The sequence below is a fragment of the Bos indicus x Bos taurus genome, chromosome 1, assembly GCF_003369695.1.
Source record: "Bos indicus x Bos taurus breed Angus x Brahman F1 hybrid chromosome 1, Bos_hybrid_MaternalHap_v2.0, whole genome shotgun sequence".
Classification (NCBI taxonomy): Eukaryota; Metazoa; Chordata; class Mammalia; order Artiodactyla; family Bovidae; genus Bos; species Bos indicus x Bos taurus.
The window spans coordinates 96451521-96523609 of NC_040076.1; the positions used below are offsets into that span (position 1 = coordinate 96451521).

The window sequence follows — 72089 nt, forward strand, 5'->3', positions numbered from 1 at the left end:
TGGAGAACTGCCAAATTTTAATACAAATCTTTGCAAAATTGGTGGAGGAGGTTGACACAAGAGTATAACGATTAAGGAATATGGTCAATGATGTACTTCTTCTGTCTGGTTCTGTGTATACACACGAAGTATCTTTTTTCAGTTAAAGCAGCTATTAAAACCAAGCAGTAAAATTAACTGAACTAAGAATCAGACTTCTGAACGTTTTTATCTCAGTATTAAATAATGAAGTAGGTTCAAGAGCATTGCTCTCATTAAAATATTATTACTAGTAAAAAGAAAAATAGCTTGTGTCATTAATATAAATAGTATGAAATAAAATTAAAATATTATGCCATTTTTGCCCATTCTCCCAACTTTCTGTACATTTTGTACAGTACATAATACGTTAATACAGTTGTTCATCTATAGAGATAAGAAAATAAACATACATAGGTTTATCTAGAGACAGAAGAGATAATAAAAGATTGCAGAATGAAAATCTTCTTACAAAATTTAATAGCAGAAATATAAAAATATTTCCTCCGTGGATCCTCTGCACAGAATGTGAAAAAATTTAAAACTTGGAGGTGGGGAATACTTTTAGGTACACTATTGTTTGCTTATTCTGTAGTAATTAAGAGGAGAGAAACTCTCTCTAAAAGTTTTGGTGTCCTAGGATTTAAACTATAGCACTGAATAGAAGATCAGAATGTAAATTATAGCACTGTGCAAGATAAAAAAGTGAAACCATGCATTCAGCTCTCAGAGAGGAATTAAATATTGAAATTTATTGGCATTTTCTGACAAAGTCTCAAGATCTCATTATTAAATAAATTCACTTGACCAAACAAAGGCACGTTCTAGTATCTTTCCTAAGAGGACCCTGATTTGAATTCATGAATATAATGAAATTCTGTTTCCAGAAAATGTTCAGAGGGAAATGAGGCGTTTTTATCACTTATCATTATAAAGCAATATAGTGCTTTGAAAATGGGATTCAAACATGTTTTGTGTTTTCTTCTCTTAAATTCTGTGGAGCTATTGTTTCCATTTAACAAATTAGAAGATGGATGCATTTGAAGCTGATTCACTTGTTACTATGCCCAGATCTTCAATTGCTACAGAATATTTATCCAATCTTCCTCCCCACACTTGCATCCCAAAAGCTGCTCAGGGACTGGGTTGGGTGCCCTGGGGCAACCTGGGGGTGGGGCGGGAGGGGGGGTGGTAATTGAGGCGGGGAGCTGGGAAGGAGGCTCAAAAGGGAGGGGATATATGTATACATACAGCTGATTCACTTTGTTGTACAGCAGAAATTAACACAACATTGTAAAACAATTATAGTCCAATTTTTAAAAATCCATGGTAATCATTGACACGACTATTTTCCAATAAATAAAGTATCTTGAGAAAGCGGGGTGGGGGAAAAGCTGCTCAGTTGCTGAGATCAGCTTACTGACCTAGGAAAGGACCTAAGTGACAACCAAATGAACTCTTATTGAGACAAAAGCAACCAGCTCTCCAGAGACAATCTGAGGACAAATAAAAGGCAAAACTACTTTCACTATGGGTGGCAAACATATGGAACTTGTTAAATCCGAGTGACGGTGCTAACTGAAGCATAAATGGGTTCATGGAAGGTTCAGATATATTCAGAGAGAAAAACTCTCTAAAGGGTTATTAAATGGAAGTTAGGTGTGTTGGGGAAAACTCCATGCCCTGGAAATGGCCCTCAAGGAGAACCTGAATCCCACTCTTCTAGCCATTAAAAGCACTGCAGCCACTCCAGCCTGACACAGAGCAAAGTTATTTTGTTCTTACCATGACATCAGAAATAAATTTCAGATCCTATTACACAGACGGCATCTTTGATAGCCTCCCAGGTCTTGGCTGTATATCATCAAGGCGGTATACTGTCACCCTTCTTATTTAACTTAGAGTACAACATGAGAAATGCAGGGCTGGATGAAGCACAAGCTGGAATCAAGATTGCTGGGAGAAATATCAATAACCTCAGATATGCAGATGACACGACCCTTATGACAGAAAGCAGAGGAACTAAAGAGCCTCTTGATGAAGGTGAAAGAGGAGAGCAAAAAAGCTGCCTTAAAACTCAGCATTCAAAAAACAAAGATCATGGCATCCGGTCCCATCATTTTATGGGAAATAGATGGGGCAACAATGGAAACAGTGACAGACTTTACTTTCTTGGGCTCCAAAATCACTGCAGATGTTGACTGCAGCCATGAAATTAAAAGATGCTTGCTCCTTGGAAGAAAAGCTATGACCAACCTAGACAGCATATTAAAAAGCAGAGGCATTGCTTTGTCAACAAAGGTCTGTCTAGTCAAAGCTATGGCTTTTCCAATAATCATATATGAATGTGATAGTTGGACCATAAAGAAGGCTGAGCACTGAAGAATTGATGCTTTTGAACTGTGGTGTTGTAAAAGACTCAAGAGTCCTTTAGACTGCAAGGATATCACACCAGTCAATCGTAAAGGAAATCAGTCCTGAATATTCATTGTAAGGACTGATGCTGAAGCTGAAACCCCAATACTTTGGCCAATACTGATGCCAAGAACTGACTCATTGGAAAAGACCCTGATGCTGGGAAAGACTGAAGACAGGGGAGAAGGGGACGACAGGGAATGAGATGGTTGGATGGCATCACTGTCTTGAGGGACATGAGTTTGAGCAAGCTCCGGGAACTGGTGATGGACAGGGAAGCCTGGCGTGCTGCAGTCCAGGGGTCGCAAAGAGATGGACACAACCAAGAGACTGAACAACAAGTCTTGGCCCCGCCAACCCTCCCTGGGCTAGGGAGGAAAGTACGTGACTAAGAAATCAGAATCCTGGCTCTTTCTTTCCCATTCTGAAGCTAAATATACTTTTTTAACAAAATCAAGGCCCTACTTCCCTTTGAGGGGCCTTTTGGAATTGAAAGTAGTTCAGAAAGGCCTCTTGACCTACAGTGGTCTTTTTTTAATTTTATTTTCAAATTCTAAGCCAAAACTGGTTGACTTCAAAGGTCTCTGTACAAAAATCACAGCATTGTTTTCCTAAGGAGGCCTTATTGAGTGATTGATATTTTGAGGGTTTTCCAGCCCAGTGATTTCTTTGCTAAAAAAAAAAAAAAAAGTGTACTCACTCATCTTGGCATTTGTTTGCAAACTAAACCCATGGTTTGAACTCTGTTTATCATCCCCCACCTCACCCCTCGCCCTTGACACTGGAATTGCTAACACACAGAGAACACAGTGGTCTGTTGCTAGCAAAATGTGCTCCCCTGTGACTTTGCTTTTTATGCACAGATTATCATCTCTGTCATTCATTATAACTTCAAAGGCTACAAGAGAGTATACTCCCTTTAGTAGCTAATTCCCCTTATTTCCTGAAAATCTGTTTGTGGAGAATTTGAGTCCACATTTCCTCTTTCCAAAGATACGAATATTGACTAGCCCTTATACTATAGAGAAGCTTGAGTGTGTGGGGCTTCCCTATAGAGAAGCTTGAATTCCCTCAATTTTCCAGTTACCACAGATTAAAGGAACCATTTCTAAGAACATTTGTTTTGAAGACTAACAGGTCCAGAATTTAACCTTACTCCTAAACTAACATTCTCAACTGGGAGAATATTTATGTTAATGAATCTTAAGGGAATTTCCTGGACATCCAGTGGTTAGGACTCTGTTTTCATTATAGGGGGCCCAGGGTTTGATCCCTGGTCAGGGATTTAAGATACTACAAGCTGAGCAGCATGGCCAAAAGAAAAAAAGAATCTTAAGCTAATTTTGAATCTGTCCTTTCATTAAACGGCTTTCTATAGTAATTCATTCCCTTAAGGAACAAATTCCACGTGAAGCTGGAGCAGTGGTCAGTACTTGGGGCTTTAGAATCAGGCTTGCAAGGCTGTAGAACCTTAGGCAATCTACTTAACCTCTCTGTGTCTCTGCTTTCTCATCTATAAAATAGGTATATGATAGCCCTCAATTCATGAAATTGTTATAAGAATTGAATGAACAATATACGTATGGTGCACTTAGTTACTATTTTAACTAAAAGGTATGCTTGTTTTTAATATCTTATGAGAAAGACCCATACTCTTGACATTTTCATTCTACTGTATTTCATTAAACATAATTTAGTTTCATTTTGTAAATTCCAAATATGTTGTAGCAGTATGAGAACTGGCCTTAGCATTGGAAGACATGGGTTCAATCCTGATCTTGGTACTTACTAGCTCTGTAGCCTGGACTCATTACTTCACCTCCTTAACCTCCAGTTTCATCATGTAGATAAGAGGGATGATACTGATTGCTGAATGGACTGAATGTGTGCTCTGCAAAATTCATGTGCTGAAGCCCTAATCCCTGGTATGATATTTGGAGGTGGGTCCCTTAGGAAGTAATAAGTTTAGATGAGGTCAGGAGGATGGAGTCCCCATGATAGAATTTGGGTCTTTGTAAGAAGAAGAAAGACTAGAACCTCTCTCTCTATCTCTCTCTTCCCCCTTCCTCTCTCCCCACCAAGCGATGACACAGCAAGAAGGCAGCTGTCTACAAGCCAGGAAGAGAGTCCTCCGCAGACACCAGATCTGCCAACACCTTGATCTTGGGTTTTCCTGCCTCCAGAACAGTCTATAGTATTTTGTTGTAGCAGTCCCAACTGACTAAGACAGATGCCTTCCTAAGAGTGTCAGAAGGTATAACACAGGCTACAAGTTTCCCTCAAAATCTACTCTTTTTCTTTTTGGAGACTTACTCAAAAAATTTAACCAGGTACATGGCCAGATGGAAGAAAGGCCAGGGTCAGCTGCATAGCCTCACAGGCCCCACAAGCAGAAGGATTATTAAACCCTGGTTTAATTCTGTGCTGTTGGCATTCTCAATAACTTTTTCATTGAACTTGTGTTTTGTAAGTGAAGTCTAAGGAGACCATGGAGCATGTGTGTGAGGAGAGAAAATACATGCAGTATATGTGTCCATCACTTCTTACCACTATATCCGCACATAGTGCCCATGATACCCCATGAGCACAGATTTCCCATGGACCCACATGTGTGAAAGTTCAGCAGGACTCAGAAGTTCAGAGGTGAGTGTGTGTTATGCCTGTGGCTGATGATACCACAAGCGATGGTGTTAGGAGGTGGGGCCTTTGGGAGGTGTTTAGCTCATGAGGGTGAAGCCCTTATAACAGCATTAGGGCTTTTATAAAGGTGGCCCCACGGAACCACCTCACTCCTTCTGCCACATGAGGACGCAGGGAAAGACGCCAGCTCTGAACCAGGAAGAAGGTCCTCATCAGAAAGCGACCATGTTGGTCTCTTGGTCTTGGACTTCCTAGAACTGTGAGAAATAAATTTCTGTCGTTTATAAGCCCCCAACCTGTGGTATTTTGTTGTAGCAGCCTGAACAGACTAAAACTGAGTAAAGAAGTGCACTGAAAGTCCCCGGAGGACAAACTTACCATTCAAACCACAGCTCTCTTCAAATGTAGAAAGAAGGCAGTGGGTTCTAAGAAACATGAATGACCTTAACCTTGTATTAATAATTCCCTGTATTCACCAACCATTTTACGCTGAAAATGATGACATAGATAGAAAGGGAAAGATAGGTCCCATTCATTTTGGTCCCATTCATTTCATTCCTTCTTACTCTTCAGTAAGCTGAAGGCAGTGTGTTGGCAGAATGGGTGCATATCAAGAAGTAAAAAAAAAAATAAGTGAATTAGTTTTGTGCAATGTTTCCACTATTCTAATGAGTAATACTGAAATGTGTACATGCTACCAAATACAAATTGTGGGATTTTGGTGTTTCCACAGGAAAAAGTGAAACTGTCTTTTATTTGCACTTAAAACAGATTGCACAATTTAAAAAATGGTAAAATTCATGCTTGTAATTTAGTTTTTCTTAGAAAATTTACTTAGAAAAATTTCATTTTTTTTTTCACTTAGGACAACATTAAATAGGGAAAAGAAAAAAAAAAACCACCATGACAGTCAAGAGAGAGACCACAAAAAAAGGAAAAACTATCTGTTTTAAGTAACAACACTTTTCCCCTGTTTTTTTGAAAAAGGAGCTGTTTTCATTTTATACTGGGCTCTACAAATTACATAGCCAATCTTGATTAAAAAAAAAAAAACAACTTCCCAGTGTCTCTTGCAGCAACATGTGGCCATGTAACTTATTGCAAGCAGATTCCTGCAGCAGCTTCAGGAAACTATCTTCGGAGATGGTGGGCACGAACCTTTGCCCTTTTCTTTTGATCCTTTCTCCACCTGAAATGTAGATGCTACCATCTTGGACCCCTGGGTTTGGTGAAGCAGTGAGTTGGAAGGATCCAGGATCCCTGAGGGCTTTGTAAAGAAGCACCTAGTTAGCCAAGACTCCACAGTCTTGGCTTGCTAAACTTTTACAGTGTGTGGAATGGATTTCATGAAATGATTCGTGTGATAGTATATGTCTATATTAGTCACTCAACAAATGGCTAGATTTTTATTTTTGTTTGATTTTAGTCAACTAGGAAAAGATATATTATTCTTCATATTTTTCTTGGGAACAGTTCAGCACCTTCTGACCACCTACAAGGCCCAGCTTGGGGATCTCTGCTTCAGGTCTCCACTTTGCTCACTGTACCTGATTGAGCCTTTTAAGTACGAATCAGTGCCAGCAGATTCTGCTGCCCTGTTGTACTTATCACAATAAAAACTGAGCTCTGTCACCAGGACAGGAAGTTTTTGTTTCTTTTCACTATTTTTTTTTTAATTTGGTCGCACTGCACAGCATGTGGGATCCTAGTTCCTAGACCAGGAATTGAACCCATACACCTTGCACTGGAAACATTGAATGTTAACCACTGGACTGCCAGGGAAGTCCTTGGAGAGGAAGTTTGTAAAATATTCAAACTAGAGAAGATTGACACCTTCAACTAAATTCCAGCCCTAAAAAATAGCAAGCTTCTCTGTGGAAGGTTTCAGCAAGACTTGGCAGAAGCCTGGACAAGGCCTTCTCTGCCCATTCCTCATTCTTCTGCATATAATCAAGTCAATAGCCTTCAAGGAGTTTGGGAGTTGGCTGACTTTCAACACCCATTTTAAAAATGTATCAAGTTGGGAGAAGATCTGGTCAACATGCCTTTATATATCAAATATTCTGTAAACTCTCATCTTCCATCTGTGCACTAATATGCTTCTGTCAGCATTTTATTTTCCCCTCTCAGTCAGGGTGTACGTTTCCAAAGTCAATTAAAGATGACAATGATAAGAAGATAACAGCATCATTATTCATGGTGCTCCTAACTACATCACTAAGCTACAAGTTAATTGAGGACTGGGATTGACTTTGTGATTCTTTTTTATATCTGGTGGCTAATGCATGGCTGGCACATAACTAGGGCTCATCAAATGCTTGTTTAATTAGTTAACAAATGAATCAACGAATGAATAAAGAAATAAATTTTAGCAGTTGCTTTTAAAATCCATTTTAAGATAACCCAAGTTCTAAGAGTTTGTGAACTGCCTTTTTCTACAGTGTTCAGATTTTTTTTAATGAGTGTCTGTGACTCCGGGTTTGAGTCTAGACCAACAGAATCAGCATTCCCTGAGAGCTGGTTAGATGACAGGGTCCCAGGCCCCACCCTAGACCTGCTGGATCAGAGACTGCATTTTAACAAGACCCCCACATGATCCATGTGCCTCTTACACACAAAGTTGTAAAACAAAGTTGAATATAACTCAATATAACATTTTAATTAAAGAAAGTACCAGACTGTGACAACTAGGTGCTCTTTGCCATTTAGAAAGTCATTTTGTTGTAAAGCATAAGCAGTTCTTACCTTCTACAACCCTACAATCTTATGGTGTCCACATTTTTCATTTCAACAATGGGGCATGGAGCAGTGACAAGTTCCTCCATCTCCACTCCCTCCTGCTGTCCCGGAGCCACAAAGCCTGAGCTGAGATTCTGCGTGAGGTAGAATAATATAGATTCCTCAAGAGCTGCTATTCAAGCCATAAGCAGCATGTGCCAAAGTTCCACCCACAATTCTGGTTCAGTCTCCTTTAGGCTGCACAGCTGGCTGTCACACACTCTTTTGTGGGGACATCTCAATGGCCGCACTGATGCTGCCTCTGCCCGAGGCCAGCCCTACAGTGGCCTCCCTGTCTTCCCAGCATGTGATGTCATGAGCATGAATGTCCTGCCAAACATTTAAGATGTTGCAGTTCACATTGTGTACATTGTATAGAGAAACACTGACATGCAGATTTGAAATTAAAAAAAAAAAGAGAGAGAGAGAACCACAGGACAAGATACAACCAAACTTTGTTCTATTGTTATCTCTAACCACCAGTTCAGCACAAATATGTAACTTGTATTGTTAAAGTACACGATCTTCTCTCTCTCTTTTTTTTTTTTAATTTCAAATCTACAGATGCTGTTGTAACTAGCATCTGTAGATGCAGAGATTTCTTGAAACATTCATTCTCTAATTTGGTTTCTATCAAATTCTTGGAAAGTGTGAGCAGAACTGGTTCATTTCAAACTAAAGACCCTCTGCATGTGGTCCCTTCAGAATGGACCAAGGAGTTGGAGGGAAGCTGGGTAAAACAAAGTCATCTTGTCTCTGAGGACCATCTAAGAGGGATGAGGGAGGGGATCAGCTGCACTACCAAAAGACATGAGAAAGGGGCTCTTGCCTTCACTCTATCAAAGTGTGGCATGGGGATCACCTCTTCAGAATCACTGGGGTGCACAATAGAAGTGCAGGTTCTTGGGTACCAACCCACATCCACTGAGTTGGTGTCCAAAGTGAATCTGAAATTTACCTGACTTTCTATATTGACTGTTATCTTGGAGAACAAAGGCTTTAGAGTTAGACTTGAATCCTATTTTAGTCCTGTATAAGGGCAATCTGACCTTGACAAATAACCTAAACTCTCTACACCTTCTTTTCCTTATCTATAAAACAGGGACTGTGAGAAGGATTAAGTGTACAAAGTTCTTGGAACAAACAGGTCTCAAGAGCAGGTCTTCCCTTTTCCCTATTACTCAGGCAGAGCACTTTGAGTCTGCCATTTCACCTGTGACTGGGGGGCCGTTGTCTTCCCCTGTAGGTGCCAGGTTCTCGTGGAGCTCTAATGAGGGCAGCTAAGATCAAGAGTCATCCCTTTAAACATCCCTTAGTTTTGTCACTAAGGCGGAACCTGTTATTCTATAGCTGTGCTCTCCAGTCCAAGAGCCATCAGCCATATGTGGCCACTGAACACTTACAGTGTGGCCAGGACTAATGGAGAGATGCTGTAAGTGTAGAATCCACACTGGAGTGCAAAGACTTAGCACAAAAGGAAGAGCATAAAAATGTAATTGATTACATATTGAAACGATAATGCTTTGAATGCACTGGAATAAAATAGAATATATTAAAAATTGATTTCACTTGTTTACATTTAGCTTTTTAATGTGGCTCCTAGGACATTTTAAATTATATATGTGGCTCAGGTTATATTTCTACTGGACAGTGCTGTTCAGGGGCAACAGTGACCCCTCCCCTCCTCCTTCACACTGATAATATAACCCAACACTGGAGTTATGACCTACAAAATGGGATTCCCTAATGAGGCAATGATCATCCAGGAGACATTGAGGGTGTCTCTTCTCCTGCTGCAGGGGAAAGTGGGGCTCCTGCAGCACAGCCCCTCATGTGAGAAAGCACGGAGCAGCCTTGGGAAGCAGGGAAAGCAGGGAAAGAGGTGTGTGAGTGAGCACAGCCATAAGAGGACACTTTTGATTCTATGAGGAGACAAGGGGTGTGAGACCTACAGTCTTCTGTGTCCACACCCCCTGAGGCCCTCTTGCTCCATTCATGTTCACAGTCATTACACTCTGGCAAGTTTTCATGAGGTAGAGAGGGTCCGGCAATATAATCACAAAACTTGCATTCTTACAAAGCTGTCATAACTGAGCAAATATTTTGGTCAACATGAAGATTATCTTTTCTCCACAAGTTAATTTGGAAATACTTTCCACTAGGTTATAATCTCCTAATGTACACACATCTCTACAAAAATGATTAGTCCAAGTGGATATTTCCAAAGAGGAAATGTTTGCCAACCATTATGCTATCAGCTAATGAAATTAGTATTTTTGGAAAAATACTACCAAAGTAGATTGTAATCTGTTTTTTTCTAACAGCAGACTCATAACTTGACAGACTTTCTGGAATAGAAAACAAACAAAAATCAATTTGCTATATCCAATTTTGTTCAAAATTTCTAAACATCTACATACATATGTTCAAACAAAATGCACTTAGATATTATTACCTGAAGATCCAATAAAAATGAGATTGCTTTATAGTTCCCCTTATACTGAGCCAATTCCTTTACTATGCCTAGAATAGATAAAGGAGTTTGTGTGATACTTGGCAGTTGGTATCTGATGGTTGCCTATTTATATGACTTAAAGAAGCCATAATGTCCCTCCTTAAGAGACCTAGAGAGCATCTAAGTTCCCCTTATGACCACATGTAACCATCACGATACAGTGAATAAAATATCTTTTCAATTTTTCAGCATAGGGCAGAAAGACTTACTCTTGAATCCCTGACCAGATTCCCTGTAGATTACTAGTAGAGATCAACGAAAAAGTTTAAATTGATGGATGATACCTCTGGATACAACAGAATATTACAGGCCAGTTTTGCAGACAGTCTGTTATTTTATTGCACAGATTTCACTTAAAGAACAAAATGCACCATCAAGTTTGGAGAGTTTAGGGTCTTGGATACCAGTACACCATCAGTGTTTGCACCCGTAAAGCCAAATTCAACAGTACAATTTATGTTAAACAGTATCACTTCAAGACAGCTCACAGAATGAAAATAGAAAAGGGAGAAAGTTTTTAAAATATGTTATATTGAAGCATATGAAAGTGTAGGATTAAAAACTATATCCTACAAACCTGGAAATCAAGAATGTTTTGTGGCATGTCAGTTAGTTATACTCACTTGTACTGTTATTTACGGTAACATTAAAGTCTGTTTGGTTCATTTCCTTCATACTGATGCATTGAGAATTTCAGGAAAACCGTGGTTATAAAAATGAGCAACCTTAAAAAGTATGTACAGATAAATGTAAAATCACAAACTAAAAAATATCCCCACCCCTTTCCCTCACCTTACAAGAGGGAAACTTCCCCTTGGAGGGCAAGGTCCACAATGCCCTTCCCTACCCCACCCCACATTCCCTATTCTATCTTTTTCTATTGGTTATAACTAAGTGACCTTGGAGCTGAGAGGAGAGAGGGAACAGAGAGGCATCTCTATGAGGCTCCCATTGTCATCTGTAACAGCTTGAAAGTGTCTTTTCTTTCTTTCCCCACACCCAACGCGGCAATGTTTGCAAGGTATTTGAAATTTAAAGAGAGAGGAAAATTTTTTTCATATATATGTGTGTGTATGTGTATATATACATATATATATGTATGACAAAAGAACGCCCCAGAAAAGAGCTAGTAGTGGGCAAAACCATGGGAAAAAATGTGCGGCATTATCTGAGCTAAACATTTCTTTTAAGGCAACAGAAGGAGAAGGAGATGTTAAGACTACAGAGTGCCAGACAGGATGCTCTTCTAGAACTTTGGCTTTGGAGCCTGGCAGAGGAGTGGGCTTCCCAGCCCCTCACAGTGGCAAGCGAACCTAGGGCCATGGGCCCGGCATCTACAGCACCTCCGTGGGCAGGCTGGCAGCTCTCTTATACATGGGCACTCTTGGCATGAGTAGGGGAACTGGAGCCTGAAGAGTAGTAGAAACGATTTTCCCCGAACGCCTGGGCATCTCCAGCGCAGCAGACGATGACACAGCCCCCCACGAGGCACAGCACGGCACCAATCCAGCCCGCGTACAGGGAGTAGCCAAAGCTCACGATGGTGGTCTCACGGTGGGCGCACACAGGGAACCAGATGGTGGCGACCATGGCACAGAGAGCTGGGGAGACAAGGAGAGGGCTGTGACTGAGGAGCCCCATCACACACCAACAAGACCAGGCTCCCCTTCAGTCCACACACGCACCCCTCTGGCTTCCAACCAACTCCAAAACTCAGTACACTCAGCTCTGCTCCCTTTACGTCCCAGTCTGAACCTAACAGTTGACGTCTATTGAATAAACAGATCAAAATCACGTGCCAAACTGCTAGGTCCTTATTTTTTCAACAGGTGGCAGAAACAAAAGAGGGCTGCTCAGGCTAAGTCGCTTCATTTGTGTTCAACTCTGTGAGACCCTGTGGACTGTAGCCTGCCAGGCTCCTGTCCATGGAGTCCTCCAGGTAAGAATACTGGAGTGGGTTTCCATGCCCTTCTCCAGAGGATCTTCCCCAGAAACAAAAAAAAAAGTCCAATGTAAAAACTTAGAAATAAATCATTTAAGCCCAAAAAATATGCATCTGTATTTATTTATATATCTTGACTTTATATACTTACATTTCTATTCTTACACTTACTTAAATGTATTGTAATTATCTCTTTACAACTCTATTTCCCATGCCAAGTTCTGAGATCCTTGAAGGCAGGGCCCATGTCTTATGTTTATAAAGTCAGTGTTTAGCTCAGCACAGAGTACAGAGTGTGTGCTCAATGTATACCAGGTGAATGACTGGATGACCTGAGCCATTCAGAAATGAGAGACAAGATGGTGCCACTTCAATGTCCACTCTTGTTTTCTATTTGGTCAATTCACAGTACAAAGACCTGAAGAAGCTATACAAATTCTCTTGCTGTAGAGAATACTGCCAGACATCAGTGGAGTATCAGCTAGGAGTCTGAGTTTGTATTGTGCTGCTCACAGTCACAAAACCTCCACACACACACACACATGAACAGTTCCCAGAGTAAAAGAAATTACCCATTCAAGGACTGTGACCCATCACGACAAATGTCATCATCATAAGAAATAGCCTCTGCATCAGTTAGCTTTTCCCCTCCTCCTAAGCAAAGTAACAAAACAGGACAGGCAGGAGCCTAAAAAGATTTTTTAGAAGGTTTTAAACCTCTACACGAGCACTGTCAAATAGGGTAGCTAACAAGCTACATGGGCTATTGAACATTTCTTATGAGGCTATGCTGAGTCACTTCAGTCGTGTCCAACTCTGTGCGACCCCATAAACAGCAGCCCACCAGGCTCCCCGTCCCTGGGATTCTCCAGGCAAGAACACTGGAGTGGGTTGCCATTTCCTTCTCCAGTGCATGAAAGTGAAAAGTGAAAGTGAAGTGCTCAGTCATGTCTGACTCCTAGCGACCCCATGGACGGCAACCTACCAGGCTCCTCCGTCCGTGGGATTTTCCAGGCAATCGTACTGGAGTGGGGTGCCATTGCCTTCTCCGTCTTATGAAAACCAAATTCTGAGTTTTCATTAAATTTAAGTGAACACATAGCTAGCGGCTAATGTACTAAGCAACAAAGCTCTAGAAAGTAACTTTATTCTTACTTTGATATCATCTGATTTCTCACGACTACAAGTAGACAGAAATTTTAGGTAAAGCTTTGAGTTGGGGGACTTCCCTGGTGGTCCAGTGGTTAAGAATCCACCCCTCAAGGCAAAGAACTCAAGTTCCATCCCTGGTTGGGGAACTAAGATCTCACATGTTGCAGGGGAACTAAGGCCTGCCCGGCACAATTAGAGAGAAGCCCACCTGCCCGCTGCAACTAAGACCCGAGGCAGCCAAATACATAAACATTTTTTAAAACAAATATTAAAATAAATTTTTTTTAAACTTTAAGTTGGGATGTCACATTAAAGTTAACAGACCAAAATAAAAATGTTTCTAATTGTTAGTCATAAACACTTTGATAAATTCAAGGCAGTCGTTGCACTGTTTGCTACCCAGGGAACTCTTGTCACTTCAGCTTAGCACACTTTTTCCGATTTCTGCTCATACTGAGTAATTTTCTAACTGACCTCTATGCCCACAGAGAAAAAATGTAATTTTTCTTTAATAGCACTCAAATCTTACAGCCGTGTACATTAGATCTAAAGAAAAGATTTTTAAGTCTTACCCATTTGAAAGACCTCTTAGACTATTTCACTGCATTTGTGCAGCTTGTACAATAAGGTTTTGCTGACAACACACTAAGTCCATCCCCACAAGGTGTGTATAGATATACATACATAGACGTGATTCATGTCCTAAAAATGTATAGATCCTAAGTGGAAGTCAGAGTAAAGAAGTGAATTTGGAGGCTCTGAATTGCTCCAACTGGCTTTCTAACAGCCTAAATTCACTCTATTAGTTGTGAACTACTCACATATTTAAGGAGTTTATATAGATTACCTAAGATGCTAAAATCTACCCATATGTTAATAACTTCACTTTACTTAAAGAGCAAAGCCCCATCATGTAATATTTTTATATGAGATTGAGAAGATGTATTTTCCTTCCGTGAATAGAGTATACTCAAATAGACCAGCTGATCTGATTGACCAAACCTTCCCTTTCCAGCACAGGGCTTTAAAGATCTATAATGCATTTTTTTCTCTTTCTCTGGCCACAGATTCCAAATCTGGCACTCTTGGAGAACTGCTTGGCTATTGTCATCGTTATAATCTAGAGTGTCTGAGCCAGAAGGAATTGCTCTAGATTCTCCACATCAAAAATATGATCCAGCTACACACACTTAAATACCAAAAGGGGGCATTTGTTCTGAGATGGGCAAAAACAGCAATCTAGCAAGGGCTTCCAAACACCCATGCTTGATTAGAGGGAAAAGCTGAACTCCATAGGAAAAAAAACAGATTTGATTCCCAGTTGATGTGGCTCAATCCAATTGATCTTTCCTATAAACAATTAACTGGATTCAAAACAGGTTATGGTTCAAGTAAAGTTTTATATTTTCCAATTATTTACACACACCACACATACACACTCACACACACATACACACACGGGCATTCTTCACATTTCGTTTTAATCTCACTTAACTTCCAGGTTTGGTTTAGATTTTACAGAGTAAGATTTAAATATTGCCTCTAATTTCACTGAATTCTTCCTCTTTTACTAAGCAAAGTAATAAAACTAGGTTATTTTCATATAGGGAAATAATCAGGCTCAACATACCAAAAGTAACCATCAGTCTTGATTTTGAGTGTTAGATTTTGTTAGACTTTATTCCTATAGATTTCACTAGGAAAGGGAAAAATCAGAAAAATGTCTAAAGATTTAAATATGGACTTACAGGACTGGATGAGTGAGTGGGTGGATGGACGGACAAATGGATAGATGAGAGGTAGACCCATTTCTAGTCTATTCTCCACTTCATTCACACCAAAATTGACTTCTAAAATTATAAAACTTTAATGTAACTTTAACACACTCAAAGCTACAAACTCATGATTTACCTCATTAGAGATTTCCTTCTTTTACAATCCATGCAAAACAAGGCAAATGAGCACCAGCAGACCCTTTATTTCCTCATTGATAATTGAACTCTGGGTGGAATTCCTGTGGCTCTCAGAGACCAACCACATCAAAAACCGCTAGAAGATGACAGACCACCACACAACATGAAGGGAATGAGAGGTTCACTGGGAAGAGTGACCTGCAGTTGAACTCACAATGAAGAACGCTTAAAAACTAAAAAAGGGAGAGTTTACTCAATTTGAGCATGGCTTGAAGGGAAAGAAGAATATGTTTTAATCGTAAAGTTAAAAATGCAAGTCATATCATACTCAACTAAAAGATGTGAAATGTTAATAGAACTGGCAGTAATTTTTGGCTTTCTTAAAGACAGAGAAGGCCTGCTAAGACTTATTTCTACTTGCAGACACATACACACACACACGTGCATGCGAACTTGTAATGATTCTCTCCATATTTGAGGAAAATACAATGTTTTTCTTAAAAACCCACAATTACCTATAAAGTAGAGAACATGGAAGAGAATTGTCATTTCTTTTTGTGTCATCAGAATTTAAGTCTCTAAAAATAAGACAGGAGAATTTTAACATTCACATTTTTCTGTTTCTCCCCTTCTACCTTCAGAAGATGTAATAGCTAACTGCATAAGAGGAAAAAAATTCTCCCACTTGACGGGGAGTAGAAAGGGAAAATCAGAGATATCATCATCTTAAAAATCAAAAGAAGGACAAGGGGAGAAAAAAACTTCACTTTGTAGATAGAGATTCATCTGGACTCAGTCCTCTCACAAGCAAAATTCCTTGCTCTTCATAAAAGAAAATAGTTTGTCTCTTTTGATAAATTTCAAATCATTTAATATAATCATTTTTTTAGTTGATAGAAAACAGCCTTATTAAAAGTTATCAATGATCTTGATGTAGCCAAACACAGAAAATATTTGGGAAAGCAGTTTTAGAGCAATGAAATGTTAAGTGTAGTTTTTCATCTCTTTGCTGCTAAGTCACTTCAGTCGTGTCCGACTCTGTGCGACACCATAGACGGCAGCCCACCAGGCTCCCCCGTCCCTGGGATTCTCCAGGCAAGAACACTGGAGTGGGTTGCCATGGAGTTAAATAAATGTGATGAAATTAAATAAAATTGGCACAGGTGTTTAGCTTTGGAGGTAACAACCTAGAAAGAGAAGGGCAGATAGACAGAGAAGCCTAGAAAGACAAAAGAGCAGCAGGTCCTGACATTTCTTCCTTCCTCCAATGAACACCTGTTTTCAGACTTTGTCACTTTCTATATAAAGCACTGAAAAGACTTTTAAAAGCATCTTTTCTAGATCAAACTAGTATTTTTCATTAAACTCACTTAAATTACCCTGAGTTTCATTAGTAATACCAGGGGGAAAAAATCTTCCTTTATCTGATAACTGGGATTTGCTTCCAAAAAAAAAAGTGTGAAGACTGGGAGAAAAGTAGAAGTACAGAGACGAAGCAAGTTGACTGTGAGTTGATCATTATTGGGAATGAGTTTGGGTTCATGGAGTTCATGATACTAGTCTACTTTTGTGTATGTGTGAAATTTTTCACAATAAAAACTGTTTAAAAATCCCCCTCCAAGTAACATTTTAGGAGGCATTGAACACAGCCTTCTACAATTGATACTATTATATCATACGATCTAACTGGCTATTCACATCAGCTTGTCACAAAGAAGCCAGTTAACTCAAGGCGACAAGTAATGAGATTTCTAAGGAGCTGTTGGTTGAAGTCATGTGTACTTTGTTGTTTCTTTATAATTTGAAACCAGAAAAATTTGGGTTCTACTTTCTTCACTTGCCATTCTCTAAGTTTTGATTAAAGCAATCAGTGGTGGGACATCACAACGACTTTTACGAATATCTAATATTTACAACAATCATCAAGTCAATGGAATATTTGAGTACATTATTTTCCTAGCCTGTTTTCAACACTTTCCCCTTTATTTCTATTCCACAAATCACTCTTTTTTTTTTCCTGCACCCTTTAAAAAAAAAGCTTCATGGTTATTAGTAAAAATTTTAATCACAAAGTTCCAAGTTAAAAACTTTTTTTCAATACAAATAGGATTCCTGGGGCCACATCTTTTAAAAGGAGGAGAGAAGACAAAGAATTCCACTTAGGAATTCCACTTTCCTTTCCTTCCATTCCCTACCCTGTCTCCCCAAGAAACACCAAAATCAAATACTTTCTAACTTATAGCAAGGTGCAGATTAGTCTGAATCAGAACTAAGCTTGAGCATTTTCAGTTGTATAGCTTCCTGTGACTTTTTATAATGGAATAAGCCAAAAACTCAAACCATTAATCCCCACATTCTGGTTTCCACAAAGCAATCAAAGGCAGTATTTCCATTAGACCAGGATGTGACCTGGTGTCATCTCTCCTTACCAGTTCCACGTGTGGACATAACCCTGCAGAAATTAGACGTGATGGAAGGAATACACAGTTGCCTTCTAGGCAGCTCCTTTCTAGGTTACCTCTCTGTTTCCTCTAACCAACAACAGCTACAAAATAGCAACCATTTGTTGACCACTTAGCCAGACACGATGCTAAATAACTTGAATATCCCATTTCACTATTCTTACCAGCCTCAGAAGTAGGCAGTATTGTCCCCATTTTATATAAAGTCTCAGAGACTTTAAGTGACTTTAACTGCCCCCGTTCACAGAGCTAGAAAGCGGCAGGTCTGAGATTTAGTACAGTTGGTCTGACTCCACACGATAAGATGAAGCATCTCAAGGCATATGTATCACCTGCTTCGGCAGGGCATCTTGAAAAGCCACAGATTAGAATGATATACATCCTGGATCTGAGGATCCTGATGCTCCTTGAACTACTCATCTGGCTTAAGAAGTCAGCAGCATCAGGCTCCCATTCCTTCCCTCAAAGCAGGAACCAAATCCTCACACCACTGAACTCAGACTCCTGAGAAGATAAGCTGTTGTATCAGAGACATAATTTTTTAAGCTTTCAGAAAAATAAAGGTTTCCAGAGTCAGGAAGGATGGATTTTAATTAGTGGTGCTTACAGTCTTCATCCCAAGATTAGCTTTGACTCTGTTCCTGTTCCCAGGTCCCCACACCACAGTGTGCTTGGTCAGGGACCACATCTCACCTGGACCACTGTCAGTGACCCCAAGGCCCCAGCAAGAGCCCAGTGCCGGCTTCTGCTAGAAGAGCACCAGAAGCCCTTCCCAGCCACACAAAGGGAGCCTTCACTGCCAGCCGGGGAAACAGGGCTCTCGGGCTCCCAGCAGAGAAGACAGGGGAGGCCAGCAGGTGTCACACTTGAGACAATGAGCTTTACATTTCCAGGGTGAGCGAGCTCGGTCCAGTCCAAACAACATCCAACCGAAAGGCAAGGGGTGACCCACTGAGAAGTAAATCCAGACAGGAGCAATCCAAGAGGATGCAGGCACCACTGGAGATGCAAGGAGCAGTGCCCTTGTTCCATCATAGCAGTGATGGGTCAGAAGGGGCAGCCTCCCTGCGGGGTGGGGTGTTCAACCACTCAATGCCCCTGCCGTCAGCTCCCTCCAGGCTGCAAACAGGGACTGAGGAGCTCCCACCCCTACCTGCCCACCCACCTCACTCTCCTAAGATTCTGTCTATATCCACCAGCCCACTTGAAAAAGATAAACTGTATATAATTTGACTAGGAAGTTTCGGACAACAGGTTTCTATTTTTTTTAATAGCCATTATCTTCAACTAGGTAATTCAGTGGTTTTCAGGAGAGTTTTAAATACCAATTTGTCTGTATGACGTTGCTTTTATGTCTTTATTTCCTACAAGATTTGGGTTCAGGAAATTTTGATGTATTCTCTTTTAATGTGACTCTCATACAGATGACCAGGGTTTCTAAAGATGAACACTCAACACAGTAGACCAATTCTTTGGCTTTGGCATCCTCTGAGTCAAAGAGAGAGCCTTCTGGGGCTTCTGTAACACTGTGAGGAAAGTTACAAACAACCGCAAACGTCTAGGATAAGAAGGGTTTCACCTGGATTCTGCAAAACAGCTTACTTGCAGAACTTTGGTCTACTTACTAGAAAGGGAGTTCAGATACAGAGATCCGACCACCGAAAAGCCTCGCAGGGAAGGACCCTGTGAGTTGGATGAAGCACGTGATGCTGACCCACCATGTGTTCCTCATGGCACCCCCGCAGAAGTTCTTTGTGGCTGGAACCACAAGGGTCCATGCCCAGATTCTTCTCCCAAAATTATAGAGATTTTCTGGTCTTTTTACTCCTATTCACACATACACAGGCAAGCCCTTCTGAATTCTCCATAGCTTCACAAGTCTCTAAACACCTTTACAATCAAGGGAAATGGCACCCCTATGTCTTATGTCCCCCTCCCCTCACTGGTGACACTGTGGGTGACCATCATTAAACGGCACTGACCCACACAGAACCCTGACTCCCTACCTTGCCCCCTCAGACACCCAGTCTGATACCAGTTTGGGGATGGAAATTTCCTGTCCCCAGGGAACTTAATTTATATCTAACTCATATCCAGACCAATGTCTCTTCACTGCTATCTCAGTGCATTTTGCAACAAGAGCTACCACTCTTAAAATGCCTATCTTCTATTAAGATTTAGAATGGTGGATATAGCCTTCACAAAAACCAAGAGATGAAATCACTGATGAGAGCAGAGCTATAAGGACCCTCCCTAGGTTGGTAAACCAAGCCCCCAGTGTGCAGGTGTAATCAGGAACACTGAACGAGCACATGTCATGCCCTTGGTCTGGGCTGTCCCTCTCTCCAACCCATGACCTGACCATCTTCTCTCCAACTCTCAAAAGTCATTGCTGGGATCCTCTGTGCTGGGAAACTCCTCCAGTCTGAATTAGATACCTTGCTCTAGGTATGCACAGCCTGTGTACTTTTTATAGGTAAGTATGTCCCATGCTCTATCAAGATGTTCAAGAACACTCAAGGCAGAGGCTGCCTTCTGTTTGCCAATATGCCCAGTGCCTACCATGGTGCCTGGCCCTCAGCAGGTGCTCAATGAAATTTGTACAGAACGAAAGATGGAGTGATTCATCACCTAGTGATCTACTAGTGATCTACCTAGTGATCTACCCTTGACCTCTTACTTTTCTCTTGCCCTTCTTTTCCTCTAGTCTTTCTTTATACGTTAAGTTCTCAATCTTGGTTTCACTTAAGAGCCACCTGGGAAGTTTTCAAAAAAATATCTTTGCCTGGTCGGCTGTCCAGAAATTCTGAGTCAATGGACCTGCAGTGGGACCTGGGCACAGGTGTTTCTGAAAACAGACTCCATGGTGAAGTCTGAATGGAGGGCCAGCCTATACCTCTCTTCTGTCCTCTGGTCTCTCTCTTACATATTCCCTCAAAATCCTTTTTGTTTGTTTTTTCCTATTTTTATGTTCAGTGACTCCCATAGACATCATTTGTCCCTCTGCCTCAACCACCAGGAAACATAAAGGAATACACATGGTGAGGGGCTTTTCCCCAGTGGATTCATATGTCTTCCTGGCCACATCTCTTGAGCAGCAAGACCTGAGATTCTTCAGGTCCGCTCAGAGTGGGCGTGCTCTACAGAAAGCTGTCTTACCCACAAGAATGAGCATGACACCAGCCAGCTGGGCCCGCCTGTACTTGGCCACGCCAGGCTCGTGGCCCATTCGGATGCACGGGAGAACTGTGAGCAGCAGGAGAATAGCCGGCAGACCCAGGACGGAGGCAGCGATCATCAGGGCTCGGCAGGCCTGCACGTAGCCTGGAAACAAGAGCACAGACAGTGGGGTTAGGCCACAGGTCCCCTTGGATCCTGCATCCTGCTTCACAGAATTCAGCACCATCTGCCTGCCTTCCCTTTGTCCCACTGCAGGACTTAAAATATGTTCAGAGGTATCCAAACGCAGTGACAGATGAAAGAGAGGCTGGGGGCAGGAGAGACTGAACAAGGATCCCTGGCTTTAGACCGCTCATCCAAGCTTCCAAGATGAAGGGGCCAAGAGTCCAATTATATCACCTTGTAAAAGATTCAGATTAAAATCTAAATCTTCCAACAAGTCTTGTGCTGTTGATGTGCTCTACCTGGGTTACCTTGGCCAAGTGCCTTGACACTTTCCTCATCTAGAGAGTAAAAATAATAATAGTACCTATGTCTTGCCAATGGAATCTAACTAAGATTCAATTTGTAAATTCATGCAGTGCTCGAACAGTGCCTAGCACAATCTAAGTACTCCAAAAGGGGTCAGCTATTATTACTGGAATTGCTAATATTATTGTGTCAAGGCAGTACTTTTATCCCCAGGTATACTAGGTGATTTTGTCCCTTAACCATGTTTTTTTTTAATTCACATTGTGTATAGTGTGTGGCTCCAACTAGACTAAGCAAAGGCTCAGGGTCATTTTCTTGATTATCGCCTGAGAAGCTGCTATGCTCATGAATCCTGCCCCCCAAAATGGTCAAGCTCCCCCACAGTGCCCTGGACGTACTTCCACAATGGTACATTATCCATAAAGCAATATCTCCAACCCCCTAAGGATTCCTGGAGAACAGACACCTGCCTTGGCCTTCGTGGGTTAACACAGTGGTCACACCAGATGATGCAAACATACAGTTATGAACGATGGAGTTAACAAGTTGAATAGTAACAGTGAAGCAAAACGACCTGCACTTTATACTCTCCAATAAAATGCCAGGTAACTGCTTTATTAAGAAACAGATTAGAATGTGTTCAATGTTTATGTAAAATAAATATGAGAAGATTCTGGGAGAATATGACAGACTTGAATGTACCGTTTCTCACTAAAACACTCCTTCTTTCCAAAAAAGGAGAGGAATGGTATATATGTACTCTTCCTCTTTACTCAGTGGAAAGTAGAGCCAGTGGCCTGGGGGAGGAAGAGTTAATGGCAAAACCAGAAACAAGCCCCAACTTCTGCCTCATGTGCCAGGACCCTGACACCAAACCAGCCTACCTGTGCACCAAGACCCAACTGCAAGAGTGCCTCTTAGCAAGATGTAGCTTGCCAGAATTCAGAGTCCACACCCACTGACGTCACTGACATGAGTTTGAACAAACTCTGGGAGATGGTGAAGGACAGGGAAGCCTGGCCTGCTGTAGTCCATGGGGTCGCAAAGAGTTGGACACAACTGAGCGACTGAACAACAAGAGTCCACAAGGGCACTCTCTCAACCTTGCTCACCTCAGTTTCTTCTGAATTAAGGATAATCAATCAAGTATCTGTTGACTTGAAGACCCCCAGAAAGCAGCTACAGGTCGTCTGAGGCAAGACCTCTGACCACAGGACCGTGCCCCTGTGGCTGAGAACCAGGGCTGGCAAAAAAGAGAGTCAGTCAGCCACCCAGGTTCCAAAGTTTATGACTCAGGCGATCCACAAGCTAGATGCCAAGGCCACATTTAGAATCTAAAGAAGGAGACTGAGATCAGTCCCTGTCTCCACCTAGAGTGTGAGAGAGGGGACCCAGTAAGAAGGAGTCCCTCCCTGAAACGTACCCCATCTGTGGGATGGTCTGTGTTCTCTGTAAACAAACCACTTGTCACCAAATGCTCAGCAAACTTAATTTCAGGAAAAGGAAGCAGAGGGTAATTATTTGCTTCACTCAGATTCTAACAAATACCATGCCCAGCTTTTAATAAAAAAATTAATAAAATCACCATTTATGAAGCCTTTACTACATCTAAGAAGGCTTTTGCATCTCTCATCTCATTTAACCCCCAAAACAATTCTGAAAGATGGAATGAAGAAGACAGCTGGTTTCATAGAGGTTAGTAACTTGTCCCCAGTCACCCAGGTTGTGAGGGCTGGATCCCAGAGTCTGACCCAGATCTACCAACAGCAGCTTTAACTGAAGGCATAGCCACATCTGGGTCCCTGACCTCTGTCATTCTGGAAGTCCAAAATGGAGGGCAGAGCAGGGGAAGATGCAGAAAGGGCAGGATGCTATCTATATCTCTGAGGAATTTAAAATTTGGTAGGAGAACCTGATGCCGGGAAAAGATTAAGCCCAGGAGAAGGGAGTGACAGAGGATGAGATGGTTGGATGGCATCATCAACTCAACAGACGTGAGTCTGAGCAAACTCTGGGAGATGGTGAAGGACAGGGAAGCCAGGCATGCTGCAGTCCATGGGGTCGCAAAGAGTCAGACACAGCTTAGCGACTGAACAACAAAGTAGAACCTGACTCACAAACAATGAGCAAAAAAAGCCCTAAATGTGCACTAACGGGAATAAGAGTCAAATATCACGGCAACAAGGAGGAAGGGATAGATTCCGACTACAGAGACCTGGAAACAGGAAGCACTGAGGTGAGGCTTGAAGAAGGGCAGAGCCTGGAGGTGGGGCAGGGGGGCGGGGCTTCCCTGGTGGCCCAGACTGTAAAGTACCTGCCGGCAATGCAGGAGACTCTGGAGACCCGCGTTCCACCCGATTGTATTCCCTTGAGAAAATAATGGCTACCCACGCCAGTATTCTTGCCCGGAGAATCACATAAACAGAGGAGCCTGGGAGGCTACGGTCCATGGGGTCGCGAAAAGTCGGACACGACTGAGCGACTTTCAGACACACACACAGAGCCTCTAGGAGGGAGGGAGCGAAAGGCTCGTCCAGGGAAGGCAAAAGCCAAAGGATCTCAGGCTGGCGGCCTGGGGCCCCAGTTACTCCGCTCGTTAAAGAAGCCAGGAAAGGCCTTTAGAGGCGCACCATCCTCAAAGGCTAGGGGCACAGAAGGCAGTGGTGCTTTCCCCAGGGCAGGGATAAGCCAAGATTCCAGGCAGAAAACCCATAGGGGCGCCCAAGACCTTGTAAATCACCCAACTGGCTCGAGGTTTAAATCTGAATTGAAACTTGCCCAGAATTTTCACCGGGGCAGCAAGTAAGGATGGGACTCGAGTGGCGTCGGGGAAGGTGGAGACTAGGCAATCTTCCCTCCCCTCCCCACTGTGAGACGCTCCGGGAGAGGAGGGGTCGGCCCGCGGCGGTGCGCCTTTTCCTAGGATGGGTCGGCCCTCCAGCGCACCCGCTCTTCTCTGTCCGACCCCAGGGTGCAGAGACGCGAAGGGGAGTCGCGGCAGGCCCGACTGATATTACTATTACTATTCGAGGGGCAGAGGGTGGGGGAAAAGAGATAGGCCGCGGGGACAGCGGGAACCCTCCGGGCGCAGCTAGGAGGACCTTAACTTGGCCAGGACACCTCGGCCGTCCCACAAGGACTGGGAAACTCAGCCTGGGCCTGTTCCGATCACAGGAATGCTTTTGTTTCTCTCTTTCCTCCTCGCCCCTGTGGGTAGATTCTTACTGGGAAAGCAGGGCGCCTGGGGAAGGTGGGGAGGGGTGGGGGGTGTTGAAGTACTGATCTATCACGGACGGTGGGAGCAGGCAGCGGGTGAGGCGGCGGTAATTAACATGCACGGAGTTCCAACTATGTATCTATATTTCAGTTCATTACCTTCTTAGGGTGATTCGCCAGTGGTCACCACTATCATCCCAAATTTCAGATAAGAAAACTGAGACCGAGAGAAGTTAATCTCAGGGCTGCCTAATTCCTCCTCAACAAAGTGGGACTGAAGATGTCAAAAGGTTCCCCCCAAATCTTCAAGCGCCCAAATATTTCTGTGAACGTCTCCCAATGCCCCCTCCCGCGTCTGCCCAGAGGGAAAGGGTTTATTCAGGAGAAGCCACTTGAGGGGCATGGGGAAGAGTTCTTATCTTACCCGGCAGGATGAGGATGTCCACCAGGGGCTTGCAGTGGTAAAGCCCCGTGGCCATAACGCAGTCGGCCCACAGCCCCTTGGAGCCCAGCTCGTCCAGCTTGCGGCAGGTGGGGATGGTGTAGCCGCATGTCACCACCCAGTCATTGGTAGACGTGGTGACGATGATGCCGATCCATCCCACAAAGCTCGTGACGAAGCCCACTACCTGCAAGCATGTGGCCACCATCATGGCCAGCCTGGAGTCCCGGCGCCTCGCCCCTCACTAGTTGTGCCCGCGCCTGGGCTGGACGGCGCCTGCCCCTCTCTTGCGCTCTCGAGCCGCTGGCCGGCGACAGCGCGATGCAGGACGCTGGAGGTGGCGGGAGGCCAGGAGACGCTACAAGCCCAGCTGCGCGACGGGCACAAGGCGAGGACAGCAGAGCGGCTGGGCAGCGCGCCCCCGCCCCCCTCTTTAAACCCCGCAGACCAGGCCGGCGAGCTCCAATCCGCGACGGCTCCCGGTCCGCTGGCCAATTGCAGGGCGGGGTCCGGAGTGGGATGTGGAGGGAAGCAGGAGGGCGGGGGTGGGGTGGGGGGGCGGCCCGCGAGCGGGCTTCGCACGGTTAGTGTTGGAAATAACAAAGTTTGGTAATAAAATAATTCGAACCACGTCCCAGTGATGGAGAGCGACAAGAGGGCCCGCGTAGAGCGCGAGTTCTATTTTGCTGAGAATTATTTCCCTTCTAGCTGCCCTCTCTCATCTCTATCCCTGGGTCTCCGCTTCGCTCCATCCCTCCTGAGCTTCTCCCTACTCCTTTTCCCCAGCTGAGAGCAGGGACCGTGGGACTCCAGGAGGAGCCCAGTACAGTTCCTCCTCGGCCCATGATGATAACTGATGAGCTAAGAATTGCCCTAAACAACAGACGCGAAGCATTCAGCATTATCCTAGTTACTGGCAGAAAGAAAATGAACCTCTGCCCTTGGTTAAAAATCATCAGAGGTGGCCATGGCCATCGACATGACAACAAACCATTGTTGCTGTCTCTAGCCACTCACGTTTGTGCAGCTGTGTCACCTACTACGTGTTTGTATTTGTGCTGTGCTTAGTTGCTCAGTCCTCCATGGACTGTAGCCCACCTGGCTCCTTTGTCCATGGGGATTCTCCAGGCAAGAACACTGAAGTGGGTTGCCATGCCCTCTTCCAGGGGATCTTCCCAACCCAGGGATGGAACCCAGGGATCAAACCCAGGTCTCCCGCATTGCAGGCGGATTCTTTACCATCTGAGCCACCAGGGAAGCCTGATGCATGTGCTTATGCTAATGTATTTATCTCATTTAAATGGTTGCTACCTTTGTTTAAACGTAGGAACAATTTGTCATTTGTCCTAGGAACAATTGTTTATACATGGTACTCATGAAGAGACAGCATGAGAGAGGTTAAGTTGCCCAAGTACAGTAGCAAGGAAGGGATAGATTCCACCCTCCCATCTCAACCCTCCTCACTGACCATTCCTGGGAACCTGTCCTAATTGTCACTTTCTGAAAATTCCTACAGGACTCAAGTGTCTCATTTGTTACCTTAAAAGCTAGGCTGACAGCGCCTTCTCAATGTAAATAAATTAATATCTGTGTTCTCCACTGAGAATACTACCTAGCCTAGAGCAAGTGCTCTGCAAGTGTAAGCTATCATCATCATAATCATTATCACCATTGCCTTCATCACCACCACCACCATCATCACCGTCGCCTTCATCACCACTACCATCATCACGGTTACCTTCATCACCCACCATTAACATCATCACCATTGCCTTCATCACCACCACCACCATCATCATCACCACCTTCATCACCACTACCATCATCACGGTTACCTTCATCACCCACCATTAACATCATCACCATTGCCTTCATCACCACCACCACCATCACCACCACCACCATCATCATCACCACCTTCATCACCGCTACCATCATCACGGTTACCTTCATCACCCACCATTTACATCATCACCATTGCCTTCATCACCACCACCACCATCATCACCGTCGCCTTCATCACCCACCATCAACATCATCAAGCCACCTTCTCACCGTGCATTTGAGGAGACCTATTATATGTACTTTTCTATCATGTAGAGAAGTCCTCCTTGGGCTATATTTACATTAAACAGTTTTAACTCTCTTTCATACATTTGACTTCTTGTATACCTCTATCAACAAGCATGAGATTTAAAGATAAGAAGGATTTCAAGAAACACAAAACTTCCTACTCAACACTCTAAGATATGGATCGTAAGTCACAAGTACTAAGCTTCCCCCTATCTCTGCTGGATGTCAGGGTAAATCACTGTGTTTCCTAGAGAAGACTTGCCTCAAGGAGACCCCAAAGAAATCAAGTGCACAGACAGAAAAGCCTCTGTAATAGATGCCAGAGTGTCAAGTGCAAGAGCTGCAATAATCACCCAAGAGAGCAAGGTGGTTAAGAATGCAGGTCAGGCTGCCTGGTCTCGAATCCTGTCTCCACTCTTTACTAGCTGTGAATTCAAGTTACTTTACTTCTTTGGGCCTCAGTTTTCTCATTCATAAAAAGGGGATTAAGATAGTGCCTAATACATAGGTTCCTTGATGATTATGTGAGTTAATCATCATGTAATCATAATGATTACATGTTTAAAGCTTTAAACAATGTCTGATACAAAATATTTATTTTTGGGGGCTCCAAAATCACGGCAGATGGTGATTGCAGCCATGAAATTAAAAGACACTTACTCCTTGGAAGGAAAGTCATGTCCAACCTAGATAGCATATTCAAAAGCAGAGACATTACTTTGCCAAAAAAGGTTCATCTAGTCAAGGCTATGGTTTTTCCTGTGGTCATGTATGGATGTGAGAGTTGGACTGTGAAGAAGGCTGAGCGCCGAAGAATTGATGCTTTTGAACTGTGGTGTTGGAGAAGACTCTTGAGAGTCCCTTGGACTGCAAGGAGATCCAACCAGTCCATTCTGAAAGAGATCAGCCCTGGGATTTCTTTGGAGGGAATGATACTAAAGCTGAAACTCCAGTACTTTGGCCACCTCATGCGAAGAGTTGACTCATTGGAAAAGACTCTGATGCTGGGAGGGATTGGGGGCAGGAGGAGAAGGGGACGACAGAGGATGAGACGACTGGATGGCATCACTGACTCGATGGACGTGAGTCTGAGTGAACTCCGGGAGTTGGTGATGGACAGGGAGGCCTGGCGTGCTGCGATTCATGGGGTCGCAAAGAGTCGGACACGACTGAGCGACTGAACTAACTGAACTGATACAAAGAAAGGCCTTAGGGAACCTGGGCTGCTATTGTATATGCTGCATATGCTCTTGTATATAGAATTCTTATCTACATAAAATTCAGAACTCTTGCTTTGGTACTCTTATGTGTTCTTGAATTCATAGTTTGATTTGTGGAAACTACTATATTATAGGACTATGCCCTTTTTTTTGGAATGAGTCATTGTGTCTGGGGCCTTGTCATCACCAGGGTTTATTGACCTGGATGCTTTCAGGTATTTCCTTATAACATAAAAAAGAGCTTTTGTATGAAGTACAATATAAAATATAAAACCCTAGCAACATCATTCATTGAAAAAGCAATTATGAAATCTGATCTCATGCATTTGGCATGAGCATTTGACATTCTAATGATAAAAATTAAACCAATCATAATTCAACAATGCCCAGATTTCCCACAGGTCACTCACAAACACACATACAAACACACACAGAGGCTTTGTAAAGCCAGATTTCAGAACTTAGGCACTAACTGGTAAAAAAAGTTGTGAAGTTAAGATCTTGGAATGGAATTTCTTGAGTTCATAGTCTGATTTTATCACTTGGGCTGTCCATTAGCCTGTGTGATTCATCTTTTAAAGTAAGACTAGCAGATGTCCCCACAGGGTTATTGCGTGGACTGAGATACCTTTAACAATTGTGCAAAGCACAGTACCCAGCACGGATGGGTTCTCAGAAATGTCAGCTACTGTTAGTATTATTCTGGAGAAGGCAATGGCACCCCACTCCAGTACTCTTGCCTGGAAAATCCCATGGACTGAGGAGCCTGGTAGGCTGCAGACCATGGGGTCACGAAGAGTCGGACACGACTGAGCGACTTCACTTTCACTTTTCACTTTCATGCACTGGAGAAGGAAATGGCAACCCACTCCAGTATTCTTGCCTGGAGAATCCCAGGGATGGGGGAGCCTGGTGGGCCGCCGTCTATGGGGTTGCACAGAGTCGGACACGACTGAAGCGACTTAGCAGTTAGTATTATTCACAGGCAATATGGGTTAACTGGAAATGAGTTACCTTTGATAAAGACTAAAACTTAAATAATTAGGTTATTATTATCATTTTGTACTAATGGAAGATACAATCCTGAGATTTTATCTGTGTCTAAACGATCACAGCACAGATGGAGAGAAGGCTGCTCAAGGGAGGCCAGCAAAGAATACCCTGTTTGGAGGAATTAGCTGCCAATAAGAGAGTGTGTTCCTTGGAAAGGAAGTTGGGCAGCCCTGCAATCACAGAAAACTGGGAGCCAAGACGCAGAGAGAGACCATGAGAACCCTTTGCTATCCACAGGAGATGCAGATGGTATGGTGATCGCAGAATCCAAGGATGTCATCCCTTTGGCAAGGCTCTCTGTAACGTGGGAAAGTCCCTCAAGCTGTCTTAGCCAAGGGACTTTTCCCAAAGTCATCTGCATTCTTTGGTTGTGACTCTGCTCCCTCAAGCCCTCCTCATAATTAGAATCTGACTTCCTACATAGTGTAACTTAAGAAACCGACATTCTAGGTCTACCACTGTTCCAGGTATCCTTTTAGTTGTGAGAAACAGTCTCTCAGAGTCCAATCACAGCAGATGAGTGAGAACAATGAATCCCCAGACCTACTGGACAGAGGTTTTTCCAGCTAATTTTCTCTAAGAAAATTTTCCCATCTCTTCACATTTCTCTAGTATATAGCAGAGCTATTAATAACAAGGTACACCTGAAATCTTATTCAGGTCTTCTGTCCCTAAGTCCAACATTCTTTCCATTATGAGAAATGGTCTTTCCTATGGTTTGAGCATACTTTTTTCAACCTTATTCTTATTTAAAGATACTTAAAGGGGAGGATTAGAGAAATGGTCAGTGTCCTAAACCCCAGATGTGTACTGAACAAAGGATGGAGCTCTGGTTAACTGTTATTCTACCATTAGAATAGGTACTATTTTATACCTAAAAATAGTTAATCAAACTCAGTGTGATTCAGTTAGAGCACAAATGCATATCATATTGGCAAATTATTTGCTGACAGGCATCAAAAGCAAAGCTTTCAAAGGAATGGGCTCGCAGCGCCTACTAGTGGTTATTTTTTATCACTGCATAGCTGGTGAAAACATTTTCTGTGTAAATAGGAGCCTGACTCATAGGCAAACATATTAACCACAAATTCCAAATGTGTGATCATTTGATCCAAATGCAATGTACATTTGCTTGAGAAAGTTCTACTCATATATTAAGAGGTATCTCTTTAGGAAACCAAACATGAAAACATAAAACATATATGAAATTACTTAGGTGAGATTATTCATTTAAAAATAAAGTACTTTTAATAAGATCCCTTTTTAAAAGGAGAAATTTCTCTTGTGGATTTTTCTATTTGGTAAGGCAAAAATTCCACATACACGCATTTTTAGAAATATTGTAGGGCAAATCCAAGTGTAAACTAATGTATTAAACATAAGCTTTAAAAATTAAATGCCATTTACAATAGTGAAGATATAGAAACAACCTGAGTGTCCATGAATAGATGAATGGGAAAAGATGTGGTATATTACAGTGAAATACTACTCACCCTTAAAGAAGGTAAAATCTTGCCATTTGTGATAACATGAATGGATCTTGAGGGTATTAATGCTAAGTGAAATAAGTCAGAGAAAGACAAATACTGTATTATTTCATTCATATGTAGAGCAAGAAAAATAAATGAGTAAACCAAACAAAAACAAACATGTAGATACAGAGAACAGAGTAGTGACTATCAGAGGAGAAGGGGCAGAAAGAAGGCAAAATGAGTAAAGGGTGTCAACTGTGTAATAATGGCAAGAAAATGAACAAAGGAAGCAGCTTGGTTAACTGTTCTTCTACCATTTATACCTAAAAAGAGTTAATCAAACAGTGTAATTCAGTTAGAGCACAAGTGTGTATCATACTGGCAAGGCATCAAAAGCCCACATTAAAAGCAAAGTTTTCAAAGGAATGGGCTTGCAGCAGGGAGCATGTTGTGGTATACAGAATTAGAAATATAATGTTGTACACATGCAGCTTACAGAATGTTATAAAGCAGTAAAGAATAAAATAAATACATCAATAAAAATAAATATAAAAAAACATAAAACAAATCTTTTCTTACCCGCCCCTTAAAAAAAAAATTAAATGCCCTGGGAGTCGGGGGGTTTTGTCTGGTTGGTTGGTCACTGAAATCTGGGTCTGGCACGGTGCCTGGCAAGCATTAAGGTGCTCAATAAATATGTGTTGGATGCTAGTGAACTGAAGTGCATGTGTGCATGCTAAGTAGCTTCAGTCGTGTCAGACCCTTTGTGACCCTACGGGTCATAGCCCGCCAAGCTCCTCTGTCCATGGAATTCTCCAAGCAAGAATACTGGAGTGGGTTGCCATGCCCTCCTTCAGGGGATTTTCCCAACCCAGGGATCGAACCCAAGTCTCTTATGTCTCCTGCATTGGCAGGCGTATTCTTTACCACTAGTGCCACCTGGGAAGCCCCTACTTCCCAGGTGAACTGAAGGATCCTGCCAAAGAGATTGAATCTGCAAGTCTCCAGGTTTCACTGGGATGCTGTCCTACTCTGTTCGGGCTGCTATGACAGAATACCATAGACAGCAGAAACTCCTTTCTCACAATTCTGGAGATGGGAACTCTAAGATCACGGCACCAGCTGGTAGATTCTGTGTCTGCTGAAGAGTCCTGCTCCTCATTCATAGACAGCAGTCTTCTCACCGTGTCTTCTCATGGTGGAAGGAACAAAGGAGCTCTCTGGGGGTCTCTTTTATAAAGGCACCAATCCCATTAATGAGGGCTCCCTCCTCATGACTTATTCACCTTCCAAAGACACCAATTCCAAACATCATCACATTGAAGATTAGGTTTCCTCATATGAATGTTGGCAGGACACAAATACACAGTCTATAGCAGATGGGACTCCAAAAACACAGCACAGAAGAAATCAGGTGCGGATTATAGCTGTTCTAGGGAAAGGGCAGGAGGCAGAGTGAAGGCCTATTTTGGTCTATGCCGCCATCTGCGACCCCCATGGACTGTAGTCCACCCGGCTCCTCTGTCTATGGGATTTTCCCAGCAAGAATACAGGAGTGGGATGCCATTTCCTCCTCCAGGGCATCTTCCAGACCCAGGGATCAAATCTGCTTCTCCCGCATCTCCTGCATTCCAGGCAGATTCTGTACCTGCTGAGCTACTGGGGAAGCATCAATATTATACTATTTCAATTTTTTTAAATGGCTAGAAGAGAAGCTTATGTTTCAATCACACCAATGGTTTTTGTTGTTTCTTACATAAATAAAGATTCTATTTTATGAAACGATCCTGAATGAGAACATTCTTGGACACCAAGTTCCCAGGGAGGCATTCGACCAGGGAAGTTAAGGGCACTGGTGTTTAGAAACTCAAATTCCATTTCCTGTCAGTAAAATGGTATTAAGAATAGTAATTATTTCATAATAGCCATGGAGAATGCATTGCTACATGTAAAGTGCTTGGAGCATTGCCTAATACATAGTAAGTACTCAGTATGTATTAGCTTTTACACCAAAAATAGTTAATCAGTTGATTGTAAACCTGTTTGAAATTAACACGATCTTAACCTTCATTTTACACAGCTGCGAAATTCAAAACATTTCATAGTCTAACAGCAGATGAGCAAGAATTTGAAAGGAAAGCCAATGGCATCTCTTCTCTGACTACAGGATAAGCCCTTTTTTATCAGCTATTTCTAGGCACTCTCTGATTTCTACCATTAAGATTTAACAACTAAATTCAATTCCTTTTTAATCCACTGACAATATTTTTACAGGAATTAGCTTGGCCACTGGAGGGCTCTCACAGTCTCTCATTAATGCTATTTAAAATGATTCAGTAAAAATAACTAATTCAAAGAATGAACATCAAAAAATGCCAATAACACAACTGACAAATCTCTTTTCAAAGGTAATTCAGCAATATATAGCAAATACAATAAAATATGTATATTCTTTGATCAGCTTCTAACAGTCTATCTAAAAAAAAGTATTATGTGGCAGCCTAGATGGGAGGGGAGTTTGGGGGAGAAAGGATACATGTTCGTGTATGGCTGATTCCCTTAGCTGTTCACCTGAAACTATCACATTGTTAACTGGCTATACCCCAGTACAAAATTAAAAAGTTTTTAAAAATTATTACAAAAGTGTTCAATTAACTCTTTCAATTTACATTTCAATTAGGTGTTCAACTAAGAAGTAGATGATATCTTGCTGCTGCTGCTGCTGCTAAGTCACTTCAGTCGTGTCCAACTCTGTGCGACCCCATAGACAGCAGCCCACCAGGCTCCCCGGTCCCTGGGATTCTCCAGGCAAGAACACTGGAGTGGGTTGCTACCTCCTTCTCCAATGCATGAAAGTGAAAAGTGAAAGTGAAGTTGCTCAGTCATGTCCAACTCTTCACAACCCCATGGACTGCAGCCCAACAGGCTCCTCTGTCCATGGGGTTCTCCAGGCAAGAGTACTGGAGTGGGGTGCCATCGCCTTCTCCGAGATGATATCTTATCTCAGTTTGATTTCAAAGTGCAAACTGCTAATTTAATTTCAAAATATCTGTACAGTTAGAGACTGATCTTTAAATTATATTTGGAAAATATACACTGAAATGTTAACAAGCAGTTCCTTGGAGTAGTGATATTGATGGGTTTTCCTCTTTTGTGTGTAAGCATTTTCCAATTTTCCATAATGAACATGAGTTGATTTTATGATGAGAAAAAAATGTTTAATTTTTTATTTTAAAATATTTTGGGGGAATTCCCTGGTGGTCCAGTGGTTAGGACTCCATGCTTCCACTGCACAGGGCGAAGGTTTGATCCTTGGTCTGGGAACTAAGATCCCACAAGCCATATGGCACAGCCAATAAATAAATTAATTAAATATTTTCAAATTTTAAAAATATTCATTATTATAAGGGTATATAAAGAATGCTCATGTCCCTGTACACTATGTGATGATTATGTTACTACCTCACTGGCAGTCCTCTTTGGAACATAATTCAAGCCCTTGAGGATACAGGATCACACAGGCCTTTTATGACACAACCCCCTCAATATCCGCTTCCCTCCACTGTATAGCCCCCTACCCCAAGTAACATCCACACCTTGTAGAGAAACATCACAGTCTCATCCCTTATGCTTCATACCTGCCCTTCGTTCTGCAAGAAGTGACCTCTCCACCCAGCTACTTTTCAGTCACCCAAAATTAGCATAAGAACCTCCTGTGACATGACTATCCTACCTCTTTCGATGAAGTTCTGAACAGTTCCCATAATACCTTGTGCATGCTTTCAACAAAACTTAAATTATCCATATTTTATCCATCTGGTTTCTAATTTAACTGTGTGAGTTGTTTCTCAGAAAGTATAATGTTGCATTCATTACTGAATTCTCTGCTTCCCTGGTGGCTCAGACAGTAAAGAATCTGCCTGCAATGCAGGAGACCTATGTTCAATCCCTGGATCGGGAAGATCTCCTGGGGAAGGGAATGGCAACCCACTCCAGTATTCTTGCCTGGAGAATTCCATGGAGAGAGGAGCCTGGCAGGCTATAGTCCATGGGGTCACAGAGTCGGACACAACTGAGCAACTAACACTTTCTTTCACTTTCTTAATATGGCATTCATTACTAGCCTCCAACCTATCCTCACATAGTTCCTTCTACCTAGAATGCTTTCCAACACAGCCATAGCTCCCTCTCTCTCCAGCTCACTTCTAAGTTCTGTCCAGGGGTCATTTGGAACTGGAACGTTCCTCACCCCAGGTTGAGTGAAGTCTCTTCCTCATGTTTCCCTAGCCCTCTGTATAGGACTGAGTCATTCTGCTATCCACCTGTCTGGGAGTTCCTCAAAGGCCAAAGTTGTACCTGACTCATTCTAGGAAGTCCAATATCTAGCAGAGTATCAGTGTCAGGCCAGGCAAACAGTAGTCATTTTCATCTGAGTTAAACACCTTCTCTTAAAGCTTTCCAAACCAAAGTTCTAATTTGAATGTCTAAAGCACTGCGGCCTCAACCCAAATCACTTTGGAGAAAAGTTCTGGTCCTAGCCTGTGGTAAGCAACCTCCAAGATGATGCCCAGTGATCCCCACCTCCTAGGATTCGCACCCTTGCATAGTTCGCCCCACATTGTTCCAGGGTGAGTCTGTATGAACAGCACATGACAGAAGTGATGGGGTATCACTTGCAAGATCAAGTTATAAAAAGACTGTGGCTAAATAGATGAGTGGTAAGAAAAACCATCTGGAGAAGGCAATGGCACCCCACTCCAGTACTCTTGCCTGGAAAATCCCACGGATGGAGGAGCCTTGGAAGGCTGCAGTCCATGGGGTTGCTAAGAGTCGGACATGACTGAGCGACTTCACTTTCACTTTTCCCTTTCATGCACTGGAGAAGGAAATGGCAACCCACTCCAGTGTTCTTGCCTGGAGAATCCCAGGGACGGGGGTGCCTGGTGGGCTGCCGTCTATGGGGTCACACAGAGTCGGACATGACTGAAGCGACTTAGCAGCAGCAGCAGCAAGAAAAACAATCAACTAGGAAACTCCAAGCTCTCATTCTCCCACAAAAAGATCCAAAGAGAGAGAAAGAAAAGTGAAGTCGCTCAATCGTGTCCGACTCTTTGCAACCCCATGGACTGTAGCCTACCAGGCTCCTCAGTCCATGGACTTTTCCAGGCAAGAGTACTGGAGTTGGTTGCCATTTCCTTCTCCAGGGGATCTTCCCAACCCAGGGACTGAACCTGGGTCTCCCACATTGCAGGCAGACGCTTTACCATCTGAGCCACCAGGGAAGCCCCTTTGAGAGAGAAAGAGAAAGACAAGAAAATGTCAGGACCAACTTTGTTGTTGCTCTGGAAAACAGTCAAATGTTAATAGCAACCAAGCAAACACCCAGTCAAGAAAAGCCACCTTCAAAATGACAGGAAAGTTTGGGACATTTTTATTCATACTTTCACCTTCCTCGGGCTTCCCTGATGGCTCAGATCAGAGAAAAATCTGCCTGCAATGCGGGAGACCCAGGTTCGACCCTGGGTCAGGAAGATCCCATGGAGAAGGGCATGGCAACCCACTCCAGTACTCTTGCCTGGAAAACCCATGGACTGAGGAACCCGGTGGGCTACTGTCGGTGGGGTTGCAAAGAGTCAGACACGACTGAGCAACTTAACTTTTTTTCACCTTTCTGTCCCAGCGCAGCAGCAGCCCCATTGCCAGTTCCTCCCTTGAACAAGGGAGCAGAGCAGACCTTATTTAAAACCATCATGTACATCTGATCTGACCTCTCTGGGGAATCTTTGTACTACCAACACAAGAGTCTCATCTTCAATTTGCCTAACTTGGAACTCAGATGCAAAAAGCAGTGGGTACTGCTTGTAAAAGATGCAAGGTGAACTACAGACTCAGATGCCTGGGACAAAATATTACAGGTGTAAACAACCAACAGACTGTCTAAGAACTAGAGGGTAAGTTAGGATGAGATTCTCTGGGAAATTAGAACATTCAAAAACAGCTATCTATAAGATGGGGAATTTAGAAAGCCCAAGCAAGATGCATACCCAGGAAAGTCTTAAGAGTACCTAAGTTTTCACTTTGGACTGATTCCTAGGTTCAGAGCAAGCCTACCTAAGTACTGAAGGAGCATCTTATAGAGCCAAGCTGCAGGCTGAGAGAAGTAGTCAGATCTTGTATTTTTCCGCTTTTCTGTTTCATGAGGTTTTGTTATTGTTTTGTTTGTTTAGCTCCTGGCATTCAAGGAACTCTTTCAAAACATTAGCTGAACATGAGCTAAAGGAACAGACACTTTCATGAGCACACACAATCAGGAATAGTCTTTTGCAAAATAGTGTGGAAAAGTCTCAAAGCAAGTGGACTATCACAGACTACTGCAATAATTAAAAAAAAAAAAAAAAAACACCTTCAGGAAGAGGGAAAATCTGATTTCCAGTTACCACATTATAGTTGTCAAAGGCTTAATTTTGTATAACAGAAAATCATAAGGCATACAAAAAATGAGCAATATATAATTCCTTACAAAGAACAAACAAACTGACAGAAACCACCCTCATAAAAGTCCAGACATTGGACTTGTTACACAAAGACTTTATAACAAGGGTATTCAACATGCTCAAAAAGCTAAAGGAAAATGTGGACAAAAAAGAAAGGAAATCAGGAAAATAATTTATGAACAAAATAAGAATATCAATAAAAGAATACAAATTCTAAAAATAAACCAAATTCTGAAAAATGACAGGAGTCCTAGAAGAGAGAAAACAGCAGATTATTTGAAGAGATAATCCCTGAAAACAGTGCAGATATGACAAAATACTTAAAATCTACAAATCTAACAAGCTTAATGTATTGCACATAAGGTAAACTCCCATGCCAAGACACATTATAATCAAACTGCTGACAGACATAGGTAAAGGGAGAATCCTGAAAGCAGCTACAGAAACGTGACATCATGAATAAGGAATTCTCAGTAAGATCACTAACGGTGGCTCAGCCAAAACCTTGAAGACTAGAAGTCAGTGGAATGATGTAAAATGCCAAAAGAAAAACTTTTCAACAAGAAATTTATATATGGCAAAACTGTCCTTCCAAAATGAAGGAGAAATTAAGACACTGCCAGATATTCTTGCCTGGAGAATCCCATGGACAGAGGAGCCCGGAGGGCTACAGTCCATGGGGTTGTAAAGAGTCAGACACTACTAATGCACATGCACACAAAAAAAACAAAAACCGACTACCACTAGACCAGTCTTACAAGAAATGTTAACGGGAATCCTTTAAATTGAAATAAAGGGATACATTAGACAGTACACTGGACAGTAACTTAAGAAATAAAGATCTCCAGTGAAGGTGAATACATGGACAAATATAAAAGCAATTATTGCTTTTTTCTGCAATTATTATTATTGCAATTTTGGTTTATAACTATTTTTATTTTCTAAGATGGAAATTTATAGCTACAAAAGCATCCATTAAAAAAGATCTCAAACTCTGAGAAACTAGAAAAACAAACTAAACTCAAAACTAGTAGAAGGAAATAATATAGATTAGAGTGGAAATAAATAAAATAAAAACTATAAAAAGAAAATCAATAGAAATCAAAAGTTGGTTCTTTGAAAAGATCAACAAAATTAACAAACCTTTACCTATATTGACTAAGGGGAAAATAAAGACTCAAATTCCTAAAATCAGAAATGAAAATAGGAACATTTTAAACTATTTTACAGAAATAAAAGGATTTTGAGGATGCTATGAACAATTGTATGCCATCAAATTAGATAAACTAGATGAAACTGACAAATTCCTAGAAACAAATGAACTATTGAAAGTGACTCATGAAGAAACAGGAGACAGATAAAACCTATAACTACTAAGGAGATTAAATCAGCAATCAAAACCTCCCAACAGAGCAAAGCCTAGGACCAGATGGCTTCATTGGTGAGTTCTGTCAAATATTTCAAGAAGAATTAACACCAATTCTTCTCAAACTCTTCCAAAAAAATCAAAACAGAGAGAACAATTTCTAGGTCACTTTATGATGCAGGATTAACTTAATACCAACTACAAAGATGGGGCTTCCCTGGTGGCTCAGAGGTAAAGAATCCACATGCAGCAGGAGACGCAGGTTTGATCCCTAGGTTAAGATGCCCTGGAGGAGAGGATGGCAACCCACTCCAGTATTCTTGCCTGGAGAATCCCCTGGTCAGAGGAGCCTGGCAGCGTACAGTCCATAAGGTTGCAAAGAGTCAGACAGGAGTGAAGCAACTGAACATGCAAGCAGGCAACAACAAAGACACTACAAAATAACCAACAAAAAACTACAGGCCAGTATCCCTTGTGACTTGCTACTAACATCCATGAATTTAACAAACCAAATTCAGCGTATTCAGTTCACTCACTCAGTCGTGTCCAACTCTTTGTGACCCCATGGACTGCAGCACGCCAGGCCTCCCTATCCCTCACCAACTCCTGGAGCTTGCTCAAATTCATGTTCATCAAGTCAGTGATGCCATCCAACCATCTCATCCTCTGTCATCCCTTCTCCTCCTGCCTTCAATCTTTCCCAGCATAAGGATCTTTTCTAATGGGTCAGTTCTTCACATCAGGTGGCCAAGATATTCAAGCTTCAGCTTCAGCATCAGTCCTTCCAATGAATATTCAGGACTGATTTCCTTTACAATTGACAGGTGTGATATCCTTGCAGTCTAAAGGACTCTCAGGAGTCTTCTCCAACACCACAGTTCAAAAGCATCAATTCTTCAGCACTCAGCTTTATGGTCCAACTCTCACATCCATACATGACTACTGGAAAAACCACAGCTTTGACTAGACGGACCTTTGTTGACAAAGTAATGTCTCTGCTTTTTAATATGCTGTCTAGATTGGTCATAGCTTTCCTTCCAAGGAGCAAGCATCTTTCATTTTCATGGCTGCAGTCACCATCTGAAGTGATTTTGGAGCCCAAGATAATAGTCTGTCACTGTTTCCATTGCTTCCCCATCTATTTGCCATGAAGTGACGGGACCAGATGCCATGATCTTCGTTATTTGAATGTTGAGTTTTAAGCCAGCTTTTTTACTCTCCTCTTTCACTTTCATCAAGAGGTTCTGTAGTTCCTCTTTGCTTTCTGCCGTAAGGGTGGTATTATCTGCATATCTGAGATTATTATTTCTCTCTGCAATCTTGATTCCAGTTATGCTTCATTCAGCCTGGCATTTCTCATGTTGTCCTCTGAATATAAATTAAATAAGTAGGATCACAATATACAACCTTGATGTATTCCCTTCCCAATTTGGAACCAGTGTATTGTGCCATTTCTGATTCTAACTGTTGCTTCTTGACCTGCACACAGATTTCTCATGGGGGAAGGTAAAGTGGTCTGATACTCCCATCTCCAGAATAATTTTAGGTTATATATAGCCTAAAGAAGAATATTAGGCTACATATAAATGTATGAAATGAACTTGTTGTGCACCTTAAATTTATAGAATGCTGTATATCAAATTATTTCAAATACATAAATAACAACACATTAAAATGATTATACACCATGAACAAGTGAGATTTATTCTTAAAATGCAAAAGACAGTTCAATTTATGAAAACCAAGCAATGTACTATATCATAGGAATAAAATGAAGGGGAAAACTACATTATCATCTCCACTGATACAAAAAAAAAACTTTTGACAAAATTCAGCACTATTTCATCATTTAAAGAAAAAAAAAAATTCAACTTGGTATAAAAGGGAGCTTCAAGATGATATAGACCATATATGAAAAAACCACAGCCAACATCATACTCAGAGGTAAAAGACTGAAAGCATTCCCTCTTAGACAAGAGCAAAAACAAGGATGCCTGCTTTCACCACTTCTAGCATTGGAAGTTCTAGTTGGAGCAATTAGACAAGAGAAAGAAACAAAAAGCGTCCAAATTGGAAAGGAAGAAGTAAAAATTATCTCTATTCCCTAGTGATTTGATCTTGGTAGTGATGGTTTTAGTCACTAAGTTGTGCCCAGTTCTTCTGACCCCATGAACAGTGGTAGCCTGCCAGGCTCCTCTGTCCATCAGATTTTTCAGGCAAGAATACTGGAGTGGGTTGCCATTTCCTTCTCTGGGGATCTTCCCAACACAAAGATCAAACCCAGATTTCCTGCATTGCAGATGGATTCTTTCTTTATTGATTGAGCCATCAGGGAAGCCCACCACCATGAAACCACTACCAAGTGATGTGATCTTACACACAGAAAACCCTAAAGGTTACACACACACACACACACACACACACACACACACACACACACACACAGTTAGCTAATAAAAAAATTTAGTAAAGTTCCAGAATACAGAATCAACACCCAAAAATCAATTGCATTTTCTAAACACTGGCAATAGACAATCTGAAATGGAAACTAACACAAGTCCAATAAGAACTAAAAATATAAACTCTCAGAAGAAAACACAGGAAGAAAGCTTCACGACATTGGATTTGGCAATGATTTCTTGGATATAACACCGGAAGTACAGACAACAAAAGAAAAAATAAATAAAATGAATTTGATCAAAACATAAGGACAATATTGAGAGTGAAAAGACAATCCCAAGAATGGGAGAGGGACTTCCCTGGTGGTCCAGTGGCCAGAACTCCACACTCCCAACACAGGGGACATAGGGTCAGAGAACTAGATCCTGCATGCCACAACTAGATCAGTGCAGTTAAATAAATACATAAATGTATTTTTTTTTAATGGGAGAAAATATTTGCAAATCATATACCTGATAAGGAATTAATACTCTTAACATATAAAGAAGCCTTACAACTCAACAACAAAAAACAACCCAGTTTAAAAATGGGCAAAGAAGCTGGATAGACATCCTTCCAGTTGTATACAGATACAATGGTATATTGTAAAGCCATAAAAAGGAATTAAATTGATACATGCTACATGGTATACCTTGAAAACATTATGCTAAGTGAAACACAATGCTTAATGAGAAACAAAAGGATAAATATTTTGATTCCACTTGTGTATGTGGATTGCCTATAATAGGCAAATTCATAGAGACAGGAAATAGAGGATATCAAGAGCTGGAGGGGGGGTAATAGGGGGTTACTGTTTAATAGGTACAGAGCTGTTTGGGATAGTTAAGTTTTGGATATGGGATGATAATTACACAACACTGTGAATGTACTTAATACCACTGAATTACACTTTAAAATGGTTAAATGCTAAAATTAATGATACGTACATTTTGCCACACACAAAAATATTTGGAGGATATGATAACCAGACTCCTAAGTCCCCAATGATCCCTGCCTCCTGGGGTTCATACCCTGTATAATCTCCTCCAACTGAGTATGGGCTGTACTTTGTGACTGACTTCTAACAAACTGCATAAGGTAAAACAGTATATGACTTAAAAATCTAGATCATAAATGAAATTGTGGCATCACTCTTTCCCTCCTTTGGATCACTCAGTTGAGATGTCACTCACCAGACTTGAAGAGATTCATGGACAGGTTCAAACAGTGGGAACTGAGCTCCTGTCAATCAGTGGCCCTGTGAGTGAGCTGGGAAGCAGATCAGAGCTGTCAAGCTCTCATTCGCCTTCAGCCCCAGGTTAACACCAGAAAAGTACCCTTCTAAGAGCCATCACATTCAGGCAGCCTACTCCTGGACTTCAGCCCCTCAGATACCATGTGTGATCCTTTAAGCTTCTAGCTTTTAAAATAATGTTATATAGTAACTAATACCTGAGGTGGAGGTGAGGAAAGGATGTTAAAGCAAGAATAAACACACAATAAACACACATAAAACATCACATAGGGGACTTCCCTGGCAGTCCACTAGTTAAGACTCCATGCTTCCAATGCAGGGTACAAGGGTTAGATCCCTGGTCAGGGAACTAGAGTCCCAGATGTTGTGCAGTATGGCCAACAGAATAAAACAAAATCACACAGAATTTCACATTTTACTATTTTTAAAAAGTTCCTAGTCACTTGCTGTGTAATGAATAGACTTTAAAGGAACCAAAGGAGAAAATGTCAATCTTAAGAAACAAGAAAGTTGAGTTCACACAGGATACCAAGAAGGCTTAAATCAATTTCACTGGCATTAAAAGTTTTTATTTGGAATTTGATCCACAATCTATACAAGTTATTTACAAGGCATGAAAATGGAAAACAGCACAAAATACAATTGAGGTATAAGCTAAGAGCACAGTATGTCATGTTTCAATAAATATAATTCAAAATTTGTAAACTAAGTGACCAGATAGATGAGTCTTGTTTTATAGTAAAACCATATAAAATACTTATTTCACGTGAGGTAGAGGACAGTTTTGTGTGTCATGTAATGCAACCAACCACAGCAATTTTACCCATAAAACTGTACATCATTGGCAAGATTTTAAATTGAATTATGGTCAATGTAGTCAACAATTTGTTTCAACAGTTGCACGACAGATCTTTCATTTACTGCTTTCACAGATTAGAAATTCAGAAATAATTTAAGACTACTGTGTTGGCTTAAAATTATCAGGATAAATACATACTTCTAACAGGATGGTTAAAAGCAAGTATATTTTATTTCTCCCAAACTACAATTCTCCCCAAGAGTTGTTCAAGATTTAGTAATTCTTTTAGTAGGATTTTTTTTTTAAACTATAATTACTTTAAGTATGCTGTGCTTTATTTTCAAGTGAGGTATCTATAGGAAAAAAATCTTATAAATTTCTTTTACATTCAACTAACTTAATACACTATTTTGTTTTCTAGGCCTAATTTTTTAATTTCAGTTTTTACATTTGTTCTCTTTAATTCAAACACAGTAGCACTATATAAAACATTTACTACTATCACTAAAAAAAAACAGGCTCCAAATTGCATTATGTAGTTTAAAATGGATTTTACAAAAAAAAAAAAGACTGTCCTTTTAAACAAGATGAAATATAGAATACCCATACAAATTCCTTCCAATAATGGAAATGCTTAAGTGTCTTACGCCAGGAAAAAAATTTAAGCTGTTTATTCAATCTCACAATGTATAATACAGCAGTAATGTGTCCCTTATTGCTGGCAGCTTCAATAAAAACTAACAAGTAGTTTTAAGCACAGAAATAAATGTACAGTATGAGCACAACTTTTCATTCTATTAATCTGTAATATGCTGTCGTGTGGATTAAATGCATAAGAGCAAATAAAAGTAAGGATTTTTTCCTAAGCAATCAAAACATAAGTCATTGAGTAGAAAATTTTAGAAACTGATCAAAAATCTTCAGCACCAGCTTTACTACTCATATAGGGAAATAACTTTGAGCATGTATTATATTGCTCAAGTTTATCATTTTACTTTCCTTCAAACAGAAACCAAAGATGTGTAAATGAATTGGTTGTTCTGTCATGACTTCTAGAACATATGGGTAACCAACCTGCAGGTATCACTGTACTCAGTCTATTACACCTACTTTAGCAACTGGTTTTTAATTCAATATGTACAACTTTTATATATCTCAACTGGTAATATATTAAATATATTATAAAATTAGCTCAAGAACCATTAAACATCCAAACTCTCCTGGACACAGAAATTGAAGCAAAAAAGTATGCCTTACAAAACTAAAGCACAAGCCAAACTTACATTATTGGTCAAATTCTTTCAAAGTGTTATTTGTGAAACCAGGGTTGTTCAGAGCTTCCTCAATGACAGCAGGTTTTACAATAGACTTGGTACCTTTTTCTCATCAAGTTTAGAATACAGAAACTATCATTATTCAAATTTAACATCATTCATCACCCAGTCAACTAATATTCTATCTTTTCTTCCTTTTAAAGATGCTCTAGCACTTGTGATATGTCATTCCTTTAACACAGCTTTTGAAAGTATTTTTATATTTTTCCTAAAAAGAAAAATATTATGACGTCTGAGGGAAAATATTCTTGCCTGATGAGCTGGCACCCAAAAGTTAACATTAAAACAAACTTTAAGCTAACAACCAACACACAAAATGGGCATGCAAAGAATAGAAGAATAATTATATGGATAAGATATTTTTAGCAGAGGCCACTTGTAAAGTATTACAAAGTCTCTATACTTTCAAGCTATGTTGTACAGTTTAACTTAAAATTACTTTTATCTAGAATAGGCATACTATTTACAATTGGCTTAAAAAAAAAAACACTATTTTCAAAGAAGTTAGAAACTGATGGCACATTAATGTATCTTCTGAAAAATGAAGACTATACAATTTCATGTGGCAAGTTTCCCTTATGTGAAGGACTAGAAAAAATAGTTCTTTATTCAAAGCTAATAAATTAAGAGCTTATGACAATTTAAAGGTGATTAAGCATTGCTTAGAATTTTTAAAAACATATTTTAATGATTAAACAAATTATTTTAGATGTTTTGACTTGAAACTTCAATAGCTTATCATTTTAACTAAGTAACATAAGTAGATTTTGAGTGAAATAGAAAAATAAATTATACAGGCTTGAGTTTTACCTCCCAAAAACCTTAGCTGTGATGCAACTAATCCACAACTAAAACGAAACTGTGTCATAAATTTCTTTGTGTTTTTCTTTCTCCAGATAAAGGCAAATAAAAAGTATTAGAAGCATATGTCATTTGTAATATTTATTCCTGTATGTCATTTTAACATGTGTTCTTCCTTAAGGAGATTCCAAGGATCAACCAATTAAACTGCAGGGTTAACACAGTAAAACTTAAATGGAAAATAGAAAATACACATTTAGATGATATTCTAGTAAAGAAACTATACTTTGGGAAGTACAAAAATTCTTTTAGGCTATGTAAGTACCATTAAGCAAAATATGAAAATAACTGGTTAAATGATAACCTACTTACTTTTGAAGTTCTATACCAAGTATCTATTGTCTATTATGGGAAGAGTAAATAACCTCAACTTTAGCTGATTTATTTATAAAATAAATTTAGCTCTCAAGTAATTTCATATAGTACCATACACAAGAATATAAAAATTAAATTCATGAGATAACAATGTCAATTAATGGTAGCTTCAGGAAACTTTCTTTTAAAAAATGCATACTAAGAATTTTACCTAGTATCTTTTAAGCCAAGAATTAACTAACATGAAATTTGCCATTAATGATAGACTTTTCTGTGCAAAAAAAAAAAAAAAGTGCAGAAAGAAGTTGTCCCTCCCCAAACTATGGAATTTCTGTCTTCTAAAAACTATCTAAAAATCTCTTAGTAGCAGATAAGTAAACTTCCCTATATTAACCTATCATACACTACTAGTTGACTGTAAATTCCTGATTTTGATATTAAATAATAATTGAAAATGGTCCATTCATGCACATTTGGTAAGACTTAACATTTAAACATACAAAAGTCCAAAATAACCTTCAAAGTGTTTAATATCTTACAATTTAAAGGAAAACAAATCCATTATATAAATTTCAGTACGACCCACAACTACATAAAAAACTGTACAGGAGGATTATGGATTGTATAGAAACCGATGTACATCAATGGGATCAGTTTTTCTCAAGTACATTAATATTTTCACAACACTATTAACAACATAAACAAAAGTTCAAAAATTACGACATTTTATTCCCTCTTCTAAAGTTGCTGCATAAAAAATTTTCTCTAAATATAACCACATTTAAACAGAAAATCTAATTATAACTGCTTCTTGAGTTTAGCAGCAGTATATAAGAAAGCATGTTATCTTTTCCCTTGGGGTGTGCTATAACCTCATCAATGAAATTCCTCTACTGACAAAATGTCTCTTAGGAGACATTAAATAGAAAGGAACTGATGGAAATTCATGCCACAAGACGAAACAAAAAAAATTTTGATTATAATAATGAGTATACTTTCAACTTAGAAAGGAGATTGAGTTAATGAAAAAAATGGACAACTCCTTGAGTAGCTCTATATATGAAATATGAAGCCATCATTGTATCTAAAATTGAGTCTAAAATATGGATAACAAAATTGATCAAAACTATTTTCCATCACACAATGCAGCTTTTAAAAAGTATGCAATTGTTAAACTGCATTAGAAATATAGGCATCATATCTAATAGTTGAAATTGCAAAGTATTGGTTTGAAGCTGGTTGAAAAGAAAAGTACAAAGAAACATACATTTTCATTCTTTTGGAAAATGTAAAAATTTATATACTAATATATAATCTCTTCACTTTCTCTGATCTACAAATAGATAGAATGCCTAGTTATTTCATGCAGCTAAATTGTTCAGAATTCATTTACCAAAGTAAACAAATAAAAATAAACCCTGTTGGGAACACACAGATGGATTTCTTTGAAGGTTTCTATTCTTTAGCAGTCTTTGATGATTTCAAAATTTGCAGCTTTAGCTCTTTTATCATCATCTCTAACTTCTGTCTTGCCTCCCGTTCCTGTCTGAGTTCGTCTTGGAGCTCTTGCCTATCAGCCTCAGCATGGTCCAGTCTCTGTCTCAGTTCTGCCAGCTGTGTGATTCAGAAGATTGTGTCAGTTTTTCATTCAGTTTTGGTTTTCCTTTACTTCTCACATCATGGCAAAGACCTACTTTCAATTCACTTTTTGCAAAAATGAACTATTTCACGCATAGTATAATCTCTTGAATATCCAATACTATTAATCTGACTTTGACATGACCTTAAAATGAGGGCAAAACAAAGGTCAAGGGAACTGAACACTCAGAACACTTTCATTATGCCTTACACCTCAGTATACCTTTTACCACAGCATGCTCAGATTAGGAGTTACTTGTTCATCTTTCCCAAGTTGTGAGCTACTGTGCACTTTTGCCCCAGGGCTTGTGAACATAGTAGGCAACAGTTTACGTTTGTTAAGCCATTGATTTGAAAGCCCATGTATTACATTATAATAACACTGATACTCAGATAGCTAGAGATTAGCAATTAGGACAACTAAACTACAGAAATCCAATAAAAATGTAAAGTAATGCAACAACCAAGATCAAAACAATCATCTTGAATGATATAGCATAAAATTGTGTTTAACAGAATTATCTATTTCAAAGTCTAGCCTAAATGAAACGAGTTTAACAAAAAGTAATTTCTGTAATAAAATTAAAGTAACAGCTTCAATTTCCACATTGAAAAGGCAACACTATACAAACTGTGTAATTCTTACCTGTGCTGCATATTCAGCCTCTTTATCTTTTTCTAAATTTGAGTCACAGGTACATTTTTGCTTCATTACCTGCTCTAGTTTTTTCTCTAAGTCTTTCTGTTCAACATAAAATTCTTCCATTCTTTGAGCATGTTCATTCTGCAAAGATTCAAGCTCTTTCTGTAAATTCTGCTGTTCTTCAGTAAGTTCCTTCATAGCTTTTGAACTACTCAACATTTCAACTTCCTGTAATTTAAAGAGTCACAATGTAATTTTTACTTTATTTCTATCACATTAAACCTTTCAATTCAGAGAAAAAACAGGACAGAAAGTATCTATTACAAAACTGAGGTGTCATATTAATTCTATACATAAGTAGTTATCTTGAAAACTATTTTCTCTAAAAATTTAAAAGTATATTCATATTTCTTATAAGTATAAAACTGAACAACGTTAAATACATTTATAGCATCTCATCTTGAAGAATATGCAAAAGTATTTTTTCACAATGGACTATCATTTAAATAACAATTTTACCATCTGAAGTTGTTGCTTCTTCTGTAAAATTGAGTTCAATTTTTCCTGTTGTTTTACATAAGTTCTCACTACTTCTTCCATGATTTTTCCCTTATCGTCCTCACAAGTGACGTCTTTGACAAGAAGTGGAGATGAAGCTGCAACATCACAGTCAGTTCCTGACTTGCTTGTGTCTCTGGCTAAGCTGCAAGTGGTAGACTCAGGTTTCTTTTTGCTGGTAGCATTATTCGAGACTGATGGATCTTCCAAGGTAAAAAAGAAGTAACAAAGTATAAACACCACTCTGTCAAAAGTCACTAGAATGATCCATAAATGAAATTAAGAAAACAATTTCATTTATAAACAAAATAAAAAAATAAAGATACTTAAGAATAAACTTAACAATAGTAGTATAAAACTTATACAACAGAAACTATAAAATATTATTGAAAGAAATAAAAGACCTAAATAAATGGAAAAGAATCCTATGTTCATGGATTGGAAAACTTAATATTAAGACGATATCATGATCTGGAAGTCAGTGATCTCCAAAATTCCTATGCTGAAATCCTAACCCCCAATGTGATGGTATTAGGAAATGAAACCTTTTGGAGATAATTAGCTCATAAGAGTAGAGACCCCATGATGGGATTTATGCCCTTATAAAAGAGACTCCAGAGCGCTCTCCCACAATTTGGGTACATAATGAGAAGACCAGGAGGCAAACCCCTGCCAGACCAAATCCACTAGTGCCTTGATCTTAAGACTCCCCAGCCTCTAGAACAGTGAAAGGGTAAGTGTCTATGGTATAAGCTACCCAGTCATGTTATTTTTGTTATAGCAGCCCAAACAGACTACAATAAATGGTAGTCTCAAACTGATTCTACTTTTTCAATGCAGACCCTATCAAAATCTCACCTGGCTGTGTGGCAGAATTTGGCAAACTGATTCTAAAACTCAAATGGAAATAAAATGAAACCAAAATAGCCAAAGTAATCTTGAAAAAGAAAAACAAAGTTGGAAGACTCACAATCTCCAATTGCAAAGCTTGTTATGAAGCTACAGAAATCAAAACCATGTGTAGTACGGACATAAAGACTGGGTCCAGAAATAAACGTATACTTTTACAGGCAACTGGTTTTTAACAAAGGTGCCAAAACAATTCAATGAGTAATAGTAGCTTTTTCAACCCTATTGGGACAACTGTATCTATATACAATTGAGGTTGAACTTCACATTTTACATAAAAATTAATTAAAAGTGGATGACCAAAGTAAGCAACCAAAGAAGGAACAAATTGGACTTCATCTGAATTTAAAACTTCTGTGTTTCAAAGGACACTACCAAGAAAGTGAAAAGACAACTGACACAATGGCAAATCCTCTAACTGGTAAGGCTCTAGTACCCAGAATGTACGCCTAACTCTTACAACAATAAAGAGACAACCCAACTTAAAAACAGCAAAGGATCTCAACGGTTCTTCTCCAAAGATTTGCAATCTTTGGACTTCCTGGTGGCCCAGTGGCTAAGACTCTGCACTCCTAATGCAGGCAACCTGGATTCCATCGCTGGTCAGAGGACTAGAGTCCACACGCTGCAACTGAGAGTGCACACGCAACTAAAGACCCTACCTATGTGCTGCGGCTAAGACCTGGCACAGCCAAATAAGTAAAAAGAGAAAGATTTGCAGTGTCCAATAAAAACATGAAAAGATATTCAGTACCATCAGTCAACTTGGAGAATTGCAAATGAAAACTATGAGATACCACTTCACAACCATGAGGATGGCTCTCATCAAAAGACAAACAATGACAACTGTTGGCAAAGGTGTGCAGAAACTGGAAACCTCAGAGACTGCTGCTAGAAATGAAAATGGTATACTGCTAAGTCACTTCAGTCGTGTCCGACTCTGTGCGACCCCATAGACGGCGGCCCACCAGGCTCCCCCTGTCCCTGGGATTCTCCAGGCAAGAACACTGGAATGGGTTGCCATTTCCTTCTCCAATGCATGAAAGTGAAAAGTGAAAGTGAAGTCGCTCAGTCGTGTCCGACTCTTCGTGACCCCATGGACTGTAGCCTACCAGGCTCCTCCGCCCATGGGATTTTCCAGGCAAGAGTACTGGAGTAGGGTGCCATTGCCTTCTCCGGAAAATGGTATGGTTGCTTTGAAAAACAGTTTGGCAGTCCCTCAAGATATTAAACATAGAGTTACCATATGACCCAGCAATTCCACTCCTAAATATATAGCCAAGAGAAATAAAAACATATGTTCACATTAAAACTTGTGCTTAAGTGTTCATAGTAGCATTAGTCGTCAGCCAAATGTGGACACATCCAAATGTCCATCAGCTGGATATCTGGATGTGTCCACATGGATAAACAAAACAGGGTCTTATCCATCCACACAACAGAAAGTTACTAAGCCATAAACAGGGAAGAAGTGCTAATACATGCTATAACATCTACTGAGGAAACATCCTTAGTGGAAGAAGCCAGGCAACAGAAGGCCACATGCTGTACAATCATTTTATATGAAATGTCCAGAACAGGCAAATCCATAAAAACAGAAAACAGATTAGAGGCTGGTAAAAGGGGAGAGTGAAGACTAACTTCTGGATTACAGGACTTAAGGTTGATGAAATGTTCTGAAATTAATTGTGATCATTATACAACTTTGTGAATTTACTAAAAACCACTCAATTGTACAATCTAAAAGGATAAATTTTATGGTATATGAATTACACCTCAACAATTTTTTTAAAGCCTCTAGAATACTTTAGGAAATATAATATAAACATGCTATAAACGTATGTTACTAATTATTCTTTGCCATAGTTAAATCCAAGGAAAATCTCAAAATTAAAGTAAAAACTCCCCCCAAAGAATCGCAACTATCTATGAAAACAATTACATAACAAAAGGATTCTTCCATTGCTCTGAGAAAGCTGAAAGAATTGTTACATTTGCTTAAGCTGTAGGCAAAACTCTGTAGCTACAGAGAGGGTAACACAGGCAGCAAGTGAGCAGACATATCTTGTTTGGTCCACCATATTTTAAAAGGCACTGTAACTATGCAGCTTTTTTTTAAATGTCCAGCCAGCATTCTGCATTTATGCCATCTGCCTGGCTCCCACAGCTATTCATTTTCAATCCTTGTTTATTCCACAACTGAACGTCTCTGAGTCCTATACCTAACTACACTTAGTACACTTCTTTCTCTTTTTAATTGAAGCAGTTGATTAACAGTATCATGTTAGTTCCAGGTGTACAACATAATTGATTCAATATTTTTACAGATTATCATATATTTTTTTAAGATAATTTTATTAATCTATTTTTGGCTACCTATTGTGCTGGCTCTTCGTTGCTAGATGGGCTTTTCTCTAGTTGAAGCAAGTGGGGGCTACTCTTCATTGCAGTGTGCAGGCTTCTCATTGCTGTAGTTTCCCTTCTTGCAGAGCACAGGCTACAGGGCGGGCGGGCTTCAGCAGCTGCAGTTCCTGGGATCTAGAGCACACGCTCAACAGCTGTGGCGCATGGGCTTAGCTATTCCCCGGCACCTGGGATCTTCCCAGACTTCAGAGTTTTGAAAGGTGTTTTTTTTTTTTTTTTTTTTTAAGATATAAGCTTCAATTATTCGGAAAATTCTCTTATTAAAAGAAACCCTCTTTTTGAAAATGCTGAATAAATATGCTGATTAGGGACATGATTTTAAAAAGGTAATTTCTGAATCCTTACCTAAGTGGCTATATAATTCTTTACTTGCTTTTAGATCCATTTTCTCCTGTTCCTCCAGTGAGACATCTGGATAAGACACTATTTTTTGATGTTTCCCACTACTGTGAGGCTTCTCTGACTGTCTTGGTATAGATTTGCTTGCCTCTGTCTTTGTGACCTCTTTAGGCTGGGGTACAGCTGAAGTAAGTGACACGTTTGGTGCAACCACTTTATCACACATGTATAAGTAGTAGCTGAAAACAAAGAATGGCAAAATAAGATACATATTACATTTAGGTAAAAATATATTAACATCAATTTCTATAGCTAAACAATTTTTTTTAACCAAAACAGATAATGCAACAATTTAGAAAATAAGGGTCTTAGAAAAGAATTCTTGAAAATGTCAGTAAGTAGTTGAGGCACAAAGAGCAAAATTATGAGGATATTTCTGTTATTTTGCAAAAAGCAGTTTCTAAACAATAAAAAGATACTCACTGAAAAGAAAATCAGTTTTCCTTCCCTCAAAACCTCATGAGAACTAAAACCATGAAGTACTTTACACAGCAGTTCAACAACCCTGAGTAGGTAATGTTTATGCCCAAAGAAAACAAACTACAAGGTACTTCGGAGGACCATTTCCCTGTGTGCCACCCCTCCAAAGCAAGGAGCCCTTGCTCTGCTATAGTGAGGCTGATTCAGGCCACACTGCATGGCTATGGCCTGATTCACTGCAGCCCCAAAGCTCCCAGGGCCCTTCTCTCTTTTCAAGAAAACAATCAGTGTTCTGAACAACGCCCAGCTACTGGGCTATCCTCCTTGGATCAGACTCCACCACGCAATCTTCTGAAAATAGTTTGATATTTCCTACTTAATTTGATAAAACAGCAATAATAAAATCAAGCAAAACTAAGATCAAAGGGATAACCACCAATACCAATTTTGCTCAAAGCTCACATAAAATTGTGCAAGAGATTATCTGAGAGACCTATGGAACAAATTTGAGCTAGATATTTAAGTACCATACGATTAACTATAATCTGCTTAACCTTTAACCAAAAGATGCAACCATTTAAGTGACCTAACACTTCATCCTCTAAGTTCTAAATAATATCCTCTTATATTACATTTTCTTTGTACAGGACATCTATATTGTCCCTCTAGACCAATTACATGAATTCTGAGGGTGAAAACTCAGTATCCTGCAAAAAAAACTGACAGGTTTAATACTGCTCCAAAGCTTATTTCAAATGTAAAAGGAATAGAAGGAACTATATAAATGTAAGATTGAGATTCTCCATCACTGTGCTTGAGGAGATAAATGTGTACAGCAGCAGATAAAAGTCTAGGTTTTTTAAATAAAAAGTTTATAATCTAAGGTGTATCTTTATTGAAAATATGAACATTGATTTTGAGGGGTGCAGCTACTATGAAAGCCTCTAAGTTCAAAAAAAGGTTCATTTTAAAAAATCAAAGTTGTACACCACACTCTTGGAGAGTTGGTTTACCTCTTGAAGGGAAGTAAGGAAAATTTTTAAACTTTCATTTTTTCCACTTTAGGGCAAAAAGGAAATAACATATTTCCAGGAAAAAACATAGAAACATACAAAAAAAGTTAATTCAAATATTCAACCTATTTGAATTCATTCCCTGGATTAGCAAAAAAAAAAACCTAGAAAAGCATCTGCTGTATAGATGTTGAATGAAGGAACAAATGTGCTAATACCCACTCACCTGGGATGTAAAAATGAATGTGTCTGAGAGACATGATCACCTTCCTGTTTTATAACTGGATACCATGACTGCAATTCCATTCCTGGTGGTGTATCTATCTGTAGAAAATGTAGAAGTGGAAAAGTTTATTGAAGGAAGATATGATGGTTAATCTTAGGTGTGTATTCAACAGAGCCGTAGGCTGCCTCTGGAGAACACTGACTAGTAAAGAATTATGTAATTCAAGAATCATCTTTGAATAGGGCAGTCTTTCTTTAAAATACCAGGTCTAGTCACTTAAAACTCAAAGAGACATTAACTACCTCATCACAAGAACAGCTTCAGCATGTATATTAACATGGACTACCAGAAATGATTTCATCAAATATCATACTTATGGAATCTGTGTTAAAAATCCATTTTAAATAACAGTACTCTGCAAATGTACAGTATTTCTTAGCATACTACATTAGATAACATCCTACAGCAATACTTTGCCGAATTTCGAAACCACTTTGTCTGCTAACACTTATCAGTAAACCACATTTTATCATAAATAGGAAAAGCTCTTTTTAGCCTTGTACTTGTAAATAAAGGAAAAGGAGAGGGTAACTGGCTACCTCAAAGTTCATGATAAGAACTTTATATCCTGCTGAATTCTAACAAATAGCTTATTAAGTTAGGTACAATTATCTCCACTTTACAGATCAGAAAACTGAGGCTCAGAAACTGAGAAAAAATAAATAACCTGTGGTTACTAACTTCCTCATTTGGTTTGTTTTACACGTCTCCCCTCCCCCTACATACACATATTGGGAGATCAACATTTTGTTAAGAATTATTGGGCAAAGAATTTAAAAGACTAACAAGACCATAAGATTATAGGGAAAAGAATAATATTTTGAAAGGATTTAAGAGGTGAGTATTCAGTGAGGGCCTCTAGACTCTATATACAGAGTAGAATTTGTTTTAAAACTTCACAATCCTGGTCAAGTGTTCTAAAGAAGTTCAGGATCTGGGGCAAAATCAACTGCTTATTTATAAAATACAACAATCATTTGTTTACATAATTTCTCAGCCTATAGCTTAGTTCTACCATAAATTAGAAGGGGAACTGACTAATGGCAACAGAAATACTAAATGATAGATGCCAGGTGCCAGCTGACAGCCTAAAGAGAGAGAAGAATTACAAGACACAAACACAAAAACTGATTCAAAAAGCAAGACAATCAGAGGGCTTTCTCATACACAGGCTAGGAAAAATAATATATCTCAACTGTTCCCTATCCTTATTCCAACAGAGTGTCTAATGTTTAAGAAGTCTTGAGTCAATATGACATAGTTATAGTCAATATTTATACTCATAAGTAGTATACCATATATATACATATTCATACATACACTTAGAAAGACTGAAAAGTATTTGGCATTTTAGATTTTAAAAAAGGTTAAAGTTTTTTAAAAAGACACAGTGCTGAGAAGAGTAGTTTCATTATCTAGAAAACTCATTTAGGCAGAACATTTTTCACCCCAACACTGTAATGAAAGAGGTGTTAATGAACAAAAAGCTCATTCTAACAAATCAATGAAATATAAGATCAGCTCAAAATAAATGAGAAATTCCTTTTTAGAGGTCATTTGTTAAATTCATTATTTATAAATAATTTATAATAATATAATAATATAATATAATTATATTATATAATATATATATTATATTATATATATTATATATTATATATTATATATTATATATTATATATATATTATATATATATTATATAATAATATAATAATATAATATAATATAATAATATAATATAATATAATATAATAAATAATTTATAAATACACATTATTTAGAAAATAAAGAAAGCTCCACTTTACATCAGTTTTATATCTGAGACATCCTGGATGTACTACTGCCCAAGAAATCAACAGTTTCCAGATTTTTTTAATTAAAACTATTAAAATTGATATTTATATTTAAAAGTTTTTACTATTATGGATAGCTGGATTTTAAATCTTCAGAATAACAAATTCTAAACTTCTTCAGCCAAAGATCTTGACTTCACATCTGACTCAATTTTGATCATGTTCATTTCAAAATTCTATAGCTTGATAAGTTTGTATAAGTTTTACTTTTTTATTCATAATCCACACTCAGTATAGTTTTGCTTTTATGATATATCTAAACTTCAAATGCCACCTTAAATAACTGTTAGCACATTCGTTTCTATTTAAACACCCATCCCTCTCTTGTTTCTGACCTTTGTTTCCTATTCTTGTACCTACCCACGAAGAGAGACCCAGAGGAGGGGGTTCTTAAAAAAACCTACCTTAAAGATCATCTAGTGCAGTCCTCTAGCAAATGTTTGAATTTCCTATACAAGGCTCCTGATGAGTGGTTATCTGGCCTCTGCTTAAGTAGCAGCTTGAGGTCAAGGACTGTCTTAATTACTTTCGTATTTTCAGTACCTAGCACCACGCCTGGCAATGCAGTAGAGACTCAATAAATATTCGTTGAATGAATTCTGAATGACAGTGTAGCTCATTAAATTCCCAGGGTGGCCCCCTTTAAGGTTACTCTGCTACTAGTCCCTTTCACATTTACTAATACCCCTTTATTCCATGAAGTGTTGAAGAATCTCAACTGTCTCTGGGTGCATTTTTAGAGATCCGATTTACAAATTAAATAATATAAATGATGGGGAAATGCACAACACTAACCATGATAAAATGTTGGGAGTTAATTTTACCTAATATTCTGTGGTAAGCCATAAACACATTTACAACAAATTATCCTAACTGCATGTTAAAAACAATTAAGAAAAGAACACAACAGAACATTCACAGTCATGCCAGATTTTCTCATCTATTCTGCATTTGTGGCAACATACAAATTAGGTCGTCAAAAAAATAACAGTATAATTAAATGGCACAGCAGTAATGCTACTACTGATCAGGAATAAAAATGAAACACCAAGATACAGCTATTGCCTTTTCTTTTACCTTTCAATATGAGGGTAATTTATTCCCTTCAAGTAATTAAACACTAAAACAGACTACATTACATTATTTGGCAAAGAAAAGAAATAGATCACTTAGTAGCTCAAGTTAGAGCCTTAACATTTTAAAATACTTTTATCATTCAACTTCCCCATCATTATCTACCACAAAATGAACAGATGGCATCCTCATCTGAAACACATAAGAAAAATTTCAGGCATGATTTCATTCCTAAAGTTCTTTCTCTAAGTCATAAAACAACAAATACGTCTAAGAAAGCAAAATTTAAACAAGTCTAAAATGTATAGTAGAAGAATTAATTTTAAATAAGTAAATATTAGAAAATGTTTTACACAAAGTTTCTCTAAGTTTCAACTTAACTGTGTTATGTATACATGACCTTTTAATAATCAGGTTTCCTGATAAAGAACTACTGTATTTCGGTACAATGCTTATTAGTCTCACAATGACAAATAATATAGAAAATCTGGTTTCATTTACAAAAAGACCAATAAGTATTTCTGTCATCACTTTGTAGTAACAAAAGCAATTTCATCCACTCAGCACCGTTAGTACATATACATTCCAATTTGCACTAAAAAAATATATAGACAAATAAGACAAAAACCCTTTAAAACTCCCAGACTTATCTTCAATAGTGACCTCTGATTTTAGGTGGCACTCTTAGTTTCTAATTATAGTGGCAGATTAATATTGTGATCTTTAATTAAATCCTAATGACAAACATTGATGAACTGAAGTAATCAAGACAATATCTCAAAGTATTGATGGGATTTTAAAAGTTCCCCTCAAAAAATCTGGATTAAATTTTTTTACTATATGGGAAAAGAATTTTTTAAAATAGAATTTAGGAAGACAAAAATTAATTTTTACATTTTGGTATTTATAAGCCAGTATATGTATGAAGGACTGGTAGATTGGTAAGTTTCATAGTCTATACCTATTTCATAGTCTATACCCATATTTCACACCTATAATGGTGTGCTTCCATTAAATAAAATATAATGCATATTAAATACACATTATTTTATACAGCCAAACATAAATTGTTAGCAACCTTAGTAAATACATGACTGAACACACCGTTAAGCAATAACTCCTTAGGTATAAAGCAAATGTCCCTACCAAGTTCATTATGTGTAATACTAAGACATTCAAGTGGTCCATAAATGATTTCAGGACACTAGACACCCTACCACCCTCTCAGACAGCTGCCAACATACTCTTACTGAAAGAAATGGAATCTCTCAGAATAGGATAAGGTTTCCTCAATACTTTCAACATGTTGTGAATGAGTGTTTCAACAACTGAAATAGGAATAGTGTTACAAGGTAGCATTTTAAGGCTTAGTTTTGTGCCTCATTTCACTGTAAAAGTAATCACTGTAATGATTAATTATAATTATTAATCAACCTGATACAAACCTGTAACAATATGATCTAAGAACTTCCACTAACTTATCAAAGATGATCTGCAGGAAATCATGGGCTTCCCCAGTGGCTCAGTGGTAAAGAATTCGCCTGCCAATGCAGGAGACGTGGGTTTGATCCCTGGAAGGGGAAGATCCCCAGCAGAAGGAAATTGCAACCCACACCTGGGAAATCCCATGAACAGAGGAGCCTGGCAAGTCCACAGAATCCCAGAGAATCAGACACAACTTAGCAACTAACAACCACAACAAGCAGCAATCAGCAATCAGCAATGTCTCCTGCTACTCAACACTACAAAATTGTGTCATCTACCTCATAAAGCCAATTTTAGGTTTAAAGTGCTTAAAAACTCGCACAGGAAAAGCGAAGGCTCACATTCTTATGTGCAATTATCATTTAAATCCTTCATGGAAACAAAGACATGTAAAAATCAGTAGTATAACATCACTTCCTTTTCTATCTGAACAAACTGATAAAAATCGTGTTAATTTCTGGGACTTAAAAAAATTAACTTCTTTACAGTGGCATTCTATGGTGTCTAGTTCACTTAATATTGCAATTATTTGAAAATTTACGTGTCACATACATCCTTTCACTAAACTATGTGTCAAAAGTTAATCTATGTAAATGTAAGGCTTTGCTTTTCTATCCCATTTCAGGATATATGCTTTTAAAAAACTGAGATTATTTTGACCTTCATATAATGTAAATTAACATCAAAATGTAAACTATTTTATTATGTGCAATAGAATGCACTTTTAAAATTTTACTCTATTTCATGTATTTTTAAAGTGCTGATGACCCACTAAATTGACTTCCTTTACATCCCCCCATCCTTCTCAACTGAGGTTCTCAAGAGACAAGCCTAAATTCTGCAAAGTCCCCATTGTATGCATTAAATTAACTTCTCTCCAAAGTACTTAGAACAGTACTATATACAATCTTTCTAAAGGGCTTAATTCTCCTCAGAGAACCCCAGATGGGAAAGGGTATATAGATGAAAAACTGCAATTTGATGACTGCTGCTCTAAGTGCAAGTTCTACAGTTTATCCAAATGTATTATTTCAACAATTAGTCCTAAATTAACAAGCGCACTCTACAGATAATTTTGCACAGATCTGTAATACAAAGCATTACAGATATAAAGGAATAAATTCCCATGGTGGTTATCACTCCATGGTAAAATGATGAGAAAATTCTGTTTTCTTCTTTGCACTTTTTTTAGGATGTACTATAATGGGCCTATAGTGCTTCCATAATCACACCAAAAAACCTTTTCAAAAAGGAGTAAAAGCCTTATTTTTATGTACCAAAGTGATTTTTAGTTAAGTTTAATTTTTGTATTCTTTGTCCCCAAAGATACTCAAAATACACACTTTTAAGGTTATTTGAAACCGTAAAATAAATTCAATACCACAAATAAAAACAAAATGCTATATTGCTTTAAAACTAAACTGTTTTCCTCCTTGAAAATCACTGGTAGCTTTCTACGGCTAGTAAGACTTTTCATTCAGTTTTATCCAAACCTTTGTTAAGCATCTACCACCTTCTACATTTAGAAACTACAGGATGCATTCCTGGCCCAGGGAGCCTCCAGCTAGTCTTTACACACACACTTCTGTGACCCATTTCTAAGTTTCAGAATCAAAATGAGTTTTAAACTAACTGTGTGTGTGTGTGCTCATTCACATCAGTCATGGCCAACTCTTCGAAACCCCTTGGAGTATAGTGCACCAGGCTCCTGCATTCACAGGATTCTCTAAGCAAGAATACTGGAATGGGCCATCATGGCCCCCTCCAGGGAAACTAACTTACATCTGTCCTATTCAATACTCTTTCTGCCTAACATGGGGCTATACTGTATTTAGTGATGGAACTAAACCACACCCTTAAAAATGGTTAAGGTTTAATTATATATTCTTTAGGTTTCTTGTAGTCAAATAAAATCCTTACATTACTTTAATGTACATGTAACATACATGAAACCTCAAAAGAGCAAAATTTTACACATGGACAAAATATATATTCCCACACTAGTTTTACCTCTTTACTTGATCAAATTGAGTCCTGGCTCCATATGTTCTGCTTTCAGAATTCTAAAGGCATTAAAATTATCCAATTCTTGCTTTCCTCCTTATTCTCAACTGGCATAAATTATAACATATGCATAGCTACAAGAACACTATTGGCTGACTATGCACTGATTCAGGCCTATCCCTTTTCTTCAAAGTTTTTAAGGAGACTTGATTTCCTTGAAGTTTTTCAACATTTCTCAGACCAAAAGGATCAAGTTTTTTTAGCAGAAGCCTTTTTAAAAATATTAACATTTTTAAAAGTTCTACCATTTTTTAATGATAAAAATGAACAGACTATATTTCTAAACCATAAGGGGGCACTATTCCCAAAGCCATTCTAATGATTCCACTGAAATGTCCCTATAACATATTTTATAACAAACTTGTTTTATACTTTCTTCTTGCAAACTTCATTTTGGTAAGTAAACAAATATCCAACTAATATAATTACTGTGTACAAACAATTAATGTGAGATACATTTGAGCCCAATACTCAGTTATCTTACTTAGAAATATCTTCAGATACCTCTAGAAAAATCAAGAAAAGTGGGGAAAGGAAAAATCCAAAATTACATATTAGTAAATATTTCAATCATAGTTTGAAGTATCATCCTATGTTTCTAGACTCTTCAAAAATACTTTTACATCCACTCCCTCATTTGATCAGTTGTCTTATTCAATAGTTTACTTGCAAATTATATGTTTATTAAGGGTTAAACCATCATTTTTCACAAAAAAAAAAAATCCCAATTATTCTAAAATACAGGGTTGTCTCTTAAAAATTTGTTCAGTTTAAAAAAGTTTCCTTTTCCCTGAGTAACTGACATGCCAAGCACTAGACTAAATTCTGGGAAAATCCAGAATTTAGAGTCTCTAAACCCATTAAGATAGTTGTTAATTTTAGAAAGTCAGACAAAAATATTCATACTGGTCCCTTCTATGAGCACAAATACTTCATTTGATTCTGAGCTTACCACCACTTGATAAAAATTTATGCTAATCATAAAATGCAAACTACGCCTCTGATGTAACAAATTACCATCAAATCTATCACAATTAGTATTTTACATATTACATATTTTGTCCCAACACAACTCTTATAGTTACCCATCCTCTCTAGTGTATTTCCTTCCCTCATTTAGGTTTGTACTAAGAAACACACTTCCTAAACAAAAGTAACTCTCAAAAATAGCTTACAAGAGGGGAGAAAGTTTTTGTAGTATTATTATTCCAAATGACCTCTACAGAAATGAACTGTAAGAAAAATGCAATACTAAAAGTGAAATGTTGAATAGACTTTAAAAGGAAAACTTCTAAGTTGATATCTTTAAGTAATCTATTCGCATCACAGATAATTCATAGGGCCTTTTCCCTAAGTAGGAATAAACACTATACTATTTTACAGTCAAGTCTAAATGCTAGAAATCTAAATTTTAACTCCTAAAAAAAAAAATAAGGGCATAAATCATCTTTACTTAGTGATCTGGAGATTGTTGGCCACATGCTCTAACAGGAAAGAATCACCTATAAAGATCTTATCAATTGACTACAAATAGGTTTTTCTAATGTGCTTGAAAATAATCCAAAGTAAACATTACTCTTCAAATTTTATTTACAAATGATCAGTTTGCTTGGCAAACCTTTTTCCAGATAGAAACATAAGACTCAACAAAATCAGAATTAGATCAAATAACACTGGAAGCTTGGAAAAGAATCCAAGCTTGGAAAAATTATATTCTTGCATATATTTGCACACTGTAAAATACTATAATCATTTTTATAATAAAAACATAAAAAACTCAAATGATATGAAGAGGTAGTTTAGTTTTTATAACACCACTTTGCAAAGCAAGCTAGGCAGATCTAATATCAAGTATTATTTCTTGTGGTGACCTAAGAAAGAGTTCAAAATACTGTTATCTTTGGTGTCTGCAAAGAATAGTCAGGTCTCCACTTAGAACACTGACCATATCCCACTTATTTCTCTCATCTAAGTCCTAACTATGCAAAGTCAGTATAGTTATGCAAATAGTTTGGTAACCATTACTAATATAACTTTCATCCTTAGAAATAATTTAACAGTTGCTACATTTCAAACAATTGCCTACTGAGTTTGAGGGGGTTTTTTTAAAAGCAAGAAAACTGCTCTTTAGCTAAACATACCCGATTATATTAGTGTTCAGATTAAACCTAAAGCCCTTTAGATAAGAACTTAATATATTTAGTATATTCTTTAATTTTTTAAGCATTTTAAACTTTTTGTTTTGTATTGGAGCATAACTGATTAACAATGTTTTGATAGTTTCAAGTTGGTGGCAAAGGGACTCAGGCATACATATACATGTATCCTTTCTCCCACAAACTCTCCTCCCATCCCGACTGCTACTTAACATTGAGCAGAGTTCCTTGAGCTATACAGTAGGTTATTCTTTAATTTTTTTTTAAAAAGTCTATTTTGACTTTTTAAAATGAACTTCCTCTGGATCTATTTGGTTTGTTGGGCAACCAATTCAATGACTCATAGAAGATAATGAAAAATGTTCCCCAGTCAAAGGACCTTCTCCTTACTCCCTTCCCAGTAAAATACCTTAGTCTGAGTCTATATAAAAGTTAATAGAGAGCTTAAGAACCATTGTACGAAGGAAAGTTGACAAGAAAAGTTAATGTTTCTCAAAATTCAGTTTCTGCTATGGAGTGTGCTTTAGGGAAAAGTAGTGAAAATTTCTAGACTTCAAGTCAGAAGACCTGCATTCAATTCCCGATTCTACTGTCTTATCAGTTACACAGCCAGGAGCATGCAACCCATCTGGGACTGGTCTCTCATCTGAACTTCAAAAAAGAACTACTTTAACATGTTTTGAAGAACGTATTTCCAAAATGTGAAGTGGCAAGCACACATTACTATACATGAACTCCCCCCAAACTTCTTTCTGAAAGGTTTGATTATTGAAAATTTTCTTAAATTCTCTTAAATTGCTTAAAATTCACATTAAATTAGAAAAAATACCAAAATATGCCAAAAACACTGTAGCAAATACTGCAAAAAATAACATAGTAAAAAGATGGCAAAAAAACTCACATCTTCCCCAAATAAAAACTGAATTCAAATTAATAAATTCTGATACAATAAAAGGACTACATCCAGATGAAGGACGGTTTCAATTTTAACCAAACCCTAGCACATTCAGTTTCAGTTAAGTAAATTCATCACCTTTTTTTTTTTTTTAACCTTTATCATGGTTCTCAGGTATTTTTTTCTCACAAACACAGAGCAAGAACATTAGGCAAAGCAATTTATCCCCAAAATGCTTATGTCAGAGCAATCAAGATCAGACCAAGAACATCTGGCAAACAATGTGGCCACCTATGGACATATAAGAGTTCTAGTTAGGTTAGGGCAAAATACCATAAATATTAAGGGGGGGCATTCCACATTTTGAGAATATAGACAATTGTAATAAGCACAATCTTCAGCTTCTGACCAGGTCAGTTGTAAGCAAGTCCAACAACGTGAGAACTGGCTTGAGGTTAACTATGCTTTAAAATCAGTTAATAATGGCACCAGAACAATATAAACTTATCTAGTAGCCACAGGCGAGGAATTTCAAAGTACTGATGCTTTGGATTCAGCAAGGAGCAAACTACCCTGAATTCAAGTCTGAAAGTATCTTCACTGGGCTTCTGAAACAAATCACTGTCTTAGAACTACATTGTAACTAAATTTCCCTATTGGGAAAACTAAATTTCCCAAAAGGGAAAGACACCCTATTGAAGCACAGGACACTCAACCTTGGGTTCTTGTCTAAGCTCTAGTCTCACTATAAATAACCTTCAGTCATTTAGTACACTTCATTCATTTCTTCTGTGAACGAGAAAAGATAGACTATTTGAAGGAATAAAAAGCTAATTAACAGTGGAAAGATTAGATTTTTACGATGAAATACAGCCACCTTTTTTGTGGTACCAATAAAATAAAATCATGTATGTAAAACTATTCAAGAACAATGCTTGGTACGTTTTAACAGTGTTAGCTATTATACTGATTTTATTCAAGTAGGAAAATATTTTAAAACCAGATCCACACACTGAATATTTAATAGCCTAAATCTTATTAGCCAGGTATTCAAACTCTTGGAATGAAGATACTCATTTAGCCTATCAAATAACGCAGTGAGAAAATAATAACTTTAAAATCTCTTTGCTGGTTGTTTTTATATTCATGTTTATTTAATCTAGAATAATCTTTATTCTAGCTGTCATAAATTTTTAAATTATTCCTCTTTAAAAAAATCTTGGAGACTAGAATCACAAAGTCTTCAGATCAATCTGTCTTTTGCATTTGTTTCCAATATTGATGAAGTCTGAATATTCAATTACAGAAACAATGTCAGAAATCCTAAATATACCTCTGAAAAATGCTGTTTGGAGCCCATTACCAGAATTGTTTTGGCTAGCAATACACCATTTGCAAATGGAGATAAGACCAAAGTGTAAATTAAGAGTCCTAAGAAAACAACTGATTCAGTCATCAAAAGGCAAAATGTGTGAAAAAGAAAGCGGACTCAAGAAAAAAGCCCCAAATCCTCCACTCCCTGCTTATATAATGTTGGGAAAGTCACTTGATCTCTGAGCCTCATTCTCTTTATCTGTAAAATGGGAATAATCCCATTTCTCTCAGCAGGTTGTTTGGAACATCAAATGAGAACACACACTGGAAGCACTTTACAGCCTAAAATGTGTAATACAAACATCTTATACAGATCAATAGTTTTTGCTGTTGTTGAATGAGCAGTAATACTTTAAGTTAGATTCTAAATATACAATTTCAAAGTACACCATTACCAGTGTTCAAAATTGCTACTTAAAAAAAAAAAAAAAAAAAACTTGCCTTGGATTGAGTCCTCTTCCCATTCCTCATGCTAAATTTCTCCTTCATTTCTTCTAAAATTATCTTCAGTTTCTTTTCTTCAGGTGTCCCCAAGTATTTTTGGTTCACATGAAGATAGCAATGCCATTTGGCTGATTCAAAGCCCCAGTGGCAAGTCCTTTTGTCCGGTGATCTGTGAGAATGCATCACAAACGTCTGGGGTGCAAACATTCCACAGCACTCCAGACACTGAATACATGGAGCATCTGGCTGAACATAAAATTGGGGTGCAAATAAACCCTGACATTTGCCCAAGCATTCATGTTCCACTTCAAAGGCACTGCCAGTTTCCTTCAGCTGGGCCAATGAGTTTTTTGCAGGTAGTATACTACCATTTTGAGGAAAGGTGCGCGGCCGCAATAAAGCGTTACATAGTCTTTGTGCATCGGTTAATGTGATCAGCCCACAGGATGGGGCATTGAATGGAAGTATTCCCAGGACCTTTAAGATATGAAGCTGGTCTGATGTACATCTTGAGCAATAGATGTACAATTCATCACACACTGTATTTATTTGTTGGAGTGAAAATTCTCGGAGAACAGAATTTAGGACTTGGGGCAAACAGAGTCTCTTTTCTCCTCCAACCTGAAAACAAGAAATAGACTCCCCTTCCAACAGAGTCTGGGTGAGTTCTGTGGAGCTATCAGAAGGGATGAGCAGTGGACCAGGAAGAATCTGAGGAGATGGAAGAGGCAGAAATACCGTAGGTGACATGCTTTCTTGGGAATACCGAGCAGAAAACGCTGCTGGTCCACCCAAAGAACTCTGACTACTTAAATGGAATTGTGCCAAAGTATGTTTCAAACTGGGATTTAAATGTAAAGGTTCAGGCACAGAGGCGCAGGTCCTCTTGACATGCTCTTCGTCGGTTTCCATTGGTGTTTCATAATCATCCAAGTGTTCCTTCTTTACTGCTGGCAACTTGTTTATCATCATTTTTCCATTTGCATGAATGTCTGTCATCATCTTTTTCACTGGAGGGCTGCCATCATCTTCCATCCCATTCAATTTTTTATTTAAGCTCTGAACCAAGGAAAAATTCGTCTGTAGGTTTTCCATTGCTAAAAACTATTGTGTTAAACAAGTAAGTCTGAAATTTGCATTATTATTTAGTTGCTTATTTTAAGAGAGAGAATTGATGAATACCAATACTTATGGTAACTTATTCTCAAAGAAAATTTAAATTTCCATAGAGAGATCCCTACACTACTCAATAGATTTTGCAACTTTGTTTGGTTCTGCTAATACTTCAGTATAAGTACTGCCAGTGCTATAAAAAAAATTATGTCTAATAACAAAGAAAATAATTTTAAGAGGCACACCTCCAAGGAAACCTTTTTGTTTTTTTTAATTTTCAGGTATATGTACTAAAATCAAGTTACCAGTTCTCTCAATTCAAGATGTCCATGCTCAGTGCAACAGTTTGGTTTAGTTTTAGGCACAACACCCAAAAAGTTTATGCTTGTGTCAAAAATCACTTGTGTCAAAATTATGCACCCAAATTTAGTATTTGGCACCAAGGATACCAAAAAGGGGGGGGGGGGGAGGGGTGGATATCTTCTCTAAAAATGATGATCTGTTGGTCTGTGTGAACAATATGAAGGCTTGAATAAACCCTCACACCAGTAACAAGAGACTCTGACTCCACTTGAACTTCTGTATTAAAAATGAAACCTAAAGAAAAATCTGCCCAGTTATCTTCAAGGATTACTGTTCATTCTTCTTTTAATTAATCTGGAAGAGAAGGGGGTTGGGGAAGAGTTACATTTGAATTTGTTCCAGAGGCCAAAGGGTCAGTTTGAAACTAGTTTCTTAATCTTAAACTGAGTTCACTTTACCAAAGGTGACACTTGAGTGATTTCTTTCAATCTAACACCAGTTAATTAGAAGTACCTTCATTTAAATCGGAAAGCAATTTGGCAAATGAGTAAAGGGAGCAATAATATCCCTCAAACGGGAGAGGTTTACTCCAACCCAGAAAAGGAAAAACCTTAAACGGATCATCTCACCCAAAACTCAGTACTAGAGGTTTTTTCTCAATTATGCAATTTTAACTAAAATAATCTATTTTAACTAAAATAACCTATTACTTCATCTCTTAATTAAAAAACAAACAAAAAAACCCCACCAGTTTCATCTAAAAATCAAACACCAGTTATAACACACCTACTACACACAAGTCACAATCTTAAGTGCATAATTAATCTAGTCAGTGTACGTTATTTTTCTGGAATAGCTATAGGCAAAAATTAGCTTTCCCTTTAAAAGGTTAGTGAATTTGCTTAATGGAAGCCAAAAGCTATAGACTCCACTCCTGGGAATCTCCATCCTTGAATAAGACTAATCCGGGACAAAAAGCACAAGGCAGACAGACCTCACAAAGAATGCAAATGGAGGAAGAGGGAAAAAGCAAAGATTCTTCTTCCACTTCCTTCTTGAGAGAAAATCCAAAAAAAATCTAGTAAACAAATTTTTGCTAGCCAAACTCCCAGCAATTTACCTTAAAACAGACCCAAAGGGTTAAGTACCAAGGCCACTAGCCAACGTACTGACTTTCGCCCACCACAGGAACACCTCAGCCTACGCAGGCCAAGGAAGAGGGCAGGAGGCATGACTTAGAATGGGGAGCCCTCAAACCCTGAAATCCTCGGCCCACGCAAAGCCACTCACCCACCTTAAACCCAAGGCGGAGGCGGGGAGAGGAGGGCAAGGGACCCGGGACGCCTCAGGCTTGCAAGCGGGTAGTGGGAAGTGGAGGAAAAGGAGTCCCCAAACCCCGCCCCCCCCGCAGTCTCGGAACACCCCGGTGCCCTCTCAACACCGCCCCGCTAAGGGGGCCGCAGGCAGGACTGTGGAAATCCCCCGCGCACCCTCTCCCCGGGAAGTTCTCGGGTGTTACCCGAGCACCCCTAAGGCTGCACCTCCCCTCGTCTGCCCAGGGCAGAGGAGAGAGGGGTCAGCGGGCGGGAGGGGCGACGAGCCGGGACCTCCCAGTCGCTGAGCGCCGACCTACCGGGTCGAGCCCGGGGCATCCCCGCGGAGCGCAGACGGGCGGCGGGCGGGGGGCGGAAGGGGACAGTGACGGGCGTCCAGGGTTCGGGGTCCCGACGGGTCCAGTCAAGTGCAGCACCCGGCCACTGCCCGCGCCCATCACTCGGGATAAGCGAGGCATCATCCGCTGTAGGACACCCGGCCCGCGCGCCCTCCGTGGCCCCGACCCCACCCGGGACCCAGCATCCGGACCCCCGACTACGGCCTCCGCACCCGAGGAAGCCCGACGAGCTTTGTTAACTCCCCTTGACGCCCGGCGCCGCCTTCGGGCGCCCCGGGAGCCGCGCGCCCCTAGCCTACCTCTGCGTCCCCCCCGCCCCGCAAGCCGAGGCCGCACCTGTGCCCGCCGCCGCCGCCGCCGCCGCCGCCGCCGCTCGCCCGCTCCCCTTGGCTGTGCCGGCGCCGCTCCGAACCCCACACACATCGCTACACACAGCCCTCTGACGTCACCGAGCCCTCGGCCCGCCCACGTCACTGCGGAGACACACGGCTTCCCGCAGACGCCGCCGCCGTCTCCGGCCGCCCGGGGGAGAGCGAGGGCGGCAGTGGGGGGAGGGGAGGAGAGGAGAACTGAGCCAGCGGCGGCACCGCGTGCGCAAGCCCGCCGCTGCCGCCTCGCGGCTCCTAGCCCCTCGGGGACGCGCGCGCCGTCTGCCCTATAGTGGCTCCCTAGGGCTCCCCCGGCCCGTCGTCTGGCGCGCGCGCCCCTCCCCCCAGGCGCGCGCCCGGCGCTCCTGGCCCCGCTCGCCGTCTGGGCGGCTGGCGCGCGGCGCTGTCTGCGGTGCACCCGGCGCAGACAGGATGTTCCCTCCCCGCCCCACCCCCACCGCCGCCCTCCCTCCTTCCTTCCTCGAGTCGCCTAGCCGGCTGTCTGGGGCCGCCACCGCCCCGCCCCCGCCCCACCCGCTGCTCCGTGGAGACGGGCCAGACCCGGGGGCGCCCTGGTCGCTCGGCCGCCGCGCGACACGGAGAGAGGGGGCAGGGCGACCGCGCGGTGCACTGTGCGCGACCCCAGCAGCCGGCTGGGCGGAGGCAAGGCCCGCCTGGCCGAGCGCCGCGGCCCGAGGTCAGGCACAGGCGACCCTCCCCCCGCGGGGCCGCAGCTGGGCCGCCCCGCCCCGGAGGCAGCCGGGTGGCGGCCGCCCAGCCGCGGCCCCCGTGTGGGCCCAGCGCGCGGGGGCTGCCCCCCGCCTCCGCGGGGCCTCCCGCCCGAGGGCCGCCCCGCCAGCTGCCGGCGCTGCGCTGCGCTGCGCTCCGCCCCACCCTACCCTGGCGGCCCCCGCCTTGCCTGGGCGGCCTCCGCCCAGACGCCTTCCCTGGGCTGACCTCCTCCGCCATCGGCCCGGGCTGGAGGGCTGGCAGAAGTTCTGGCAAAACCGAGAGAAAACATTTTTGTCTCTACTTCTCAGCCTCCCTCCCCCCACCCCCTCACCAGACTGCTACTCTCGGTTCCAAAAGGGAGCTAGAAATTACATGCTTCTACAGTGTTTCCTGAGGAGTTTGGGATTTTGTTTTGGAGGCGAACAGGAGGTGAGACGAGGAAAGCGATGACCGAAGCGCTTTCGGCTGTGACCCTCGGGGCCGAACAGAGTCGTCTCCCTGGTCGGTGTTCTTCTGTGGTCGATTAGCATATTGAACTCTGCCGAGCTGCTCCGTCATATTTCGAAACACCAAGAAAAACCCCTTTTTTCCACCCCACCGCAAAATTAGGAACTGAAATAGTACCCCAGATCTCAGTGCACCGAATTCAGAAGATTTGGCTTTGTCCTCCTCCCCCCCGCCCCCGCCCCTTTTGATGCATTTTCGTCCAATTTCTTCTGGTTTTACTGCTTCGAGGTCACTCATGGGATCCACATTTGGAGCCAGCCGACTGGGAATACTTCTGTGCTCGTAGATTTTTTTTTTTCCTCTTTTCCTCCCAACGGGCCTACCCGAGGCTTACAAGCCTCTTATTCCCTGCACATCCAAGTTCCATTCCTCCCACCCCCATCGCCGCGCTCCCAGGTCGTGCCCCCTCTCGCACCCCGCACCTTCCCCTCCTTCTTGACTGCCTCCTTTCCAGAACATGAATAATTCCGCAGCACTTCCCATCTGTTATTGCCATAGAGACAGAAGCTCAGCAAAGATAATGATGTTCTGTGCAGAGCCAGTCGGGGGAGAACAGCATCTGCGAGACTGGGGGATAGGTTTTCTAACCTCGAGAATAGTCACAAGGCCCGGCTTAGTGTGGAAGACTGGACAGTCTTGAGAGTGAGCAATGTGGTCAGCTCTGGGCACTTGGCTCATGTCTAGCGAGAAGAAACCAATTTTAAAAGCCAAAATGACGGATCTTTTTTTAAAGTGATTTCAAACTGCAATTAATGATAAATAAATATACAGTACTCATTTTATCAACCATAGAAATAAATAATTACTTGGTAGCACGATCAAAGGCCTAAGCAGCAGAATCAACTGGACAGTAAATAGACTCGAAAAATCAAAACATTTTATCCTCTCCCCTGTTCTTTTGATGTGCCTTCCCCAGGAATCTGTTTTTTGAGTAAAGGACCTTTTGTACCTGTAGTTCTGTGTACAATGGTTTGAGAAATAGTGACAGGCACATGTGCCTAGAACCCATCAAGCTTTGAGGATTTTTTTTTTTCCATCAAAGTACAAAATGTACCAAATTAAAATTCACTTTTCCCTTGAATTCCCAAGGCCTTGGCCTCAAAGGTACAGGTTAGAACTCAAGTGAAACTGAGCAGGGTACCTTTGCATAGATCTGATGCAGGTGGGAAGGTACGGTTTTGCAGGCTACTTAAGGATTTTCAGAAATTATCAGTAAAATTGATTGTATAACATAAAAAGCCCTGAAACAAATGATAATGGTTCTTTATCTCAGAAACAGGATTGAATGGACACAGAGAATATAGGCCCTAGAAATAATAATCATGGTGAGGTAATGAAGTGTTAGTCACTCAGTCCTGTCCAACTCTTTGTGACCCCACCATGGACTGTAGCTGCCAGGCTCTTCTGTCTATGGAGTTCTCCAGGCAAGAATACTGGAGTGGGTTTCCATTTCCTTCTCCAGGGGACCTTCCCAATCCAGGGACTGAACCCAGGTCTTATACATTGCAGGTAGACTCTTTATCGACTGAGCCACCAGGGAAGCCTGGTGATGAATATTGTAATCCCCACATACAGATGGTCTTCATCACTGTTGAAAAGTAAGTTTAAGTGCTGCTGCTGCTAAGTCACTTCAGTCATGTCCGACTCTGTGTGACCCCATAGAGGGCAGCCCACCAGGCACCCCCGTCCCTGGGATTCTCCAGGCAAGAGTACTGGAGTGGGGTGCCATTGCCTTCTCCTAAGTTTAAGTATTGGTTAGTAAATAGCTATTACAGTGGTGTTGCATGGTCTCCTCCTACCATGTTGGCTGTCAGTAAGAGCTGAGCAAGACAGTGTGAGTGTGTGCCTGTCTACATGTTAAAATTCCAAATGATTAAGAATGGGGGTACAGAGAGGGCTATGGTGGCCTTAACACATTCTCAACTTCCATTAA

The 72089-nt window shown here is 40.0% G+C and overlaps 2 protein-coding genes across 3 annotated transcripts; both read right to left on the minus strand.

Moving 5' to 3' along the window:
- Nucleotides 1-10680: 10680 nt before the first annotated feature.
- Nucleotides 10681-25560, minus strand: CLDN11 (claudin 11). The gene is made up of 3 exons (XM_027541368.1): nucleotides 25127-25560; nucleotides 20995-21159; nucleotides 10681-11967 (listed from the first exon to the last, which is right to left on the minus strand). The coding sequence occupies exons 1-3, from the start codon at nucleotides 25353-25355 to the stop codon at nucleotides 11735-11737; spliced, it is 627 nt and encodes a 208-aa protein (XP_027397169.1). The 5' UTR covers nucleotides 25356-25560; the 3' UTR covers nucleotides 10681-11734.
- A 17499-nt stretch (nucleotides 25561-43059) lies between these two features.
- Nucleotides 43060-69192, minus strand: SKIL (SKI like proto-oncogene). 2 transcript variants are annotated; one of them, XM_027541379.1, is made up of 7 exons: nucleotides 68886-69192; nucleotides 65459-67231; nucleotides 54056-54153; nucleotides 52343-52575; nucleotides 48626-48867; nucleotides 48110-48334; nucleotides 43060-47439 (listed from the first exon to the last, which is right to left on the minus strand). In XM_027541379.1, the coding sequence occupies exons 2-7, from the start codon at nucleotides 66554-66556 to the stop codon at nucleotides 47281-47283; spliced, it is 2055 nt and encodes a 684-aa protein (XP_027397180.1). In that variant the 5' UTR covers nucleotides 66557-67231; nucleotides 68886-69192; the 3' UTR covers nucleotides 43060-47280. The 2 variants fall into 2 exon arrangements, with proteins under 2 accessions (XP_027397180.1, XP_027397188.1); XM_027541387.1 differs by lacking the exon at nucleotides 68886-69192 and having other exon boundaries at nucleotides 48179-48334; nucleotides 65459-67248.
- Between the last annotated feature and the right edge of the window lie 2897 nt (nucleotides 69193-72089).

Coding starts and splice junctions, on each gene's coding strand:
- CLDN11 (XM_027541368.1), bottom strand. CDS start 25,355: ATGATGGTGGCCACATGCTTGCAGGTAGTGGGCTTCGTCACGAGCTTT. Junction 21,160..25,126: donor GGACATCCTCATCCTGCCGG/GTAAGATAAGAA, acceptor TCTTGTTTCCAG/GCTACGTGCAGGCCTGCCGA. Junction 11,968..20,994: donor TGTCATGCTCATTCTTGTGG/GTAAGACAGCTT, acceptor TTGTCTCCCCAG/CTCTCTGTGCCATGGTCGCC.
- SKIL (XM_027541379.1), bottom strand. CDS start 66,556: ATGGAAAACCTACAGACGAATTTTTCCTTGGTTCAGAGCTTAAATAAA. Junction 54,154..65,458: donor GGAAGAGGACTCAATCCAAG/GCAAGTTTTTTT, acceptor CATTTTCTACAG/ATAGATACACCACCAGGAAT. Junction 47,440..48,109: donor AGGCTGAATATGCAGCACAG/GTAAGAATTACA, acceptor TGAATCACACAG/CTGGCAGAACTGAGACAGAG.